Source organism: Physcomitrium patens, chromosome 1 (genome assembly GCF_059467195.1).
Source record: "Physcomitrium patens ecotype Gransden chromosome 1, ASM5946719v1, whole genome shotgun sequence".
In the NCBI taxonomy this organism is placed as follows: Eukaryota; Viridiplantae; Streptophyta; class Bryopsida; order Funariales; family Funariaceae; genus Physcomitrium; species Physcomitrium patens.
The window spans coordinates 29,337,216-29,407,827 of record NC_143410.1 but is presented as its reverse complement, the minus strand read 5'-3'; the positions used below and the strand labels follow the sequence as shown (position 1 = coordinate 29,407,827).

General features: G+C 38.1%; 6 protein-coding genes across 14 annotated transcripts; 2 read left to right on the top strand and 4 right to left on the bottom strand.

Moving 5' to 3' along the window:
• Positions 1-24,153: 24,153 nt before the first annotated feature.
• Positions 24,154-28,975, bottom strand: LOC112279982 (uncharacterized). Of its 2 annotated transcripts, none has more exons than XM_090255769.1 (5): positions 27,940-28,975; positions 25,993-26,792; positions 25,688-25,764; positions 25,493-25,538; positions 24,154-25,345 (listed from the first exon to the last, which is right to left on the bottom strand). In XM_090255769.1, the coding sequence occupies exons 2-5, from the start codon at positions 26,234-26,236 to the stop codon at positions 24,717-24,719; spliced, it is 996 nt and encodes a 331-aa protein (XP_090111895.1). In that variant the 5' UTR covers positions 26,237-26,792; positions 27,940-28,975; the 3' UTR covers positions 24,154-24,716. The 2 variants fall into 2 exon arrangements, with proteins under 2 accessions (XP_090111895.1, XP_024370607.1); XM_024514839.3 differs by lacking the exon at positions 27,940-28,975 and adding an exon at positions 26,965-27,220.
• An 874-nt stretch (positions 28,976-29,849) lies between these two features.
• On the top strand, positions 29,850-31,628 carry LOC112280025 (uncharacterized). The gene is made up of 4 exons (XM_024514937.3): positions 29,850-30,260; positions 30,666-30,697; positions 30,951-31,132; positions 31,246-31,628. The coding sequence occupies exons 1-4, from the start codon at positions 30,040-30,042 to the stop codon at positions 31,444-31,446; spliced, it is 636 nt and encodes a 211-aa protein (XP_024370705.1). The 5' UTR covers positions 29,850-30,039; the 3' UTR covers positions 31,447-31,628.
• A 1,732-nt stretch (positions 31,629-33,360) lies between these two features.
• On the bottom strand, positions 33,361-36,903 carry LOC112279964 (uncharacterized). Its single transcript, XM_024514796.3, has 11 exons — positions 36,346-36,903; positions 36,138-36,246; positions 35,964-36,030; positions 35,682-35,800; positions 35,423-35,539; positions 35,177-35,304; positions 34,865-35,065; positions 34,592-34,726; positions 34,340-34,461; positions 34,115-34,204; positions 33,361-33,835 (listed from the first exon to the last, which is right to left on the bottom strand). Exons 1-11 carry the CDS (start codon positions 36,901-36,903, stop codon positions 33,652-33,654), a joined length of 1,830 nt encoding a protein of 609 aa, XP_024370564.1. The 3' UTR covers positions 33,361-33,651.
• A 137-nt stretch (positions 36,904-37,040) lies between these two features.
• On the bottom strand, positions 37,041-40,997 carry LOC112279970 (uncharacterized). Of its 4 annotated transcripts, none has more exons than XM_024514815.2 (6): positions 40,718-40,963; positions 40,223-40,546; positions 39,845-39,910; positions 39,580-39,706; positions 38,981-39,104; positions 37,041-38,858 (listed from the first exon to the last, which is right to left on the bottom strand). In XM_024514815.2, the coding sequence occupies exons 2-6, from the start codon at positions 40,287-40,289 to the stop codon at positions 37,662-37,664; spliced, it is 1,581 nt and encodes a 526-aa protein (XP_024370583.1). In that variant the 5' UTR covers positions 40,290-40,546; positions 40,718-40,963; the 3' UTR covers positions 37,041-37,661. The 4 variants fall into 4 exon arrangements, with proteins under 4 accessions (XP_024370583.1, XP_090111880.1, XP_024370576.1 ...); XM_090255754.1 differs by having other exon boundaries at positions 40,223-40,531; positions 40,718-40,852; XM_024514808.3 differs by having other exon boundaries at positions 40,223-40,997.
• A 420-nt stretch (positions 40,998-41,417) lies between these two features.
• On the top strand, positions 41,418-44,615 carry LOC112280005 (DNA-3-methyladenine glycosylase). Of its 4 annotated transcripts, none has more exons than XR_012218946.1 (9): positions 41,517-41,726; positions 42,039-42,182; positions 42,293-42,466; positions 42,600-42,671; positions 42,784-42,907; positions 43,067-43,132; positions 43,373-43,430; positions 43,632-43,838; positions 44,147-44,259. XR_012218946.1 is itself a non-coding variant. In XM_073538822.2 (9 exons), exons 1-8 carry the CDS (start codon positions 41,655-41,657, stop codon positions 43,814-43,816), a joined length of 900 nt encoding a protein of 299 aa, XP_073394923.1. In that variant the 5' UTR covers positions 41,517-41,654; the 3' UTR covers positions 43,817-43,838; positions 44,147-44,615. The 4 variants fall into 4 exon arrangements, 3 of the variants coding, with proteins under 3 accessions (XP_024370684.1, XP_073394923.1, XP_090111900.1); XM_073538822.2 differs by having other exon boundaries at positions 43,067-43,137; positions 44,147-44,615; XM_024514916.3 differs by having other exon boundaries at positions 41,418-41,726; positions 43,067-43,137; positions 43,632-44,615.
• Positions 44,616-44,700: 85 nt separating this feature from the next.
• LOC112279949 (uncharacterized) lies at positions 44,701-51,240 on the bottom strand. Of its 2 annotated transcripts, none has more exons than XM_024514768.3 (11): positions 50,607-51,240; positions 49,641-49,738; positions 49,171-49,289; positions 48,825-48,943; positions 47,383-48,462; positions 46,914-47,165; positions 46,618-46,778; positions 46,199-46,278; positions 45,874-46,021; positions 45,581-45,730; positions 44,701-45,399 (listed from the first exon to the last, which is right to left on the bottom strand). In XM_024514768.3, the coding sequence occupies exons 1-11, from the start codon at positions 50,893-50,895 to the stop codon at positions 45,097-45,099; spliced, it is 2,799 nt and encodes a 932-aa protein (XP_024370536.1). In that variant the 5' UTR covers positions 50,896-51,240; the 3' UTR covers positions 44,701-45,096. The 2 variants fall into 2 exon arrangements, with proteins under 2 accessions (XP_024370536.1, XP_024370552.1); XM_024514784.3 differs by having other exon boundaries at positions 46,914-47,147; positions 50,607-51,039.
• Between the last annotated feature and the right edge of the window lie 19,372 nt (positions 51,241-70,612).

Sequence of the window (70,612 nt, the reverse complement as noted above, 5' to 3'; positions counted from 1 at the left end):
TGATCCAACATCATCAATGTCTTCAATCATTTCGTCTTTTCTTTCAAATCTTGCTTTAGATAGCATGTCTGCTATTAAATTATCTTTTCTAGTAATATGCTTAAATTCTAGATTTAATGACTTAATATAAGTAATCCATCTTAACATTGCAATATCCGACGTTGAACAATTAGTAATCATTTCAAATAATAACAAGCAATTCGTTTCAATTGCTATTGTTGCACCAATCAAATAATTCCTTTCAACTTTCATAGCCGAAGCAACTCCCTAAAGTTCTTTTTTGACTTGCGAATATGCACATTGATGAGTATTTAAAACTTTAGCTCAAAATCGAACTGCAAATCTATTTCGACTTGAATCATCTTAATCCATAGTCCATCCAATAGCAATAAGACTAGTATCTATAATAAGAATTACTTATTTATTACAGTAATAATCAATTTTTCTTAAAATTGGAAGTGTCACTAATAACACCTTTAGCTTCTGCATTGCTTAAGTATGCATTCTTTTCCATTTAAAACGATAATCCTTACGTAATAATTCATACAATGGATCTACTACATAAGCATAATGAGGAATCCATATATGATAAAATACACAAGCTCCTAAAAACCTGCATACTTCTGTTAAAGAGTCACATGAATCCTTCATCCTTCCAATTGCATCAACTTTGCTTGGATCTGACTTTCTCCTATAAAATCCACACAAATGTCCAACAATAAGAACTTCCTACACTCCAAATGTAGATTTTGCTCCTAAAAGTGTAAAATAAACCTCTTCAAGTCGAGTTAAAATCTTTTCACAATCTTGTATATGATCAACAACATATTTGCGACACCCCCTCTCATCTAAAGTTTCATCTTTTTTTCCTTCTTTACATCTTTTGATAGGAACAGCATCTAAAAAGGGCATAGTTTTTTCAAGAATGAAGTCTCTTAATACCTTGTTCATCCCATTCATCATATGTGCAAGTGAGTTAGTAGCACCCTGAGGGAGAGTACACATTTTAAATAATCCAAGTAGCGTTCTCATTGTTGTTAGATCTCTACTCCCATGAGTAAGTTGAAATTGATCATAATCCGAATATAAATCATCTATTGAATAAATTGCCCTTCTCGCAAACGCTTCTGTAAACTCGTCTACTAAAGGTCCTATACTTGTATTTCTTATGGTTATTACATTCATTGGCTGCATATCTTGAATAAAACATAACAATCCATTTTTCTTAGGCACCATAAACCAATGACTAGAATATAGAGCAAAAAAAAGCTTCAAAACCTTCATTTACATATTTTCTTTCAATAATTCCACTAATTTAGATAAATGTGCCTTCGGCATAGAAATTGGCCTTAAGTTCCAAGGCACATGAGGTACTATAAAGATAACTATAAGAACAACAATAATAGGATCTACACATCCTATTTTAAATGATCCAAAGACAAATGATTTACCTCGTTTCGCAAGCATTTTTTTAAAATATTCAATTTCTGTTGGAAATAAAGAACCATCACATCCAATCTTCAATTCTTCAAAAGTCTCTTTTGTAAACTGATGTCCAATCTTCTATGGATCTCTTAAACTCTCTTCTTTTGATACTTCTTCTATTTGTTCCTTAAAATCTTTTGATAAAGGTCTGTCAATAGGTTTTACTTTTTTATCCACTGTTTTATATTTTGTCTCTACAATAACTTTTGGTGCTTGAAAAGATTCAAGTATAGAATAAACCTCCCTCGAATGAATTTCCACAATCTTATCATTATCTCCTAATCCAATAGATGTAATTAATTCTAAAGAATCTTCCAATCCATTTTCTTCATAAATATCTAAAATCCTCTCATCATCTTCTAATGTCCCTAACTTGCATAATTCCTTTTCAATACTATATGATCTTTTTCTTTCTTTTCTTTTAAAATTATCAATTTTCTTGTACATAATATTTCTATTCTCAAAAATACCAATAAAACTCACATCAAAGTTATCTTCATTTTGCGAGAGTACCTCTTCTTTTATACCTCCATAATCCCACTTTATAGTGGTACTTCTCTAAAATCCTTAAATCCTTCAACAACCCTTGGCAATGGTTTCTTCCTCAACCTATCTCGATTTCGTTCATGATTAGGAGGTACTATTAGAAATTATACAACTTTCCTTTCATCTTTACTACGTACCATTGCATAAGCAGAACCATCATCAAGTATTTTTGTTTTCATCCATGTTGCCGTAATATAAGATTGTCCTAAAATCAATGAATAAGATGTTGTATCTTGAACAAAGAAATATTATTTTGTTGCAACATCTCTAATCCAAATTTTGACATTTGGATAAGCTCCATATAATTCGCCTCATATATTATTAGCTGCTCGTATTGTCCATCCATATTCCATATCAATTGGCTATTTTCACTTCTTATAAAGATCCTTAGACATAAGATTTATTTCAGAACCATGGTCAACTAAAGCAACAATTGGTTCTTCTATATCTCCTACTTTCACCAATACTTCAATAGTTATCTTTGCCCAATGTTTCCGAGTATAATAGCTTGAAGCTTCCATTTCCTTATCACTATAATCTTTAAAACATATTTGTTGATTATATCCATTCTTTTTATTTGTTGATTGCTTGTAACCATTATCAATCTTTTTTTCATCTTTATATAATTTTACATCAACAATATGACTCATTCCAATTTTGTCCATTAATTACCTCTTTTGCTTAATATTGTCAATGATAACATCATGAAATTCCTTCTTTGTAATTCCCAAAATTTCTTTCAATGTGAATTCCACCTTAGTATTTAATATATGTTCTTCCAATATTCCTTTTAAATTTGTTGCCACTTTGATATCAGAAAGTAGCTTATTAGCAATTGATTTATCCTTATCTTTTGTCTCCTTTATTTTTTCTTCCAATAATGCTGAATTATCCTTTATAGGCAATTCTTGTGAAGCCGCCTTGCAAGCCTAGTCTCCTTGAGTTTGCCTCTTAAAAGAGTTTCCTTTTTTTATTTCATTAAAATTTCCTCGTCTCTTTTCTTCCATCAAAGCTTCATGTTGGCTCTTAGCAATATATGCATGAATTGAAAGAGACTCAACAAGATCTTTCCAACCTGTTGCACCTCGTATTGTAGCTGCAGTCCTGAATAATGCTTCTCTAGGTATTTTTCCTTTTTACATTGTAGAAATGGTAGAAGCCTAAAATTCACAAGTTTCTATACTTCCACCAAAGTTATCATCTACTCTAACACCATAACTTACACTCTTTTGTGATGTTATTCCATATTCTGTTAAACAATCTTGAATCAATGCTCTCATATCTCCCTTGCCAAAATTGGTTTGAAGAAGATCCTTTGTATCCTTTAATGCAATCTTTCCATCTTTTCAATAAATAACTCTTTGCTATACCATATTATTAAATTCATTGCAATCCTTCCTAGTATGTGAAACATCATCACACCAGATACATCTTTGTACATACCCTTGTTTTGAAACATTCTTAGAATTATTTATAGAAGTATTTTCTTCAATTCTTGCTAATTTGATTTGAAGATCTCGCAATCCATGTATAATTTCTTCAATCTCCATTTTTCTTTTCTTTGATAAAGATGTTGAAGGTTAAACAGTAGATATTGTTGGTCGTATTGTATGTACTAGAATTTTAGGTGCTTGTATTGCTTTTGGAATATTACTCCTATCCTTCTTCTTTTCTCTTTTTGCAAGCAAACCCATTGTATTTTCAACATTTTTCTACTTTGTAGTGAATCATTCATCTTCTTCTTTGTCTTCAAGAAGCAACTCTAATTTTCCTTGTAACTCTCCATCAACAGCTTGAAGAAATAATTCAACCTTATTTGGCTCTAATGTCAACTTTCCTATCTTTGATAATTGAGAATATTATCTCTCAAATTTCCTTAGTAGCTCTGTTGCTTGTAAATTCTTATTAGGCCGCTCAATCCATTATAGAAATAGTTTCTTAGTAATACGATCAATGTCCTCCAAGAAATATTCGTCTTTTAATGTATGTGAAAAAATCTCCCATGAACTTCCATAATGCTCCATAATTGATGTAATATGCTCTCTTATTTCTGGTATCATAGCAAGTCTAAATAATTCAACCCACTTCTTTTCAAAAACCCAATTTAATTCTATTTCTCAAACATAACATCTTAAATACTTTGAAATATTCCTTCCATCAAACTGGTCAATTTTATTCACCATTGCTTGCAAAGCTTTGGTTGCTAAAGCTTCTTTATGATCATTGCTTTGCTATTGCTGCATAGGTAATGATAAGGCTTGAAACATACTAGCAAAGGATGGATCCATGTATATATCCTGTCCTTTAGAAGAAGCTCCACTTAAAGCTCCTTCAAAAATTTTATTCTCGTACTCCAAAAAATAAAAATAAAAATAAACAAATTCCAATACCTCCCACTTGAAGCATTTCTCATTGGATTCACCACTTATATCGTATTACATGCTATCTAGCTTGAAAAAGCACCTGATGACTGGCTGTGGAAGATAAAATGATGTTTTGCAAGTATCGAAGTAGTTTAGTGGGTTTCAACTATCTAAACACAAACTATTTTGGATTTCAATATAAAAACTTAATCTCAATACAAAGTACTTAGAACATTGTTTTTAATAGATTCTGGATATTATAAGCAAAAATTCTTTTGTTATTTGTTATTTGTTATTTGTTATTTTTATTTTATTTTATTTTATTTATTTATTTTTATTTTATTTATTTATTTTTAAATCCTAACCCTAGACAGTGGGCCTTGGCAAGCTATTATTCTCAATGTGATTGTCCGATTGTTATGAGACTTCTACTACTAGTGTCTTAGTAAGTCTTCTAAATGCTCAAGAAGTTCAATCCAATCCAACTTACAGATGCAAGACCACCATAAATCCACGCTGAAGTTCCTTGATCGCCGCTTAGAAGGTTGATGACGAACTTTAACTTGCAATTTCTCCTTCTTTGATTGTTAATTCTCATTCAAATTTTGTGTACAACTCTGTTTTTAAGTTTTCGACTTACCGTGTCAAATTTCACCTTATTCCAACTGATAGATCTCAGACATTACAAAAATCCTAAACAACTCCAATATGCCAACTTCTGATACCTCTTTATACTAATGATCAAATATCCTCTATCCATACCATAAGATTAACACAAATTTTTGCATGCTCTTAGTATACTCAACCATCTAAACACTTCTAAAATTTCAACCACAAATTTCTCTCCAATTTCACAAAACAATCAAGAATACTAGCTTTTATTTTATTGCAAAAGCCTAATTCACCAATACAAACACTAACTTTGAGCAATGATTTCAAAGTCCTCCTAAACCCTATGAAATCCAATTCTACACCTTTCAAAGGAGCTTGAACCTACCTCTCCGATCCCAAAATCCTGATCTCCGAATGCCCCCTTCTTTTTTTTCTCCTCTCCTTTAACTCCGTGAGATTCCCTATTCTTCCGCTTTGGACTCCGAATTAGAACAGCAGACCCACCTCCATGGAATTCTTGCCTCTAAGAGGATCTTTCCATAGAAAGGACGTTTCTCTGAAATGGCATAGAGAACGGAACAGCTTGAAATGGAATCGAAGCCTTTGTATTCGGAACCTCATTGGGTTGCCTAACTGAGTCAGGTCTCATACTGGATAAGAGGCCCATGCTAGGACTTGGATTGGATGTCCTCATCATTAAGTCAAATTGGTCCTTTACATCAGACTCATCTGAATATTGAATTGGTCCTTTTCTCTTTTGCCAACTCCTAGTAAGAACGGCTCGAACTCATTCCATCCAATTTATAGGAGAATCTTGAGGACCTTGATTTATCTCCTCAATTTTTTCCTGACTTTGGATCTACTGATCCTAATTATTGAAATTGAATGGAGCATTACATTGCTGATAAGTATGCCCCGATTGCTTGCTATTCCCACACACTAGTGTATAATTGTTATTGGCTCTGGGATTGAGACATTCACTAGTATAATGACCAATCTGTCTGTAATAGAAGTAACAAAGTGATCTTCTTGCACCCTCATTAGGCATATTAGGTGTTTCTACCGGTATATATCTAGTAGGCTTGTTCCATGTAGGATTAGAAAATGATCCTGGTCATCCATTGGTATGGAGGGTACTTGGTTCAATGACGCCGATGGAGCATACGTTGTTATGACATTTGGTGGTATAGCTTACAATGGGGTGACGTTAATTGGCACCTAAATATTGGCACTGAAATTGGCCACTGTTTCTAACATCCAAGATGACTAAATATTAATAAATCTCTTATATTTATATTTTCACCATATAGTCGTATTGTAACATGACAGCGCAATGCAAGGATCTTATCTTAGATATGTGTTGCCTCATAATACTAGCATTAAATACCAGATCCACTCTTGTGGCTACCATTACATATATAAGTTAGCCTATTGCTACCTTATATAGAATACTTTGCATCTTACCTTTAACTTATGCATATTCTTTATCTATAAGCTTTATTATCTTCAAATTGGCTTTCAAAGGTGTTTTAATGGGCTTGCATTCTTCTATATTGAATTATTTCAATACTTCTTCAATGTACTTGGTTTGGCTCATTGTAATGGTCTTATTACTATGATCTATTATAAACTCTACTCTTAAGCAAAAGTGGAGCTTTTCAAAATCACTCATCTTATAATCTTTTTTTAATATAGCCTTTATCTAATCTATCTTTTCCATATTATTAGCAAAGATGATTAAATCATTAACATAGAGGATTACAATCAGCAAGAATTCTTTAGATTATATCACATATAGTAAATGATCAGTCTTACTTCTTACAAATCTCTTATTGAAAAAAATGTGTCAATATATTGATACCATGCTCTTAGTAATTGTTTCAATCCATATAAAGATTACTTCAACTTATATACAAGGTATTCTTTGCCTTATTGTACAAATCCTTGAAGTTGGTCCACGTAGATGTCTTCTTGCAATTTTTCATTCAAAAAGGCCCTTTTTACATTCATTTGGAGCATTTCCAAGTCCATTGCTATCTCAATTGCCACAATGGTCCTAATGGTAGTGAATTTGGCAACAAGTGCATGAGTCTCATTGAAGTCAATATCAACAATTTGTGAATATTCTTTGGTAATTAATCTTACTTTGTGATTCACCATCACATCCATTGCATTTCTTTTAATCCTAAATATCTACTTATAACCAATATTAAATTAATTTTCTAGAAGAGGTATCAATTTCCATGTATCATTATTCAAAAGAGATTGATATTCTTCTTCCACAGCCTTCTTCCACTTGATTGTAACTTAGACCTTTATAACATCATATAAAGACAATGAATCAAAAAGGAGAGCAATATTTGTATATTCTTTATTTGAAGAAAGAAGTGATTTTTTGACCATTTTCTATGAGGTCTTCTTTCTTTCAAAAAATATCTTCTTTTATTTTAAAAAGATTTTGCTTGTTGTATTTCAAACTCACTTATAAGCTTCTTCTCTCTTAAAGCTTGTCTTCTTTCACTTAAAGGTTGATAGTCTTCATCATTATCATCATCATCATCATAATCTTTAATAACTTTATTATTGGTCCTTGAAATTTGTAAGGCCTTTTTTTTCATCTTCTTTGCCTCTTCATCTTCATTTACATCTTTATCATCTTCATTTTCTTCATCTTCTTCTTCTGTTACTAATATTGAAGATGTGTCTACAAACACATTATTACTCCTACTTGGATGCATCCCCAAATGCTCATAAGTACTTTTATGCTCTAAAAATTCAACATCATGACTTTTGATGATTATTTTGGTATCAAAATACATTAGCCTATATACCTTGGTACATTCATAATATCTTAAAGAAATAAACTTTGTATCTTTTGCATTAAGTTTGGACCTCATATAATTTGATTTCTTTGTATATGCAATGTGTCTAAAGGTCCTTATATATAAAATGCAAGATTGTCTTCTACTCCAAGCTTCTTCTCGTATCATTGATATAAGAACACTTATTGGACACCTAATCCTTGTATATACTACATTCACCACAACTTCTATCCAAAATTCATAATCAAGATTTTGAGTATAAAGCATGTTTCTTGTCATTTCTACAATGATTTGATTTGTCCTTTCAGCCACACCATTTTGCTCTGGAGTATATGAAATTATTTTTTGTCTAGAAATTCTTTCATTTTTCAAATAATCATTGAATTGCTTAGACATGTACTCACTTCTATTGTTCATATACAGTACCTTGATCTTATACTCACTTTATTTATTAACAAGTGCTTTAAATTCTTTAAACTTCCAAAAGAATTCACTCTTTGCTTTAAGAATGTAAATACAAATCTTTTTTGAAAAATCATTAATGAAAATGAAGAAATACCTTGCTCTTCTAATATTTATATTTTTCATAGGTTCACATACATCTGAATAGATAATCTCCAACAACTTTGTAGCATGTATTCCTATACTACTTGGAATTGAGGTTCTTTATTGTTTGTCTTATATGTATCCTTCACATGTAAGTTTTATTAAATTTTGGCTTGTTTTGCCAAGATCTAAGCCACTTATCATAGACTTAAGCTTTACTATACTCTTGACATTCAAATAGTCAAGGCAACAATGCTATATATTCAACTTTTGGTGAATAAATTCAATAAATGCATCTACTTCTACTCCGTTGAACTTCTTATATTTGAGGTAGTATAAATTTTCCTCTCTAGAGCCTTTGTCAACCATGTTTCTATACAATATTTTTATAAAACATCTATTCTTCTTGAATTGAATCATAAAACCTTTCATTATAAGTTTATTCATCAAAAGTACATTTTGTTTCATCTTAGGTACATGGAAGATATTTTTAAATATGATCCTACTGATTTATCCATTCACAACCATCTCTACCATAATAAAATCAATTTCAATGGCTTCACATATGCCACTATTCACTAAAATCATATTTGATGCTTAAATAGCCTAATAAGTGTCAAATGAATACTTATAAAGTATTATTGTCAAGGACAAGAACATGATAAAGACAAATGCACAAATGAGACTTCTCTCATAGAAAAATGATAAAATAGAAATACCTTGATATATATATTAAGAAAGAAATTGAAATGGCTATTGCCAAAATACAACAAAACTAGAGACCCTTGAAACTAGACTAGAAGCAAGAATGGAGTTGACAAGAGTGAAGAAGGCTTCACTCTTGTCTCTATATATACTATCTAACTAGGGGCTACATGGCGATGTTTTCTAGAACCTTCAATATGTGTTGACTTTGTAGGACACATGCTTTGACTTAGAAGGTAAGTTTTTCTATGTGTGGTCTACATAGTTAGCTTGGACTTCAAGCTAACAACATGTGTGGCACATGGCAAAATTATTGACCACGTTTCTAATTCCAAAAAGATAATTAAAGACACCTATAAAGTCAAAGCAGCATCTATGAAGCTTTTAGAAAGCTTCTATACCAAATACTGTAGAATTAACTTATTTTTATCTACTTTTACTTACTTCTACTTATTTTTACATGTAATTATTGGCTTACATGCATATGTCCATGACATTACCCGCCCTCTAGGGACGAGTTCCACAAGAAGTGGTAATCATATGTTGAAGAAATCTATGATGCGACGAATTGTATTCACCACATACTCTGAACTTTATTCTCTTTGAAGATGATTGATAGGATCTCTCAACCATTGGTAGTATCCCATACTAGAGCGGGAAGAACATCCATATATTTGATCATTATTGAGGCCTTCATAACTTCCTTCGAATAAAATATTTGGAACACCATCAGGAATTGTTCCTACCTCTAGTAAAATCACCAAACATTTGGAGTCCCTTCTAAGGTTGTGATACCAAACACATTGTATCTCGCCATGTATTTGAGGAAGAACATGTCATTCTTGAAGATCTTCATCTCGATTGCATCATCTTGAAGGTTGTGACAATCGTAATGTCTCATCCGACAGATCAGCAAATGAAGGCTCTTGAGTCAAATCCGCTAGTTTTTGGTTCTCCATCTCCTCGGCATCACAACTACAAAGAAGCTACAAACAAGGATTCAAAGTAGAATGTTATCTTGTCTAGATCTTGTTTGTTTTATGAGAAAGGTTTTCATCTTGATTTTGATGGATGTCGTCAATGAAAAGCCTCCACCGCCTTTGTTGCATTTACAAGATTCTTTATTAGCTCCCATGTGCGTTCACTAATATTATATCTGTACCAATGGACAAGATATTCCAATTTATTTCGGCGCCGCCTTGAATTTAAGACTTCTTCCACTTCAAACTCTTCATTATTGTCCACTTCTATAGAACAAGGTGGAGTTTGTCTTCTTCTTGGTATGTCCACTATCTTATATGGTTTAAGAAGAGATACGTAGAATACTCGATGGATTTTCATTGACTTCGGTAGATGTAAATAATATGCAACTGGATTGATTTGTATAAAAATAGAAAATGGTCCAAGCCTTCAAAAGTCGAATTTGTCACAAGGACAAGTAGTCTTGATATTGCAACGAAGTAACCATACCTTATCACCCATGTGGAATGGTGGTTGTTCTTTTCGATGGACATCCACATTGACCTTTTGTTGTTCTTGAGCTTCTTTTAACTGCGCCTTCATTGTTGCCTATAGCTTTGACAAATGAATTACCAAATCCTTTGCAGCAAGATTATCAACTTTTAAAAAGTCAAAAGTATCAAGTCGTGGATGATAACCATATTTAGTAAAAAAAGGTATTTGTTTTGTAGAAGAATGTATCATGTTATTATAAGCAAACTCTACTAATGGCAAAAGAGTTATCCAATCATCTTCTTAGTAATTAATGGTACATCTTAAACAGTGCTCCAAAACTTGATTAACATACCCCGTTTGTCCATTAATTTGAGGATGGAATACCAAAAATAGTTTTATATCCACTTTTAGAATCTTGAAAAGAGTCCGCCAAAATCTTAATACAAATTGAGTTTTCCTATCGGATATAATATCGTGGAGTAATTCATGATAGTGATAGATATTGTCAAGAAAGAGCTTAGCTGTTTCTTCACCTGTGATAAATTTTGTACATGGTACAAAATGTGCCATCTTAATAAAACAATCTACTATCACAAATATAGAGTCATAAGAACCTGAGATTGGAAGATCCATGATGAAATCCATAGAAATACAAGACCATAGTTGTTCTAGAATGGGTAATGGCTAAAGAAGTCCGTGAGGTCGATGACGAGGAGTTTTTGATCTCGAACAAATATCACAAGATTGTACAAAATTTTTGACTGTTTTCCACATTTGGGGCCACCAAAAGTCCTTGGATATTAGTTTCAAAGTTTTATTGTACTCAAAATGTCTTAATATTGGAAAGTCATGACGAGCTTAAAGAACACGTAATTGAGCTTTACCTTCTAGAACATATAGGCGTCCCACAAAATATAGTAGATTCTTCTTAAATTCAAACTTGGAAGTATCATGAGACTTTGAAGGATTTCTCCTCATATTACGAATAAGAGAATCAAAAGACATACTTGACAGAATTAGCTTAATGAAAGTTGAATCAACAGTTGGTGTTGATTTCATTCTTCAAAGATGAAGATGCTTTGGCTTCAAGAAAATTGTTCATTGTTGAACAAAAGCAGCATCTCCTTCCTTTGGTGCAAGATAAGATAGTCTAGAGAGTACATCTAACAAATCTTGTTATTTTCCTAGTTGACAAGTGATCTCGAATTCAAATCTTGACAAAGACATATTCCAACGGGCTTGGTGACGATTCAAAACACATACTGACATAAAACATTCAAGGTTCTTGTGATTCGTAAACATGGTGGTTGGCCTTGAAGCACCTTCTAGATAATGGCACTATTCTTGAAACAAATCCATAATTGCAAGAAGTTCTTTGTCGTGGATCTCGTAGTTGATCTTGGCTGTTGAAAATTTTCTGGAATGAAAAGCTATTGGGTGAAATTTATCATCTGTTCCCATTTGTGATAATTCGGCACCCAAAGCAAAGTCTGGTGCATCTGTTTCCATAAAAAATGGCTTAAAAAAATCGACGTGATACAAGATTGGTGCAAAAATAAAGGCTGTCATAAAGCTTCAAATGGTACTTCTGCTACTTGATTCCATTGAAGTTTGTCTTTCCAAGTCAAACGTGTAAGTGGAGCTACAACTTGAGAGAAGTCTTTGATGAAGATCCTATAGTAGTTGGCAAATCTCAAAAAGCATTGGACATCTCTTACCGTTTTTGAAATCTTCCAATCAATAATAGTTTGAACTTTTTAGGATCCATCATAAGTCCATCATTTGAAATGATGTATCCTAAGAAGTCGACTTGAGTAGTGTGAAATACACACTTTTCTATCTTGGCATAGAGTCCTACATCTCTTAGTTTTTGTAATACTTGGCAAACATGAAGTTCATGTACTTCTGGGTTCTTAGAATAGATTAAGATGTCATCTAGGTAACAAACAACAAAATCATCTAAAAACTCCAGAAAGACATCATTCATTAGATGTTAGAATGCCGCTAGTGTATTTATAAGTCCAAAAGGCATGAAGTTGTATTCAAAATGTCTATACCTTATTTGAAATGCAATCTTCCATTCATCTCCTTCTTTGATGCATACCAAATTGTATGTTCCCCGTAGATCTATTTTTATATATATATTGACATAGAATTTAAGCATAATAATATTTAAAAAAAATATTAAAATAAAAATTTAAGTTTTAAAAAATTAAATTTATTAATTTTTTTAAAGATATAAATATAAATAGACTTGTAAAAAGACTCTATAATTATATTAAATTATAAATTAAAAAAACATCAAAAATAATTATATTTAAAATTAAAAAAAAAAATTAAGATGGCTATTATTAAGTAGCCAATAAAGATAGCCTTTAATATTAATAGCTAACAAAATAACCATGTAGAAGCTTTCTAAAGACCATAAGAATTATAAGCCATGTTTTTAATTTCAAAGATGCTTCTTTAATGGCTTCTTAGAAATATGGAGCTACTAGAAGAAAGTGTTGTAGCCATACAATTTATTTATAGTTCTAATTTACATTTTAAATACTTCTTTTATGTTTTTAAAAAAGAGGTTATTTATATAATTTATTCTATCTATTTATTTATACTTAAATTAATTTGACATCTATTATAAAAAAATTCTTAATATCTAAACTATTAACATTGTTATATATTATTATTATTATTTTAAATAAATAATTTTAATATTTTTTAGAAAATACCTTAATTACTTAAATATAATTTTAAAATCTTTCAAATTCTTTTCTTATAAAAAAAATACTTTGTAAAATAAAAAATCTAATAAATATATTAATAATAGTATATAAATTATTATTTGTTTAATTATTGAATAGATTAAAAATTTATTAATCCATATGTAATATCATTATTTTATAAAATTTAGATATAAAAATTATTTATTTAAAATAAATAATAAATAAAAATAAATAATTACCTACTCTGATAATATTATTTTAAAATATTTTAGATTTTGATTACTATAAATTTTTTTTATGATTTTTTGATCTAATCATACATTGATATTTGTATTTTTAATATATATAAGCATATGTATGATGTATAATAAAATTCACAAACTTATAATACAAAGATAATATGATTGTATATGTTTACAGATAATTTAGAATAGTATTTTTCTTCACAACTTATTTAATTGGATATAAAATATAATAAAATTAAAATAATTCATCTTTTGTTACTTATTATATTATGAAATTGTGAGTTTTCTTTTACAAAAATTAAATCATTACAACAAATATTATCAAGGATATATTTTAACCTTGCTTAGATCTCTCAATGAACAATAAACACTATAATAGAGATGTATGCAAATTGTATAAGTATTACTCAAAACTTAAGTTATATTTTCAATGACAAAACCTTCAAGTATAATAATAATTAATAGAAAAAGTACCAACTACCTCTACTCTTTATATTTTTGTTTTAAAAGTTTTAGCACAATCATTAAATTTAATTAATTAATTAAGATTATTCTTTTTTCTTCACAAATAAGATAAGAACTTTTGCAAGAGATTTTGAATTGTATATGAAATTTTTAGCCAAGTTCTTATGAATATACTTCTTGAGTTTAGCCAAGTCATTTTGTGATAAACTATAGATTGGACTAAATGGTTGTTGAGTTCTTTTTTTAAGATCAATTGAGAAATCATATAAAAAATGCTTTGGAAAAATATCTATACTCTTCTTCTCAAAAACATCTTAAAAATCTTGATATTGACTTGGAATTTCACTTGAAATATTTCCATCAATTACATTAGGTGTGGCCTAAATAACAAAAGATGATCGTTCTTTTGCACCTACAAGTACAGGTTTGGCTATACTAGATTCATGGCTTTCTACTGGATTAGAAAAATACTTAATAATGTTTTAAAAAAATTTAAGTTTATAATAAATCCAATCTATGATAGGATTATACTTTTCTAGCTACAATAAATCTAAAATGACTAGATTAGAAGAAGATCTAATTATATTAAAAATTATGCAATTATTATGACCATTTATTACTATATCTATAGGAAGTGTTACATGAGGAATATCTCTAGAAGATAACAGATGACCATCTATGACTTCTATGTGTATGGATTTAATTTTTTGTACTTATTGTATATTATGAATTTTAACAAATTCTTCATCTAAAAAACAAGCTAAGGCTCTTGAATCTATTAAAGTAAAAGATTTTTAATTATTAGATCCTAAATGTACATCTATTGAAATCAAAGAGAGGGTTCTGAAGAGAGAATAGGACCTTCATTAGGAATTGTACAAGATTTCAGCTTTATAATCTCTATTGTAGCTAGACAAATTTATTTTCCAACACGTTTTCATCTTTGACAACAGTACTTCTCATTTTGTAGTTGCAATGTTTCTTTGAAGAATATTGAGCAATATGCTTAGCTTTTCCTCAATATGAACATAGTCCTTCTTCACGACAATAAGTCTTCTCTTGTTTTGTAAGAGGTTTAAAATATATTGCATCAATTTGCATGTCTTTTACTTCCAAATATTTAGATTGAGAAGTTATTAGTGTTATCATTGAATTTTAATAATATTGAGGTTTTTTTGTGCAATTCTTTGATCAAAATTTAAAAAGCTGATTATCACATTTCACAGCAAAGTCAATTGCCTAACTCAATGTCTGAAGATCAAATAAATTGAGCATCAATTTCTTTACTTCATATTGTAATCTCTAAAAAAATTGGCTAATGAGTGCTGCATCATCTTACTTAATATATGTCGCTAATTATCAAAATTGTAAAGCGTATAATATCATTGATTGATTGCCTTATTACAAGATACAAATCTTGTTGGTTGTAATATAGATTGTATCATATTTTCCATATATAGATCAAAATTCCATTAAAAATATTTCCAAATTATTTAATATTAAATCACATCATTCAAGAAATGATGAAAATCATGATAAAGCAGAACTTAAAAGTAGTATTCCAATAAACCTAACTTATGATCCTTGAGTTGGATAACTTTGAGATTGTAGTTCAATCACTAATTGTATCTGATTGATGAATCCTTAAAACTTAAATCTTGTATCATCAAACTTCTTAAGCAATTCAATTTTTGGTTCCTTGAAACTTAAATAATATTTCATTATAGGAGCAGTAGTATGGCTTGGTATAGATGTTGAAGCAACTCTAATCATCTCTATATATTCATTGCCTAATAATCTTGTTGCTCCTTATAGTAGTAGATTGAGTTGATGCATTGCAAGCATTTATTCTCTCATTTGCTCTTGTATTTGAGCCATTATACTCTTCATTTCAGCAAGCTTTGCCATGCTAGTACAATAAAAAGAAAAGTGTCTATTTTCATAAAATATAATATTCAAAAATCAAGAAAAAAAAATTCTAGAAATAATATCAATTTAGAAGAGGGTAATCCGCAACTTCTAATACACTTATGTCTTATCAAAAAAAAGGAGTAATCTACTCTTAATTAAGAAAAGACAAAGCTTTGATATTGTATGTGTATTCTTGTCAATCTGTCAAGGATACAAACTTGAAGAAGATACATAAACTCAAGGAATCTGTGTCAAAAGAAAAGTGACAAAATAGAAGAAACTATGTATATTTAAGAAAGAATTGGAATGGCTATTGCCAAAGACTAAAAAATATAAGACTCTTGAAATTAGACTAAAAGCAACAAAGAAATTGACAAGAATGAAAAAGGCCTCACTCTTGCCTCTATATATACTACTTAATTAAAAATCATGTTGTGACATGTTATAGGACCTCTTATATGCATCCAACTTGCAAGTCATATGTCTAATTTGCAAAGGAAGTTTCCTAGATGTGTACCATATGTCCAACTTGTACTACAAGTGGTCAATATATCAATGCGTGGCCTCCTTGTTGGCCAAGTTTTCAACCTATCAATCACCTATAGACATGTATAAAGATAAAATAATATCTATGAAGCTTCTAAGAAGCTTTTTACAAGTTATTATCATATTTATTTCCTTTGACTTGTTTCTACCTATTCTTATTATCTAGATAATTATCAAGATAAATATGTATGTCTGTGATAGGTATTTCTATAAAATATGCCTTAGAGAAGTCAATACAATATAAGATTAGTATATTTTTGAGTCCAAAAAGCATGACATTATATTCAAAATGCCCATATCTAGTTCAAAATGCAGTTTTCTATTTATTTCTTTCTCTAATACGTGCCAAATTATATGCTTCATATAGATCTATTTTTGTATAGATCTTTACTTGATTGAATTAATGAAGAAGACTTGAAATCAAAGGTAGAAGATACTTATTATTGATGGTGATTTTGTTGAGTCATTGATAGTCTACACATATTTACAAAGATTTATCTTTTTTCTTTACAAATAAGATAAAAGCTTTAACTAGAGATTTAGAATGATGTATGAAATTTTTAGCTAAGTTTTTATCAATGTACTCCTTGAGTGTAGCCAACTCATTTTGTAATAGACTATAGATTGGCCCAAATGGTAGTTGAGCTCCCTCATGAAGATTAATGGAGCAATCATAAAAGACAATGCTCTAGAAGAATATCTACATTTTTGCTTCTCAAAAATATCTTAAAAATCTTAATATTGACTAAAAATACTACTTGATATCTTCTCACCATCAAAAATAGACATGGCATATAAAATAAAAGATAATCCTTCTTTTGCGGCATGCATAAAAGCTCTCGCACCTATCAATAAAATTTTGGATGTATTAGATTTATATATTTCTACTTCATTAATATGATTTTAGATTTAACTATCAAAAAAATTAAGGTTATAAGAAATCCAATCTATTTGAAGATTATACTTTTTTAACCAAGATAATCCTAAAATAACTACATTACACAAAGATCTTATTACAATAAATATTACTCTACTATTATGATCTTTAATTATTATATCTAAACAAATAGTTTCATACATAATATCTCTAGAAGATAGCAAACAATCATCTATGACTTCTACATGTATAGATTTAATTTTTTGGATTAATAATATTTCTTATTTTTTGACAAAATCTTTATCTATAAAACAAGTTGAGCTCTTAAATCTAACAAAGCTAAGACTTTGTGATTTTTTGGTCCTAAATGAACTTCTATTGTAAAATAATGTGAAAGGTCTAAGGAGAGAATAGGACCTTAACTAGAAGTTATACAAGACCTCAATTGCAAGGTTCTTATTGTAGTTGAAAAATCTTGTTTTTTTCACACATTGTCTTCTTTGGCAACCATGCTTCTCATTTTGTCATTGCGTTGTTTCTTTGAAGAATATTGAGTAATGCATTTAGCTTCTCTACAATATAAGCATAAGTCTTTTTAATGTCATCAATTTTTTTTTTGCTTCATGAGGAATTTAAAATATACTATATTAATCTACATTAGTTGTGGCTTTCATGAATGAGTTTTTGAAAACTAAGGAGCTGCCATCATTATTTGATTTATTCTTCTTTAGCCAAATCTTTGTTCTTGATATCTTTCAAATAATCAATTGTCATATGCAATGGCTTGAATAATAAATTGTAGTAAAGATTCTGCCTTTGGCATTGTCAATAACAAATCTTTGACATTATCTTTTAATCCATATCAAAATTGATTCATAAAGGCTTTGTTATTTCAATTGATGTTGCAAGCCAGGTTTTGGAATTCAATAGTATATATAGTAGCTAATTGTGATCCTTGCCATAAAAATAAGAGCTTGGATTTTGCTACTCTTTTTCAATCACTTTCTCCAAATGTAGCCATAAATACTTCTACGAATGAATTCAAATCATAAAGGAGTTGCGAATCATTTTTCAATAACAGTGCAAACTAAGAGAGAGGAATTTCTAATAGTAGTACACTCATGAATCCGACTTGAGTAAATCCATCAAGATATTAGAAGTGATGCAACCTTCAATAAAGCTTAATTTGTTGTAAAAATCTTCAAAATTTTGATCTTATTCCATTAAACTTCTCAAGCATACTAATCCTTGTTCCTATCATAATTGTAGAAGAAAAATTCCTTAGATTTGGTTATGAAGTCGATCTTTGATTGCATAATTTCTTATTGTAGACTTTGAACTTCTTCCATAGGTATAAAAATAATACCTTCATGATTCATGATAAAAATATATGAAATTTATATTTTTAAAGTATTGACAAGCTCATAAAGATCTCCAATAGTTGTAAATCTATTTTCACTTCTATTGAGAGTAGTATCTATAATCTTTCCTTCTATAAACAACTCAAACAAATTTAAAAGATTAAATTAAAGGAAGATAATCTGCAACCTCTAATACCAAATAAAAATTTCTACAAAGAAGGATAATCCATTCTTTTTAAGAAAAAATTTAGTGTTAGAAAATAAGATTATTTGTTTAAAGGTAGGTAGTTGTGAGTTTTTGATTATGCTCCAAAATTTAATTTTGTTTTATATCCTTATTTTATAATAATTGAGCATGTTACATTAAGATTTATATAATTAGAATTTAGTTTTATAGAATTTTTAGAATTACAACCTTTGATGGTATAAATTATAGCCTAATTCCTTGAATTGGATTAATTAGGACTAAAGTGATAAGAGTTAGAAAATTACAATAGCAACTTAATTAGTTTTAATAATTTAGAGGTTGTTAGTCACTACTATGAAGGTTGATTAAAAGCCTATGAATTCACCTACAATCATTTCATATGACTTAGAATGAATTAGAATTATAATTTTCTAAAAGATCTAGTGAAATTTAGCAATAATAATTTTAAGATTTCCTCCAAATTCAATAAATTTAAGGAGCATAGTAGTTCTTTTAATTAATAGAAGCCTTTTTAATGCAATGGTGGCACCAAATTCACCTCGTAGAGTGAAGAAAACAAGATCAGCACCTTTTCCTTCAAAATACAAGTGGAACAATGAAATTTTCATTTTGAAGGATTTTATAAGAATTGTCAAGATCCTTATAGGTAAAAACTTTTATAAAAATTACTATTGAGCATGGATTGATGCATGTAAGTAGTCGATCTTAGTATATAAAGGTGTTTTGAACACAATGGTGAAGTTAGATTTACCAAAAAATGATTTCTTGACTACTTACAAGAGCCATCAACCTTGATAACGAAATCGGCTTTTGGATGAATGAAGGCTGTAGATCTACATTAGTGATCTTAGAAATCAAAGGTGGAGATGTGGCCGCCCTCTCACAAGCCACCACTCAATTGTATAAGATTGGCTTGGTTCTCCAAGCCCTCTCTCTCTTCTCTTTTGGTGAAAGACAAAGCTATACCAAATTTTGGTCCTAAATTCTAATCTTAATTTCATTTTTGATTTGTAATCTCATTTTGAACTTTGTGGTTGTATGTGCATGGATCTTGAGTAGTAAATGATGGTCATTGGATTTTAAGACATAGGTCATTGTAATAGATAGCTCCCTCGGCTTTTCAAATACTCCAAAGGTTTCAAGAGCCTCCGATTTCTATTAATTAGTCATTCTATTTTTTGAGTTTTGACATGAAATATTTTATGGTTGTAGATTTTGGTATTAGCTTTCCAAGATAAGGGTCGCTTGATTTGGAGTAAGGGCGAAATTTTGGTAGAATTTTGGGTGCATGGGGGTTGCCTGCCTTGGTAGCTTAAATCATTCACCTTTAGAAAGGAGTTTCTCACTGCCTCCTAATTGGATTATTTTGAAATTTTGTAAGTAAGTGAAACTTCAAGCTGAGCTTCTAATGACATAAATTGTTTTGAATTTGAAGATGAAATGAATTTTTGGTTAATTTCCAAGTGGAGGGAGGTTGCCTGCAGTGGCAGTCTTAGTCATTCAACTTTGAAGGAGTATTTCTTGTGGCTTAGATATTGGATTGAATTTAATTTTTTTGGAGCAGGAGCGCCTTTAAATTAAATTTGAAAAAAATTAAAAATAATTCAATTTAAAGCTAATGAAATTTTTTGAAAAATTTTGAAGTAGAAAAGGTTTGATACTCTTAATTCTTGGGTATTATCAATTTTACCTTTGCTTTTATCTCTCTTAGTTCTACTTTTACTTTTTTTCTTTCAATAATTTGTAACTTTTATTTTTTTAATTTTTAACTTTTAACCTTTAATCTTCTTTTACTTACTTTTAACTTTTATTTTTAATCTTTAAGCTTCTTTCTTTTATTTTTAATTTTTACTTTTAACTTAATCTTTAAAAAATTATTTTTATTAAAGATTAATGGTAATAACTTAATCAATTATTTTTACTATCAATTATTCAAAGAGTAATAATTTATAAGTTTTAACTAATTAATTATTTATTTATTCTAATTAATTATAAATTATAATCACATAAAAATTAGTAGTTAAGGACCATATAAATCATCTTAAACAAATCATTGAGATTTAAATAGAGATCATCCAAATAGCCTAAAAAAACCATAATAAATTTTGTTAAATATTTTTATTAATATTAGTAATCATTGTTTTGAAGGCTTAAAGTTAATTAAACTACAAATATCAAGATTTAAATTAATTTAGTAATTACACAATTAAGAGATCTTCTATTCTACTTTCTAAATTTGTTATGTAGCATTAATTTCATCAAGTAGTGGAATTTGGGCTCATAGTAGTTTGCAACCTTTAAAATACAACAATAGAAGTGGGATAATCCACTCACTTCTAAAACAAGTCAAAAATAGTTTATTAGCATTATTGTCAAATAGTCAAAGTGATGAATCTTAAAAAAAGAAAATCCTCAATACACTCTTATGTCACTGGAAAGAACTAAAAAGTCACTCAAAGATGATATGACATTGAACTAGACTGGCTATTGCTAAAAACAAGAAGACTAGAAAGTCTTGAAACAAGATTAAGGATTAGAAAGGCATTGACAAGAATGAAGAAGGCTTCACTCTTGCTTCCATATATACACTTAACTAGGAGCTGCGTGGCAATGTTGTATAGAACCTCCAAAATGTGTTGACTTTACAAAATACGTATCTTAACTTGCAAGGCAAGTTTTTTGTATGTGCATTATATAGTTAGCTTATTCTGCAAGCTAACAACACATGGTTAACTTGTTGACCAAGTTTCTAGCCTATCAATCAACTACAAACATATCTTAAGTCAAAACAACCTCTATAAAGTTTCTAGGAAGCTTCTCTATAAGGTATTATGAAATTAATCTACTTTTATCTACTTGTATCTAATCATATAGGTATTTACTAGAATATGTATGTATATCTATGAGAATAAGAGTAGAAGAATATTGTATCTATTTTACATATATAAAAAAATATATTTAAGATGTATTTATATATATATTATAAATATGATATTTTAAATATGGAATAAATTTTATATCAAATATGTATAAAAAGAATTATTAAAATACTATCTTTTACTAAAAATTAAAAAGATTTTAAAATTATAATTATGTATTAAAAATATTTATATATTTTACAAATATATAAATATATACATATATGTAATTATATTTAAAATAAAATAAATATATTTGAGATATTAATTTTTTTGAGAATAATTTAATATGTAATATCTTAAAGAATTATTGAGAATAACAAGAAACAAGTTTTATCAAATTTTAAATAGTATAATTTTTTTAGTTTAATAAAGTTATAAATTTATAATCTTGACCATAGTAAAATATCTTTAAAATTTATAAATATGAATTTTTTTTAAAAAACAATACTTTTCACTCATGTAAATTTAGAAAATATAACTTTACCATAGAGAATGTTAAAGTGACCCATTGTTTTACTAAATCGACCCACCTCCCTCGTTCCAAGCCCCGCTTCCTCCGTTCCCAATCTTCATTCCGACCCTCCTAGTTCCCAGCCCCGCTCCCTCCGTTCCCAGCCCCCATCCTTGTTCCCCCTTTGACTCACCAATTGTCTCAACAGTCGGGATACTCTTTCCTGTCGATATCCTATGGAAACTGGGGAATCACTGGGCAGTTCTGCGATCTTTACTTGGAAACTGAGCACTTCGTAAGTTTCTCTGGTTCGACATCTTCTCCCTCTTACACTTCTCGCCGCAGTCACAAATTCAGTCACTCTGTGTTCCACCCAGAATCCATTCGCGATCTCGAAATAGGCACTCAATAACAGTCTGATGCTCAGGAGGCATTGTTTGTGATCCTCCGTCTTGAAGGGGCTTGACTGGTGCTGAGGTAGGGGGATGTACCGGCTCTTCCTCTTCATACTACGAAATCACAGCCATTGCTGAAACTCTTTCGACGGTGATCAACCTTGGCTCTAAACTGGCCACAACTTCCTGTTTCAAAACTTAAGTGACTGAAACGCAACCGAACACTGGTCGAAGAAATTCCCGTCGGAAGCAGAGCTATCTCAACGTTGTAAAAAATGTTATGCCCAACTCGCGACACTTCCCAATCCTATTTTGCGTATGAACAAATACAATCTGAGGCACAATGCTCGAGATTGAAAAGCATTACACAGCACCCAACTTCAAGCAATAAAATCATTGAAAACTGTCTCAAGAGCTTCATGGTAAAGTCCAAGCCTGATCTCTTCTTGTTCCATTTAAGTATCCATGTGACCTTATAAAGAAAAAAAACATCGCTTAAAATTGGAACGGAAACATGTTCTCATACTTCAAAATATTTGAGAAGTGTTCTCGCAGTTGGTGAGGGAGGCTACAACCAATTCATGCAGGAATACAATCAGCCCACTGCTCCAGCCCGGCAAATTGCTACCGACTCTTTGGGCTTTGTGTTGCAACGCAACCACAACGATGGCACACCAGGGCAGGATTTGCTGCTGCTGCTGCAGCAACTCATGTCCCGGGTTCCAACCTTTTGGTGCTCAGATAATGCAACCGTGGCCGCGTTCCTATAGTCCAACCTTGGTTCTACCCCAATTGCTGCGTTGGGCATGACCTCTCTAACACCCCACATTAATGTGCCTGCTGAGGCTGAGAATTTAATCGTGTCTGAGAAATACGGAGATTTCGGGACACCAGCTTCCAGCCTGATGGGCTTGTCGAATTCCCAGTCGGTGTTCACAAGCACTGAGCGATATGGAGCCGTTGGACGATGAGTTCGGGCCGATTGACATGCCTGCTCGGTCATCTTCATTCTCTGTACTAGAGCACCTTCCCCTCTTCTCCGACCTCCAAATTCACTACAGACTCTCAAAACAGTCAAGGGTTGGTACGAGGGCTGGTAACTGTGACAAGGCTGAGAGCTGGGATTGGGATGAAGGTTGGGAACAAAAGGAGCAGGGGTTGGGAACGAGGGGTGGGTAAATTTAGTAAAATCATACATATTATCAATTTACATAAATGATCACTAGTTTTATTTGTATATTTTCAAAGATACTTAAATAAATAATTCATAAATTTATTTTAATACAAAATCTACTAGTGGCATGTGTTCTTGACTTTATTCAACAACCAATATTTCTTTCATTATAAAAACAACTTCAACTTCAACTGCGCTAATCAAGCAACTTCTGTACCTATTGTTCTTTTACTAGTTCTAATTCATCTTTTGGTAGACATAACAATACAATAGAAAAGAGGATCTACCATTGTTTATATTTTGATGGAGTTTTCTCGTCAATTAACACTGCAATACAATAGATTAATGAAACAATGGAAAAGCCGAGGCACACCTCATCAACCCTACTGTTGTTGTGTAGGTTGAAGGTGGTCAACTTCAAGCAACTTACTGCAGCAGAGCAGTTTCAATGTGGATATCTTTGTTTGTGATAGAAATAGTCTACTGATTCCCCGTGATAGTGGTAGGTAGTCACCGAATTGCCAGTGCTATCCAGCGACGAACCTAAGCCCTTCCTTCTACCCATTTGTTTCCATTATGAAATTGTTTACATTGAATGAAACGTTTCTCTGATATATCCACAGCAACTACACCCGTATATCTTAGATTCTGTTTTGTTTTTTTAACTGACTAGTATTGTGTACAATACTGTACACAGTACTAGTCAGTGTGACTACTATATTGCATGCACTGTACAGAATGTTTTACACTTGGGTTTCACAAAAAAATTAGTTCCACGAGAACCCCAGACTTGGCCTCTCCTGTAAACCCTCGAAGGTGGTGAGTTCAACTTGTCAAATCATCTCCCCCAAAGCCCAAATGAAGATATCTTGATTTACAATTTTTCACCTGTACTATGAAACGCTTTAAACCAACGAAATGTTCAACGAAGTTGCCTCTGCAGGAGAACCAGAGAATTGAGGCCTTGGACGGTGGGGTCTGGTCGCCATTGTGAGCTCCAGCACGATGGCTTCCTCAGCCTTTCTATTTCTGCCGCTAGGGGAACAAGTCGCGTTTAAAGAGTTATCTGTGGTAGTCTCGCTGGGAAAAGTTTCGAGGGAGAGTGGTGAGGGCCAGGAATCAGGTCGATAAGTAGACGTTTGGCTGGGGTCGTGCTCGTGCTCGTGCTCGTAACGAAGCTCTTGCGGTGAGTTGACGCTGATGTTCAAGTGTTCATCATTTGGCCCCACGACGGGGACAAATTCGCGAGTCTCTAAATTTTGCCGCGTTTGCCCTATCAATGTATTCGGCCCGTATTGATGCAAAGACTGACCGTCGGGGTAGCCTCTCAGCTCATCTAAGCCGAAAGCTCCAGGATCAGAACTTTGCCCATCCCTCAATTGAATCAGCGCCATAGCTGCTGGCTCGAATTCCAGATTTCCAGACACATCCTCAACTCTCGATGTGGTTTGTTCGGCATCCCTGCCGATTTCTGAAGGTCCCTCCTGCCCGGGATTGTTACTCTGCCATCGCCCATCTTGAAATATCTTGTAAGCTACACAAAATGGTACGACTTTTCATCAGCATCAGCACTAATCAAGATTACATTCAGAGTCACCAAAGGTCTGGAAGAATCGAACAAACAACATCTTCGACCGGTATCTGTGACAAATGAAGACAATGAGAACTCCTGTAAACTTACCAGATTTCGAAATACCATCTGCGTTGATCTTTCCGCTACGGTACATCTGCGCAATAATTTAGAGGAAGATTATAAAAAAGTGTTGTGACGCAAAGGAATGTTTTGTTGAATCTTACAAAATACTTCAACAATGTATTCAACACAAATGTAAATTAGTAAAGCAAACGATGTCCAGAAAATGTGGACTATGCAGACCTGAAGATGACTTTTGACGTGTGCGATCGTAATACCGCTCTTATTCATGTGTTGAACTATTCTTTTCGGTGTGGCTTCTGCACCACAAGTATCACAAATTCGTTGTCTAAGGGTACGTCGAAGAGGCAGTGTTCTAGAAAGCAAATTCCTGTGCAATTGAATCATTACTGTTTAAAAGCTCATGAAACAGAAGAATAACCGAATCGAGGTATCGCATTCTTTTGTTCAGTGTTTGCTCCTCACTTCTAATTGGTGACTTAAAACGAACACATATTGTAATACGCAAATACAAAAAAATTACTTACTGTCCTGACCGCCGAGCCGATCAATTGCTTGCATAAAACACTGGTGAAGTTCTGGTGTCCACTTCAACTTTTGCGTGCTTGTGCGTACATATGGCCGAACGTTGGCCCTGTCGCGCTTGAATTCATCCAGGGAATTATCAGCGCTGATCCTCAGAGTCTGTGCAGAATAGGGGTGCCTTGTTCTACTGCTCACCCTCCTTCCGATCTCGTTTCTACCATGACTCGAATCCGGACCCAGAACCATGATGAGTACATGTGCAACAATCTGAACCTATTCCACAACGGAGACGTTGTGGAACTTCGGAGGATTGACCCCGTAATCTTGTTTACTAAGCACAGATGTCGCTGTTTAGGAAAAGTTCTACTTCTTCTAACCTTGAATCTGCTCTAACAGTCCGCATACGCACAGCGTGAGCCTGATATGGATTCCAAACATCTACGTTTACATTAGAGAGATCGTGGTGCTCTTGCATGTAGCACGAACCGCCAAACAGCTTGCACGCGGTTGAAGAACCGACATGATTTTACCAGATGCTTATGGCAACGGCCACAAAGCGTGCTACGCAAGACACTGCACCGATTTTTCGTAATCCACAGAATCACGTGCTCATCAAGCAACTTCTGTACCTATGTCTTGTGACTGCACCTGCCTACCGCTTCAAGTTTGAATTGGTGTCTGCTTGTGGTACAGAAATCAGACTTGCATACAAGTTGCATACAAGCAGGCCGCACAGGAGGTTTCGATCACAAGATAGGTTCTCGCTCCAGTGCGTGAAGCGCCCTTTCCTAAGATCGATCAACTGCACATCAGTTACAGCCGAGGTATTGAATTTAGTGATTACATGTGGGTTGCGACACAACCGCGCGCTTTCGCAGATAAAAGTTCTGAAGATAATAGATCAGGTCGAATTTTCACACCATCAGCTCATCAACATCTGCAAAAAGAAAGAAGCAAAGGAATAAACAAAGTACCACCCAGATCCAGAACACGGTTATCACGGAGTCAGTCTGCACAAACGTTTCTTCTATTCGAACGTGCATTGCATCCGACGCAGAAAAAAAGCACATCGTGATACATCGTTCAAGTCGGTTTGCTTCGTCGTAAAGATAAATCTCACTTAAATACACGAACCTTGCTGATTTGAGTGTCAATTCGTGTTCTCAAGCCTCTCTCAGCAATGGTCTAGCTAAACTCTTGTGGTTAAACTCTTAGTCTACGCCTGCACTTAACTTGTAAACGGTGCAGACAAGTATTGCACTCTTATTTATACTCTTACAAGGCGTGATCACGCGATTCGGACGTACACAATTTCAATGGAACATTCTGAATGTCTGGATTCGGAACCTACAATTAGACACAATCTCCGCCACACACGAATGAGATGCTAGAGTTCATCACCTTGTACATCTACGAATGAAACTGAAGTTTAGTTTCTAAATTGTGAAGGCGTGTATGTAAAAAATAGATTGCAGCGTTCAAGGCGGTGGCACGCGTCATTGCCAACACACTCCGCGTCGAACCACGCCTGTACAGCCTGCGGACAGACGAAAGAGGCCTGCCTGCGTGATCACCGTAATCGGTGTTTATTGAATTTACAGCAGAGACATTGCGTGATATAAAGACGATTCTAAATCTTTTAAGTGTGCAATAATTTCTTTGGCCAACGTCCGGTTACATGTGAAACAAGTTACAGGAGCAACACCACCTGGGATCGCAGACACAGCCCTGGGACTTAAATTGCGAGTGGCTGGGGAGAAGCGAAGTGGGACACATCGGTGCACGAGTTACAGATATTTCGCGCGTTGTTCTGCTAGTGCACATGTTGTCCCTTGTAACCAATCCGGATTGTTCCAGCAGATAGAGGAGAAGATATGTTCTATTTCAGAAATATGCGTGCAGCTAATCATTGAGCGCAATGTTCACTGCCACCGCGAGCAAACGCCTACCTGCAATTCCCATCCAGGATTCAAGTTCCAGATTGTCTTTGCAGCAAACTTGTAAGCTAACCGTTCCAAAAGGGTGTTCGAGGCGGTCACGAAGAAGACAGAGAGATGTTTGCCCCTAGCAGTTCTCAGAGATGACGGAGCGGTCGGCAAGAACCTTCCACACAAGATAACTGCGAAAATGCGAGAAGGAACTCAGAAGAAAACGACCAAGCAGCTTCCACTCCAGAACTTGTCACGGTCTGCCCGCCGCGAACTGTATATTTAGCGGCCAGTGAGCTATTGTTTCCACAGAAGCTTCTGAAGCAATCTTCCTCGACAGTATTGGGGCGTTGAAATCAACCACAAGCACAATGGCGGTGGAATTAGAAGAGATCAACTTGGCGTTTAAGTTGCTGGACACCGTAATAAAGCGTGCCGTGCTTTCGCCTCGTTCCATTGTCACCCTAATGGGACTCGGTCACTCAACCCAGAATTATATCCCTTGACTTTGTCTCGCTCTGAAGAGTGGGCAAGAAGCTCCGAAAGCCCAAGCTATAGCCGATTTCAAATTGGAAGTGGCACAGAATGTAGGGATTCGGGAATCTGCGGGCTAAAATTCGCAGTAGGTTTTAAAATAGAAACGAAATGTCAATGACAAGTCTGGTGTTAGGTGCACCATTTCACCCCCCACATCCCGTGTCTGTACTTTCCAACAAAGCCAGCGTCTCCAGACTGGGTCCACGCGCGCCTAACATCCACCTCGACATCCTTTCCATCTTCATTGCTTGCATCGTACGCTGGTGCATTCTCTAAAAATTTTGTGCGTTTCTACACAGGGTAAATGTAGTGCCCAGCATCCAGGACCATGTGGTGAGAGCTCGTCGTGTAGGACTACGAAATCTTGACCAACTAATTCGCACAGCAAGGAAGTCCAATTCTCTACAGCTGAATTTATACCGCGAGACTCGACCAAGCATGCTCTACTTTGGATTACAGGAAAATCATGTCACAAGTCATTAGTAAGGGCCAGAGAATTGTACAAAGTTGGGAATGACGTGAACGAAAATATCTTCCGCAATCTCCCACCCCAGTTTTATATCCATTTGAGGGGCCTCCCTTGCTGAATACTCTATTCTAAAATCTCTTCCCTACGACTATCTCCATCAATGGAAGAGCCATTCTGCGTCCCCAGAATCGCGTTCTTTCGCAGCAACTCCCATTCCACCAGCCTCGTATCCACTTTCCGATTCACAAAGAAGCCCCACGGGGTCTACAGTCACGTCAGAGTCCGAACTGTTCTGAAGCTTGTCGGAAAGGAGAGATTTATACTCGAAACCAAATGAATGGCCACCCACACGTGTTTATCTCCGAAACTCAAAAACCCCAAAAATAACGATTACAAAACCCTAAAGCTAGTTTAAAGTTCACTTTGCCTTCATGTTCATAAACTAAACATTTCAAGCGACCTTTGGATGTGGAGTTGTTTAGGATTGGACACTGATACAAACCACGCCAAATCGAAGGGATTAACATGAGTGCCGAAGGCAAGGAACCTCAATGGAGAAATACCGTCTCTGCCAGATATTATAATCAGCAAGGCTACCAACTCATCCAGTCGCGATTGGTATGTCACCCCGTTGTGGGGCCGCGATGTTCCAGATTGGAGAGGAGCAGTGCGTGCGTTCCACCCCCGCGCCGATCGTGGCCCACCGAGATGGAGCTCTTTGTTAACATTCGTCGAATTCAGTTGAGCTCACCCAGAGCTGCTACGCACGTATGTCGGTTACGTGGCGCCCATCTCTGCGTTTCTATCCGAAAACTGCCTGGTGTCATTTCGACACAGGACCACGTAATGTTCTCTGACATGGATCCCAAACTCATGGGTGGCATAAGATGAGGACCAACGCCCCAGGAACTCATCTCCTTGTGCTTCGCGTCGATCGATTCTGAGAGACAGAGTGACCGTGTTGTAAAGGGCTTATTCCATCGAGCCTTGTTTTGTAGAATTTGGTATTCGACGAACTGCTTTTCGGGAGAGAGTCCTCCGAGCAGTGTTTTCCTGAATTGGGCGGCGAGGGTTTAGTTTGTGAGAGGTTTTTGTGGTGTGAGTTCATTAACATCATGGCTGAGGAAGGAACATTGATTCTTACCAGTAGCGCGATCAGTAATGGCGGACGAATTCCGCGCAAGTATACTCAAGTTGGCCAAGGAGCAGTGAAGGATGTCTCGCCCCCGGTGGAATGGTACAATGTGCCGGAGGGGACAAATTGCTTGGCACTCATCATGGAAGACCTCGGTTCTGTCGACCCTGCCGACTCCACCGCCAACCCGTTCGTGCACTGGTACGTCCTCTTGGCCTCATTTCCATAATTCCAGGTCACGTGATTAATTGAAGGAAAACTATCAAAAAACTTGACATTTTCAAGATGTATGGTAGCCATACTTCATCGTCGGACTGCAGTCATAGCTCTGATCGCATACCCCTGCGGCTACTTCAGTGAACCGTTATGCTAGATCGTATACACGCCCGCTACACAACGTTAGGATTGGAATTTTCTACATCCCGCTTCAATCAATTCTCGTCCTTTTTGTCAAGCTTCGATGAATGTGTGATCATCCTGGCCACGTCTTTAATGTTTTTGTTGTATTCGCACTCACTTTTTGCCTTATTTAACTTCCGGTGTTTGACTACGCTTTACTTTTCAGCAACCTGATACTCATTTGCTGTTGCGTTGATCATCGCGCAGGGTAGTCGTCAACATCCCTCCTACAATGAAAGGTACGACCATTCAGCGTGTGTCGGTACTTGTGATCTTAGAGCAGTTAAGACAATACCATGCTGCAATACCTCCCGTCAATGCACTCCGAATACGAAGAGTATTGTTTGTTTCTTTTGTTAAGTTTCTACGCAGGAAACTGTGCCTGCAGTCAGGTACCCTGATCTTTTTCACGCAATGAGATCACGCACTCGGATCCACTGCACACAATCTTAGTGCTTCAGTCGTTGATATTGGACCGATTTTTCTGCGCAGGGTTGCCAGAGGGTTTCACAACCAAGGATGTAGACGACGAGCGCGACGATGCCAGCCAAATCCAGGAAGGTCCGAATGATTTCAAAGCAACGGGTTACCGTGGGCCGATCCCGTCAGACACCGAACATCGTTACGAGTTCCATCTCTACGCGCTTGACTCCGCGCTCAAGGTTCCCAAGAAGGTGAGTTGCACCACGTAGTACCGTCCTATAAACCACGCTACAAACCATTTCAGTTAGGCGATAGCCACATCCTCTTCAATTTTAGCACGATTGACATGGGTTCATGTTTGCAGCCATCGCGAGACAGAGTCCTGGATGCTATGGAGGGTCACATCCTTGCTGACGCAGTGTTGGTAGCCTCCTACGGCACGGAGGGTGCTCATATGGGACACAACAACTACATGGCACCAGGGCAGCCACATATTGCCGGTCCAGGGCGCCCCGAAGCTCACAAAAATAGCTACAACCCCATGGGCCAGATTCACGGAAGATAGATGATATGCCTCAGCCTCCCCGCCGCCGCGACATGGATTCAAAAACGCATGTTTCAGGGTGCAGCTGTAGAACAGAAAACACAAACAGATTCTACCACTGCTTCCTCTTGATGCATTCTGTGGCCCTTTCATAGGTGATTTCTATTGTACAAACTCTCAGTAACAACTTTGCTTGCTCATAACTTGGTGCAACCTCCTCACTATTATGCACGGTGAGTGTGTATGTGTGTTTGTGAGTCTTGTTGCTGCATCTGCTTGGTCTAAGGATTGACCCTCCTTGTGATCTTTCCGTGGATTGCAAAGCGTTCGTCCTACAAAGACAGAATGACTGAAATTAGGGTTTGAAAGATAGAATTGGAATTGTGAACAAGTGAGACGGCTGTTGAGTGAACTGTTTAATCTCAAAAATTTATCTCTAGAATTAAAAACATTTCATTCAAACACATTAAAATCGTATAAATTTGATACTCCTGAAAAACATCTAGGCATAAAACCAGAAAGAAATGATAAAAGAATAATAATAATTATTTTTGTTATTACAGTAATTACTCCTTAACACTAATTGGATTTTTATCACTTCATTATAATTTTGTTTCAAAACATGTATTATATTTTCTTATTATTTCAATTGAGTAGAAAAAGCACCTGCTATAACAATTCTACAATACATTCAAGTCAATTGATACTTATTATCTGAACAATATAAATAGATTGAAAAATAAATTTTAAAAAAGAAAAGAAAAGAGAAGAAAAAGATACAAAATTATGATCATTAATCCAACACCTAAAATCCCATATATGGAGAAAAAAATAATCACAAAAAAACATATATTAATATTAAATTTTCATGATTTAAAAACAATCCAAGTATGTATATACATATATATATATATATAAAAAGCTGAAGTCCCACCAAGAGAAAAAATTACCTTACAATATAATATAATATTTAAATGGATATCACTAAAAATAAGGAGGCTCCAATTCCACCCATTTTACTAAAATTGATTCAACCTCCTTACTTTTGAAACTAAAATTGTTAAATCAATCAAGAATTGTAGGAAAGTGTATTTTGGAAAGTATGAATTATTGCATGAAAATCATTTTTTTATAGTTTTATTTCGAACCATCACATCAATTTATTTTAATTTAGACTTTAACTACATTATTTTAATGTAAAGAATGCACTTTAAATAGTAGATAACAACATGTGTTGTTATTGTGGTTCCAAAGTGTGTATAATTATAAAACTTATGAAATCTAAGAAATTTAAAAAAAAAAAAAAAAAAAAAAGATTCAAAGTGACAGGACAGGAAAAAATCTAGAATTATTTTCATAAATGCTATTTGCTTCAAATTTCTAGGCTAGAAGGTGTTTATTTATTTTAAAAATTAAACTTGCATTCTGACATACAAATAAACAACTGGTTAGACTACCCATACATTAAACATCTTGGATTAAACTTCAAATTAGAACCCCTTTCTAGTGCCAAAATTATCTTTGTGGCAGAATTGGAGAAAATTTCATACAAGGTAATATGACACGATATAAATTTCATAACTACAATTCATATTGTCAACTTTGGCACTTCTTTGATATTATGTTATGAATATGAGTACAACTCGCCATCCTTATATCTTAGGTAGTTTCGAATCATTCCAACCCTCCTTTGCAAAACTATGAAATCTATACCCAAATCTTAAGCATTCATTTCTATGGTACCCAACGAGAAGTTAGTTTCAGGTCCTCTACTTTTCACAACCGTTACAAAGTGAGTAGTTGAGCAACTCATCTCTGGAGGCGTTATGGCACAAGCTGATGAGGATAGCAACAATAATGCTGTGAAATGGACAGAGAAAAGGATGTACGCACAGTGGGCCAACCACTTCTACCCAAGCACTGTGTCGACAAGACTTTTCATGGAGGAAGCTGATTATGGTTTGCTAAGCAAGCAAGACACTCCAGCAAAACCATGACATTTTGAGGAATAAACGATGAAATGAGGAGTCATTTCTCACCAGTTTCATTTCTACCTGTTTGAAAGCTTGACCCCCAGGGGGGTGTAATTGGAGTGCAATCAGTTCGTCATGCACATTCACTTCCTGCCTGTTTCACTAATTAATCGTTGGGTATCAAAACTCTGGGTTTGTTTCTATGCATACTAATTCATCACAAAACCTCACTCGTCACAACTCGGATGTTCAATTACATGTCGTTTAGTGCAGCCTCGAAGATGCTCTGCGAATCCACATTCTCTGCTAACTTTTTCAAAGCATTTTCACCTTCGCAGATTCCTATCTGCACCTTACTCAAGGTCTGTATGGTCGTGTCGCCGCACTCTTCAGCTGCACGTGCTGCATTTTTAAAGTCCACCAAAGCCATTTCGTACCTACATATGAAAGAGAATCGCAAAGAACAGTGTCAACAGTACAGTACTCTGCCAACCTGCAGCCATAAAAGTAAATTCAAAACATCCTATTGGCCGCCTTTCAGTGCTTCGCATTCTTGCGAACCTGAGCATTTCAGTAGAAAGAAATCGCTTCGCATACCGCTTTTTTCGCTAATTGTAACTATGCAGCAGCAAAATTTGACATGGTATTATGTGGCAGAGAAAAGCATAAAGAACGGAATGCGGAACCACAACGTGTCTAGAAAAAATAATACGTACCTTTTCTGTCGAGCTTCTATGTCACCTAGGTAAAAGTGACCTCTAGCGGTTCCAGCAATGAAATTAATCACATTGCAAATTTGAACGTACCTGTAGCAGACCACACAATCGCCACTGATGCTTACAAAAGTTTCTGTACTATTACAAACAGCAATTGAATTCCTGGGTTAAGTGGAAAGGAGAGGCAATCGGTCATGTAATTGATGGTGAAGGCGGAGGTGTCACCTCTTAAGGCAAGCTTTGGCAGCATCATACTTCTTACACTTGTACAGAAGGAACCCCAGGTTCCCTACTGCAGAACATTGTCCTCTTGAATCCTCCAAAACTGTAGCATACTTCAACGCTTTCTGAATGCATCATTTGAACAACAAATGCTTACGATAGTAAGTAACAATCAAATGTATAATATTAACTGGACATATCAATGTGAAGCTTGACCGATTTCATGAAAAACTGACCATCCGACTTCACCATTACCTTATGGTTCTCCCCAGCCTCTGCCCACATTGAGAGCGTGGAACAAAGCAGCCCTAGGTTAGTGTAGCAGATGAATCTCCCCTCGACATTGGTCTTCTCGCATGCTAGTTTGTGGTGCTCCAATGCTTTCTCAAACTGCAAACGAAGTACAAAGTGAGTTACAAACGTGAACTCATTTCTTCCGATGTGAATCGCGAATTGACTCGATCAGCTGCAGACATGATAACCAAGATTCACAAGTGCTCACAAGAGATCCAAGAGGCTGAATCATACCTCAGCAATAGAGGACTCTGGAATTTCAAAATTGGCAGACTTGTCGAGTCTTGACTTAGCTATGGCATCGAGTTTGATGTTTTCCTTCTCTTGGTAGGAACAGCCGATGAAGTTGTGGGCGAGAGCCTGCCCGTCCTTGTCGTCTAACCTCTCGCATATATCCAGATACTTCATATACATGTCCACTGCTAGTTGATACTCCTGGTAGCACAGAAACCTCGCTTTGAAAATCAATGCTTCATATTCAAGGTTTCATGTTTTGTTTCAAAGTGAGGACTGGCAAAACTTGGAAAGTTATCAACAGGATTCTACCTGGGCATTGTCATGCAAGACGCCCTTGCATAGATAGAATCTGGCTTCCTCCTTGTATTTAGCAGGATCCATCTGGCGTCGCAACGACTCCGCTTTAGTTGCATAGTCCAGCATTTGTGTCTTTGCTCCTAACTAGGCAAAGAGTACTCATCAGACTCCATAATGGTCTGCACTCAGCTTAGCTGCAACCACCTCAACTTGATGGAAGCATTTGAAAGAACTGACTTGCGACGATATTCTTTTTACCTGTTCCTAAACCTTTTTGAAGGTGTAGCTTCTGTTGCTCAGGAGTGATTCTCTCCGAGCAGCGCATGTCCTTGGTCGGCTGCATTCGCAAGTACGTATTTGTGGGCCAAGGGGTCTCTGCATTTGGCTCCACACACGTAGGTTAAACACTCATTCATGAATGAGTAACTACCAATTACCTTATTTCAGTAAGATTGAAAGCAATTATTTTTATCAAGCAGCTAGTTTCAGTTCATTGCACTCTTTGTAAAGCTCTCACCAGGTGTAGGAGGAGGTTCAAATTGAAGCTGCTGATGGACTTTCTGAGCAGCAGCTGCAACCCCTACCAATGGCACTTGTTTCAACGGCTTATTTACCTCAGGGTTTACGGAATCCGCCCTGGTCAACAACCAAGGAATACTAGGATTGAAACTGGAGTACATAATTCATGGTTCTTGAAGAGACCACTTACAGACACTCAGTTGATTCTAGTATGGAATTTCAACAGCACAATTGGACACAACACTGATTGGCATGTCTGGCAGGAGATGTGAGGTATCACCAGATCGTCGCTTTCTGAGCTCGTTTATTCAGCCTCTTAGCAATCGGTGAAAAGACATTAGTCTCATCTGTTGATCAAGTGCACAAATTGTTCACAGGTCGAATTTCAAGTCGAGAACTCAACAGGCTGTTACGCGGAGAAAACTTCAATCGTGTGTGCGGCTTATGCGCATACCTGGAACTTTCACCGCGGCCCCGCTCTTGATACCGGCTTGTTTCACGAGAGAGAGTATGTAGCTGGGATCCTCATCTGGCATAGGTGCTGCTTCCGAGAACCATTTCGACTGCAACCAGTTCATCAACCATGCTAAACATAAAATGAAAAAAATTGGGAATACAATTAAGAACCACACTGCGAAGAAACTAGTAGACGAGCTAGTCACCTGGCGCTTCGGGGAGGAAGCTCTTGCCGTGCCAATCCCTTGATCCACTGTGAAGAATCCACCCTGGATGCTACCTGTGGAGGAAAGAAGGTGCTGGGCGGCGGATGCTGAGTGACGCCCGCCCGGTTCTAGAGTCGGATCTAGTCGAACTTTTACCATCATTGGCTGCAAGCTTCTCCTGGCAGTCTTCAACACCTGCCGAAGCGGGAAGTTGGGCACTTCCTTCCGCACCTTGTCCGGGTCAATCCCGTCCACCAGTTGGCTGCGTCTCTTGGGCGTATGGAAGTAGTCCTCGTGGTAGCGCTCGTTGATGTGACCCATGTTCAGCAACCGCAGCGCATCCAACCTCATGATCCGGCTTGAGATTCTTCGCGACCGCGTGGGAATCATGAAGTCGGGGTGCAAGCCCAAGCCGCTTGCCAGGATCGCATCCTCGAATTCGGTGGGATTCTTGATGCTGAAGCGCTGCCATGCCGAGGCTTTTTTGTTTGTGGGATTCTTCAAAAGAGTGCTGGCCCTCCTGTTCGATGGCAGCGTCTGCCGCCGAAGGTGAAACATGGCTAAACACTAGGTCCAGGTTATATCCCCCATTCAACACTCCTCACTTCCAACACAACGCTCTGGATTACGGAATATAGATCACGTTCCTCGGACTGAAAAGCACACTGAAATGCGACACGATCAAGTAAAGAATCTTTACAGAAAAATTGGGATCCTCTACAGGAGAGGATGTCTATTTTGACATGAAAATCCACTGATACACTTGGAAAGCGCCTTGCAGCTCTAACTGTGGCAATTGATCCTACGGAATTCGATCCGCACTATTAGCTACAGCGATGCAGATTCAGTGTGTTTATTAATAATCAAAGTAAGTAGTGTTTAATTGGTGGAAACAGACCAAGGCAGCGCCTCATCGGTGATGGCATCCAAGTGGGGTTGGAACATGGTTGTCCTAGTCTTGAAAGGACAGGAATCACGTGTCTGTTCAAAGGATGCGATCCCCAAAGATCACGCCACATTGTATCCCCTGAAAATATGATGCACCTCACTTATCCTCACGTTCAATAGCGAGTGTGTCCGTTTCCAAGTTCCCCTCACATGTGGGTTGCGGACTGGTACAAAGCTCCGACTGTTTCCACTCTCCGTCGATCACTGGCGCAGTCATCGTCAAATTTCAGTCGTCGACAATCTTCCGAGCACCTTGATCGATCGATCGATCAATCGCCTACACTTCAATGCATTAGGGATTACGTTTCAAACTTAGATAAGTTCGAACTTACTCATACTTCCTACAACCAATACCTTGCCGGTCTTCGTTACATGGGCGGAGGTGCCCCTGGCATCGGAGCTCGGCCTGGAGGACCGGCGCGTCCCGGCGGTCCACGCCCCCGTGCTATTGATCCAGGCGGTCCTGAACGCCCTCGCATGATTGGTCCTGGCGGTCCCGCACGCCCTCGCGGTACTGAACCCGGCGGTCCCGCGCGTCCAGTTCCTGGAGGTCCCGCGCGTCCAGTTCCTGGAGGCCCCGCTCGTCCAGTTCCTGGAGGTCCCGCTCGTCCAGTTCCTGGAGGTCCCGCTCGTCCAGTTCCTGGAGGTCCCGCTCGTCCAGTTCCTGGAGGTCCCGCTCGTCCAGTTCCTGGAGGTCCCGCTCGTCCAGTTCCTGGAGGTCCCGCTCGTCCTGCACGACCCCGCCCTGGAGGTGGAGGCTGAATTACGTTTGTCATAGGTATGAATTCAGATCCAGAAGCACCACCTGGGCCATCCGTGTAGCCATGTCCATCATCATATTCCTTTTCATAATTCGAATTGTACTCAACACTGGCGCCTCCATCGTCGTAACTGTACCCATCCTTGAGCGTTCTCTGACTCGCCGTATCGACAAAGCCGGTGGAGCCGTCAACACTCCCGTCGTCGCCACCTCCTCTCCGACTGGATCCTCCCCGACTGGATCCGTCGCTATCTTCCCCACCATGCTCCATCCATGCATTCACAGCACCACGACCTACACGTCGTACAGGTCCCGCGCGTCCTCTAGGGCGCAAGCCGCGCCCACGAGCAGGCGGTGGTCCATAGACGGGACCGCCGTATTCAGCCGGCGGAGGTCCCGGGGACTGGTATTGTTGCTGCGGAGGTACATGGACGGGAGCAGGACGCGAATTGTCTTCTGATTCGCTCTCAGAGCTCTCAGAGGTAGACACTGCCTCTTCGTTTAATGGAGGAGGAGCAGGAAACAGGTGCTGTTGGTACTGCAGTCGTGGTTGATCAAATGGTTGCGGTCCATAGTCACTTCGAGGTGAACGTGTATCAGAACCATGGACAAAGCCGTAAGGTGAGCCCGGCTCTGGTTCAAAGTAGCTTGCCGCTGGCGGGGGTGGGGGTGGGCGTGGTCTAACAGGGCCTGCAGGTCTAATTTGCGGAGGGTGATCCCATGGTGGAGGATCGGGGCGATATTCTGGGCGAGGATGTGGCCCATGTGGCGCTCGAGGTCTGGGTTGCAGATTAGGTTGTGGTCTCTGAAAAATGTGAGTGCCAGGAGCAATCAGCAATCGTTGCATAAAAATTGGCGAGAATTAAAACAAGTGAAATGTGTTGAAGTCGTTCGCAATGAGGTTCATCACAGATGTGGCGCGCTTACCGGTAGAGCTGTGAAGGTGAGGGAGAGTCGGATTTCACCACCGGGATTTCCCGAAGGACGCGTTAGAGCATATGGTTGAACAGGTAACTCGCGAGTGGTTCGGAAGACATCTGGGAAGACAATTCTGCAGCAGCAATAAAAACTAGGTTAGATTCTAAGTTCATGGATCTCAGGAATGGTGCTCGGGGTTGTTCTCGTTCCAAAACAATTCGAACACCGTTCCTTTTGGGCAGCTCTAACCTTCATGTAGCATTCTCTGAAGAACGGTCTAGCAGTCGGAGTGGGAATTCATGGTCTGCATTGTTCTTGAGAGAGACTGTAGGTGCAAATTTATACGCGCTCCGAGCAGGAATGCTCTGGAACCTTTGACGCGGTCATCGTGACATTCAGGTTCTTACACAATCATCAGTGAAGCCGCGCAAATCAAAACCCTAATCAGGTACTAAAATGTCCAGTGGGTATTCACAAAGCTGTGGCTTGTCTTGGAACAACGGGACAGACCACATAAGTACATTGCGGATCTGAAGCCATCAAACATCTGGTGGTTGAAAGTTCTTTCATTAGTTGTTCCAAATCGAGGGCTATGGTTCGATTGTTACCTGCAGCTACCGAGAAGGCTGTCATCGGTCAACGAGTTCTTGCCGAAGACAGTAACATAAAGCTCTTCCATTCCACTGTCAACTTGAAACTGGAATTTTGTGTTGAAGAATGGATGAGTTCCACCCGCTGCATGACGCAGGTTTAGCAACTCGTTTAGAAATAAATGATGAGTAAAAGAGAATGCAAGTCAAATATATCTGTATTTCACAAGAATGACACGCATCGAGAAACCTAACTTCAATAAGATTTGTGAGGTGAGAGAACCTGGAACAGGAGGGCTGCTAAATGTCTGGTTGCCCATCGCAAGGGTGCAATACGGAGTTCCTCTCCCTGCACACACCCGAAAATTTCCTATACGCTCACGAATCTTTCAAACAATGGTCCGATCATTATCTTTCAACTCGACATGAAGAGAATCAATTGGGCCAAGTCGTTTACCGTCAAACTAAGTCACTGGATACTAGCTTCAAAGCTTGACGGTCGACTTGCATTGCAAATCATTTCAATAGATTAATGGTTTGAAAAGTGACGTGAAGCTCCATACAATTGCAGATTAAAAATCCAAGGCATCTGGTGCACCCTTGTGAACAACAGTGAAAGGCAGGAGAAGAGGCAGCTCTTAAGGAACAATAAGGAACAAACCAAACACGGAGGAGTCTTTGATTCCCAAAGCACCCTCCACATAGACGTCCAACTCGCCGTAAGGCATCTTCACCAGTTTTCTTCACCTTGGCCACAAATCCCGAATCCACACGTACTTCGGGGGTATGCAAAGCTCAAATATTCCTGACCTGCTGCAGAAAGATGTAGGCTGCGATTCTGGAACAAACCGAGGAGCAATATCTGGCTGGACTACGCCATTCGCAGCAGCAAACCTAATGGTCCTGAAGTCTAGAAAAACCCAGATGGTTGACTAAAAGCCGTGAATGAACGTCCTTGACCTGGCCGTCACTGAGATCGATGAAACTGTCAACAAATTCCACAAGAACGTGATTCGTTCAAAGAAGATGAAGGTGCTACGCAAAACGCAACTAGCAAAAAGACCTAAACTAAAACGGATGTCGACAGAAATTGCCGTAAGAATCCAAACCGGCTGATGGCTATTACTGCAACTGAAAAAGAATTGCAGAAAAATACCGTCGCACTTGCGAAACTGATCAGTCGGAGATAGTGATATGTGGAATCAACGACGCAGAGCACTGCCTTCAAGATAGAGAAATTTCTAACACACAGCATGAGCCGTGTGCCCTCCGAGTTCTGCTGGCGTTGAAGTGCAACTTGCGGCGAAGAATACGGCGAAACTTCAGCCTCAACAGGATTTGTCGGAACTCGGCGGAACCATACACAGCAGCCGACTGATACTGGAACAATAGAACCACATGTGAATAAAAATGAGCTTACAAAATTAGCAGTTACAGTCCAAACAGACAAAGTTAACATTGGTCTGTTGAGAGCTATTATCCTCTGTTGACTTCTAAGAACACCAGCGGTGCATCCTGGTCAAAGAGTTATCCGAGTGACTTTCAAAATTGTCAGAATTTAATGAGAATAATCGGCTGGAGAACCAACCAAAAATATTTCTAGGTTTTTCCACGACTATAATAATTTCAAATACTTCATTTCTACGAGTGAACAGAGTGGTATAGCGGAGGCGTGGAGGGCTCAAAGCCCACTAATCCGAGTCTCAAAACGACATTTCGAAATAATTACTCAACCTAGTGATCTTTAGTAGTTGCGGAATTGGGAATTGACTGTGAAGATTGATCATATTGTACTCTTCGTCCATTTGGCATGACTATTTTATTGTCTTTAGTTGTGTAGTACTGAAGATCATAGCATCAATTTGCTCTTCCGCGTGTCATTTTCATGCTTAAGTCGCAGTTGGGTGCGGTGGTTGTGGATTGTATGGAGGCAGGTAGATTTTGTGGGTGGAAGAGTAGGTGTTACGCTTTCGAGATTAGTGTTGGAAGGCGCATAATCTTGTAGCGGAAGCCCCTTTTTTGCGAACAATGTTCACACAATTTACGTAAATTTCAGGTTCGGGGTAATGCAATCGTCTATAGAAAGGACTTGAATGCACCTTCTGGCGCTCTATGCTTCGGCAGGTTCCGTAAGTCTGTCACAAAATTGCCGTGTGTTTGCGTTGGTATGTTAAACCGAAACCAATCGCCATCTTCTTGCGTACCAATGGCAGTCGGTCCTAATTCTAGTGCGATTTCCTCTTGCTTATTTCTTTACCTGATGCTGTAATTTAGGGTTTAGGGGTTTCGTAGCCCCGACCTTTTACATGTTTGCAATCCATTTTGTGCAAATGCACACTTGAGAAATCTCGTCGTGGCTTACATACTGCAAAACGATTGATTCACTTCAAATGTAGTAGCTGTATTCTACTACCCCCATGGATTCCTTGAGCTTCAAGGCCTCGACGTCTGTTAGTAATGTTCCAGAGGAACCACAGGATTTGCGCCGATCTCTGCGGGTGCAGAGGATGTCAGCCACTAAGACGACGACCCCGAACAGAGTTGTGTCACCCTATTTTGCAAAGAAGCCTGCTGGAGGGAAGGGCTTAAAGAGGACCATGGTTAACTCAGCTAAAAGAGAGGCAGGTGCAGCATCTTGCCGTCATTCTACACATGCCTTATCTCTATTGCATTCAACTCTGACGATGTAACCATGTAACCTTTCACACACAATGTTCATCTCTGCAATCAGGTTAAGGAGCAACCCGAAGAAGACAAGGATTCCACAATTTTCACTCAACCTCAACCTGCGGACAATTACAAACTTCTCTCTTCGGACTTCTACGCGTGTGATGCTCTGGACCTTGCTCCTCGACTTCTTGGAAAATTCTTACGCCACGATGATGTGATACTGCAAATCACCGAGGTAGGAATTTTATCACCGTTTATTTTTTCAAGGCTGGCTTGTATGCAGATTGAAAGTTGCCTGAATGCAATTTCTATGCAGATGCTTGACATAGCCGTGTCACCTCGTAATCACCGACACATGTTTGCTCCAGGTAGAGGCATACAGGACAGGTGATACAGCTTGCCACGCTCGATTTGGTCGAACATCCCGCACAGAAGCTATGGTACAGTGAACCATTATTCGACCACTGCTCAAGGATTTGTTTTTCCATATATGTATTTTGGCTGACTAAAAGTTGAGAGATTGACAGGGCTCTTGTCGCATGGGTGAGGCAGTTCCGAGCAGGAGGTCATGCATATGTGTACCTATGTTACGGCATTAACATCATGCTCAACGTAGTGGCTGATAAGGAGGGCGTCGGCGCAGCTGTGCTCATTCGAGCATGTTCGCCAGTGGCAGGTGTGATGCCAAAAACTGCAGCAATATCGCATACTTAACCGCAAGCTTCTTGACTTTGCTTCTTCTCGATCTTGGCATTTTAAGTCTTGTATCTCCCGCATGTGAAGCCCTAATGTGGTAAACTTGAACCATTCAAGTCATTTAGTTTTGTACGTGCAGGTCTAGCGACAATTCAGCAACGTCGGAAACAAGCTGCCGTAAAGCCTGTGCTTCTCACTGGACCAGGCAAGGTATGCACAGACCTGATCATTCTAATCTTGTTTATTGCAATGAAGTTTTTTGGTGTCTGAAAGATGTGCTGCTTTTAAGTTTCTCTCATTTTGTGCATTGGAGCAAAATTACTTAGAGTTCTTTTGACTTCATACTGCTCATCACAATGAACAAAAACCAATTCTTAGAATTTTTTAATTTTAATTTAATTTAACTTAATTTTTTCTATTTTTTTCTATTTTTTTGTGGGAGTAGGTGGGTCAAGCCCTGGGGTTAACAACAGACTGGTCTTGCCATCCACTTTTCTTACCCGGTCCGCACCCTGACCTGTACTCTTCTGCAATGCTAAATTTTGCATTTGACAAAATCCTCAGAAACATCAGCATTAGGTTTTATTTGGTTACGCAATTTTGTGCGCTCTCTGTGATTCAGTGATCTCAGCAATTGTGTCTTGAGGACGGGTTTGAAAGGATGGGAAGACTGATGCTCGTTGAGAATGATTCCTTCCCAACAGGTGGGCTAGAAATTCTGGATGGTGCAACCCCAGAGGCCATCCTTGCCGGACCAAGAGTGGGCATAGATTATGCAGCGCCTGAAGATGTGGTAGCTCCATGGCGTTTCGCTGTGGCAGGAACTCCTTGGGTTAGTGCACCTCGCGCTACTCTATTACCAATACCACTGTCATCAGTATCCATCTGATCCAGTCTGATGCGCAAGCAAGGTTCGTACATTTTGCTCTGAAGGAGTTGTGCATATGCATCAAAACGTTGCACCCAGGAGATGTGGGGTGCAAACCAGTGAATCCATCAACCTGACCGTGGATTTGGATTTGAGAACGTGCTCAAGTGAAATTGAATATCGATGGATTTAGCATAGTGAATTCTTTACTGTTTTGCCACTCCAGTTTTACTGTAACATGAATGCTTTGAGTTGTTCAGTTGAAGCATAGGTGAGTGCCACCTGTAGGTTTCAGATAAGTTGGATTGGGGGCAGCGTAAGTCCATTTAAAAATTTATCTTTAAAATGCAGATACAAAACTATTTAAATATTCCTCCCACCTAACCGACAACGTGTGTGAGGTTGAAGAGGAATCAAGAGGTAACAAGACATGGTAACAAGTGATTCTATTTGTCGGACCAACAGATGCAGAACCATGCCAATGTGTTACTACCCTGCTTGGTACCATTTAGAGGATTCTTGGAATCTCTGGCGCTTCAAGTCTAGGTCACGAGAGTTGAGCCTGGGTTCTTTGCCGTGCTGGCAACTTTTTCGAAAGATTTCTTAATTTAGCTCTTTTCCAAAGCTCCAGCAGCTGGAGACGGTCGGTAATTGGTAGAATCTCTAGATCTATTCGGACAAAATCATGAGGTCTGTGGTTTTTTAAATTTTTTCATGTTTCTATATTCGCGGGGATTGATCAGATATAACTCCGAAGATTGGGCCTGGACGCACCTACCATTAACATTTGAGTCTTATTTAATAATGGCTCGGACAACCAGATGTGCATGTCAATATGTATGTATGTATGTATGTATGTATGTATGTACGTATATGTGTGTGTGTGTATGCTTCAAGTGCGCAACTTTGTCCAATAGTAGATCACCAGCTTGGTGCGTTGCCCAAGCTTGGTGACTATGCAGAATATCTGTGAAATTAGTATTTTTGTTCCGGGATCAAGTTCCATGATTCATTGAAAAGATTATCTCTGGAATCAGTTCCATGAAGCTTTTTAACTTTGGAGTCATCGGGGAAGACTGGGGCGACTCTCCTGCGTAACAGGGAGGGGGTTGCATACCCTCATGAAATACCCCGATGAAGCACCACAAAGCTTGCAACAAGTGGGAGAAATCGAGTTTGGTAAGCAGAAAGATCATGTTCGAGGATTTACTAATCATTCCGACGTACAGCTTCTGCTTATCGTCTAGACTGAATCAAATCCTCGGACACGATCCCTCTGCTGTATAGTATAGAGAGAATGTTCAAATGTTGAAGCTTGTCGACCGACTATATCGACCCTTTAGATACTCCTCGAGGTAGGCACTGGAATGTGGAGCAAGCGTCCCACTTGGGTCATGGTCATGGAGTGAAGACTCATCGTCGATTCCATCATCAACCCCGAGCATGGCAAGCGCCAAGTGCGTTTGGATATCTGTAGCACCGAAGTTTGCAGCCCCATCCACCAAATTGTTGCCAGCTTCATCCATGTCTATGGAATTGTTGGTAAGTTCTCGCCGGGGCCAGTAGCCAAGATTTTCGCCTTCTCCAGACAAGATTTTGAGTATCTGCATATCACAAACGTCGGACCTATCAATGTGCGATTACTTTTACAAATCACATTCTTGTACTGGCCACTCGATTCGAATCAAGGGATTATTACTTGCACATTTTATCTGGTAGTATCAGAGCCACTATTTGCAGTTAACTTAACTCAGCAATGCTCATATTACAAGACATGGAGTTGACCTTGCTCATCTGTGGTCTTCGGTGAGCAGAGTGGCTGATGCAGAGAGCAGATGAAAGCATCATGCTTATAAATTCGTCGACGTCAAATTCACCAGAAAGTCGGGGATCCGCCAATATATCGATGTTTTTCTCCTCCAGTAGTGGCCGCGCCTGAATCAAAACAATCAATGTCAAATGACTATCACGGGAACTAAAACACACGATCTTGAACTTCAATCTAAGTTGAGTTCAACACCAATGTGAAGAATTGCACAACCATAATCCACATGTTTTCGCAAGCATGTGAACATTACCCATAGAACGAGGTTTTCTTTGCCTTTTGGCCTAGTTGTGTCAATCGACTGCCGACCAGTAAGGAGCTCGAGAAGAACCACACCAAATGAGTACACGTCGGTTTTCTCGTTCACTCTTCCATACATGAAATACTCGGGTGCCAAATAGCTGCAAACAAACAACCCACATCTCACTCCTAAATTTTCAATAGAAAGAACAGTAAGTATGATGAGTTTTTTCTTGGAAAAAACAACACCAACTACCAATACTACATCGAGGTATGTACATAGTCAAGAATTTCTAGAATGCTTCTATCTGCAGAGTCCAGGTTCCATGATGCATTACCCAAACGTGCCGACTACATCGTTACACCGAATGAATGGAATGTCGGTTGGGGCCCACTTCGCCAGTCCAAAATCTGACAGCTGCACAAGAATAAACTCGCTGGTTAATCTTACCGATAAAAACACAGTGATCTAAAACTGGATTAACATTAAAAAGTAAATCATGTCTCGATTCGTGCTTGTCAAACTTGCACGCGTTGGCAGCACACTCTGCGAAGTTTTTAATGTAATAGAGTGTGACAGGAGAGCCCAACCTTCATGACGCTTATCTGCTGATCTTACTTCAGACAAAAATTCACAAATGGTAGAGGTGAAGTCAAGAGCGGCTCAAGTTCTTTCGGTCACTATCTAGTTACGTCTCTCAGTGCATGTTTTGTCACAATACCGGATCTCTCTTCGTGTTCATCATCCCTGCTTTACCTGAGCGTCAAAGGTTGATGTCAATAAAATATTCGACGCCTTCACGTCCCTGTGCACAACTGGCCGGGGGCACCCATCGTGAAGGTAGTCCAAGGCCCGGGCGATTCCGATAGCAATTTTGTGGCGCACTTCCCAAGGAATCACAGCTGAATCTTTCCCACCTGAATTCACAATCCAGTTCTCGAGTTTACTTCAACCCCTTTTCAAAGAGCACTTGCGTCACACCAATTGGAAGTACAGGTTTAGCAATTTCCATAGATATGCGGTTGGGATGGAAATGAAACAAGGTAAAGCACCGTGGAGGTGGTCGTCCAAGTTCCCATTCGGAAGAAATTCATAAACAAGGATGAGATGCCTTTCGTCCACCGAATAGCCGAGCAGTGCAACAATGTGGCGGTGTTTTAGTGAGCTGTTTATCGCAATGTCGTTGAGAAGCTCCTCCTGTGCTTGTGGTCGCCCTTGATTTAATAGCTTGACAGCCACAAGCCGGCCCTCAGATGTCTGGCCACGGAATACTTGACTCCCTCCACCTATTCCGATCAAATTACCTTAAGCAATTCCGCAAACTTATGAATGAGCAGGGGGAAATATAAATTTGACGAAGAGGAGGAGCGTTGTTCGGTACTGAAGATATGGTTACATCTCAGAGCATCGATTCACCGTAATATACTCCACAACACAACTAATCAGGAACATACCTGTGAAACCCACGGCAAGATCATAGTGAAGACCCTCTACCAATAATCAAAATGCGTATTGACTTACTTGAAGAAAAGCTCGACGTTGCTGCGTCAATCTCTTCGTAAGTAAACACTCGCGGGCGGCCTCGACATAATTGATTGATTTGGAATGTTAACGACACTAATCGATCGGGCTCGAATCTTCCCATTGTGGGTGTCCTGATGTGCGGCAGGCTTAAGGAAAATCTGACTTGAGCGGTATAGAATCTATCCTCACTGCCAGATTGCATATAGGTAGAGTAATTGACACCTTTCCAATGTTCTTTGGTTACACACCCTCTATCTGTACATTTTCCTCTTCGCTCCGGCAGTTGCAATGCCCAATTTACAACTGACATGCTTCGGTCAAGCGTTGGACCGAAGGACAAGTTCAAGCTTTCACGTCTTATTGAACGATGCATGAGGGGCCAACCTCTTTGGATGGGCTCCTCAATCTCAGAAATTGTTACGGTTTCAGAAGATGACACGCTGTTCGATATTTCGTCACCGCTGAGAGAGTGATGCGCGAGGGGCCATGTTCTCGGTGTGGTCTCGTTAGTCTCAGAGGATGTTATGGCCTGTTCAACAATCTTCTCAGTGAGCACTGGCGCCGAACATCTTGATTCATTGTCAGAATTGTATGCTCCTGTAGGATAAGGGTCCAACTCTTCGATAGAGTCGTCTTCATCGCCCTCACCTTCACCGCCACAAAGCTGCTGCAGATTTTGTTTCTCAACTCTCAAGGAGCTCGTCCGTTTCGAAATCGAACCCTCTAATCGACGCTTCGAATACGATAAACGAAAGGCCTCAAAATTAGACAATGCGCTCTCCAGTCGATTGGGTGGGAGGACACTGATCGGCGATGCTGAGCGTGACTTCGACCTCGATCCGACCGGGTCTTCATGCAACATCGTTGAACTCGATGACGAAGCACAATCAGAGTCATTAACAGTGACACGGTCATCGCATTCTCTAGAATTGGCGTCCTTCGTCCCAGTTGCGGTGGTCGTTGTTGAATGTGTGGACACAGTGCCGTCATCATCAAAGCGTGATGTCGCAATGGACTCTTTCCTGCTCTTCCCTATGCTTTTAACACTCTGTCGCAGAATTTTCATCATCGAGGGCCCTGCAATTGTGTCGAGCACTGATCATATGACTCATTGCCACTTCAAATACAAAACTTCAACCGGAAATGCATTCGACAAGACTCATTACTGCTGATTGCTGGAAAATTCACAGCATGCTATCTGAGGCGGCTTGAATGCGAGCGAACGTCCAAAATAGTTTTAACCAGTCATGTTGAATAATCAGCAGCGAAATCTGTTCATGAACTTAACAGACCATGACTGCTGATCTAGTATGCAATCATCGGTAAACTGCCTAACTATACTGTGGAGGTTTCTCAATTTTTAATAACGGACATACTAACCTTCGACTCCGCTCACATAATCACCGCAAGGTATAGAAATGACAAGCTGGGGAGCTTACCAGATGTTGCAATCCGTGTGCCCCTTCTTTCAAACATAATTTTCCACTGATCGAAAACTACCACCGAGCATGTGGACGGGAGTCGCTTTGTACAGTACTTTCCAAGCGATGCACTCCAGCTGAAAACAATGCGCCATGAAACCCAAGTGGCTGAAAATTAGTTCCCATCGCAACGAGACGAAGCATACAACAATACAGCCCACGAAACCACAAAACAAAGCGAGGCAGCGCAAGAACTGTGCACTCTCGATCACAACGCTGCATGAATTCGAGGCATTTCCCGCTTGAGAGACTCAGAGTTAGCAGGACAAGAACAAGCGCACAGAGATTGTGGTGTGTCGTATACCCCGCTGCATGCTGCCTGGTTGTCCCCAGAATCAATTTGTACGCCTCGTAGTTGCGCACCTCCTCCACGAGTGTTTTCCTCACCTTGATCCCGTTTACAATCTCGAGCTGCAGTTTGATCTGGCATGCGCAATCAAAGCCTTTCCATGAGCTCAATTATTGCGGCCTCTGCGAAATCTGACCCTAGACATTAACCTACTTCGTGAAGGAAGGCGTCGTAATTGCAACAATACAAATAGTCCAAGTACGGACTACGGTTTCTGGCGGAAAAGCAAATCCAGCTGTTGTTGCTCCGACATGGCAGAAGTACTTGAAACTTTCAAGAACACCTGCTCATGTTGATCATGTGACATCACAGACATCCGAATTGTTCACGCAATTTGATCACGATCAAGCTTCACAGTATATACGGAAATGGATTTCTCCTCTGAACTGCTGACAAGTGTTTCGGACAGGGGCAAGAAGAGGTACTTGTTTGAGATTGCAGAGGCCTTCGTACACTGCCAGGATGGTGTGCAAAGCGCTCGTCAATTGTTGTTGATCTGCCCAGACATTGTCACCCCTGGAACCTGGCATGTCCACGAATTAGCATTAGTTTGGAAGTGGTGAAACATCAGGAACAGGAGATACTGTTTCAAATCTTTATTGCGGAGCACGGGAGACGGATCACCAATAAGTTCATGAATTAACGGCAGGACGAAGTCCTTAGTTGTTTTTCAAGCAGGGATTTGTCGATTGTACGCTGATGCAACAATTGGATGTATAATGTGAGAGTACAGTCTCCCGAACTGCAATGGAGCACGTATTTCCCCCCAGGGCAAGTGCCATGAAGACAGGAAGGGGACACAGTGGCTACTGTTATGTGTACGAGCTCAGAAGCATGAAGCGCAAAAGAGCTCCAATACGCATGGTGAGAATGGAAACTTTAGTGACCGAGAGTGGAGTTTCACTGCTTGCACGGAACCTCGCAGAAAAAGTGTGAGGCATGCTGGTCTTCGTTAGGGGACTATACTCTACGCTTATGCCATCCATCGCTTTCAGATGATCACTTGATTGAATCCAAGCTCAGGTTGGAAAACACTGTAGTCTAAATCTGGAGTAATTTTGTATCTGTTTCTCCCATTCCTCATCACTAATCAATTCTCGGTCATCTTCTTCGGACAAGAGCGAAATTAGAATACTGCTCAAATAAGTTTCTCTCGTCTCTAGCACAGATTCCTAAGCTCTTCGTCAACCTCTTTCCGCAATTTATGATCGTGAAGGTTTAACCTGCAGGAAATTCAGGGTTCGGGCAAACGATTGGTAACGAAAATATCGTCCCAGTAAATTCTAAGCAGCTCAAGCATTTGCTTTCTCACGAGACTACTCAATCGCAATGGTTTTTACGGCTGTAAACGCCACTCATCGATAGGATGCCCTTACAGTGATCACAGTTACCTGACTGTGATGGGAAGGGAGCAACGTGGAGAGCAATCACAAGATCACCGGGGTGCGCAACCTTGACAATGGTCCACGTTAAAACCTCTCGGTACGCCGCGGCGAGCTTCATACCGACGACGATCCTCCTTTCCCCTGCAAGAGCTTTCTTCCTCTTCTTCGTCTTCTTTCCATCGCCATCGTGCTCTTCACACTGCCTTAAGACGCCATTGACCTTTTCCCTCTCTCCTATTTCACACTTCATTCTGTGATGGTGTATACCGCCATCCATTACATCCTTCGTGTCCATCGTGCTAGAGTTCTAATCTACATCATGGCCTCACACTGACCCTCCTAAACGGCGTGATTTTCTAAGTAGACTGTGTGTGACTGCTGCGGCCATGGCATTCATGCAATCCTAACAAGCTCCTCTAGACCAATCTACAGGTGGAGCCATGGAGTCTATCGCACCTCCTTCGATTGCAATGTCACATTCTCAAAGTACTCCGAGTAGATTCGTGTGCAAACTCTCGGAGGCAGCTGGATTGTAGAAGTAAGCAATTGTACAGAGAAGAAGGTCGAATGCAAAGCCCAACTATTCCTTAACTAGAAACAAACCAACACTACCAACTCTGAGCATTGGACTTTGTACCAGTGTAGGCTCTTCTGAAAGATGCAACCCCAAAAACGCTTAGACTAAGTGAGAGAAAGTCAATCGGAATGAGAGAGACCGAAACTGGAGTGTCAGTAATCGACCTGAGCACTGAAGGTCAAGTACATGAGGACGTCGCCTCGAAGCACCCGAAAAATTGGCCCCCAGTGGAACCAAGCCATCTCAGTCTCAGAGGGACAGGTAGATTGGGAGATGAAAACAGTGCAACCAACAACTAGGCGAGCTGCAGTAAAATCAAAAGCAAAAAGACAACACAAAACAAATCAAAAACGAACACCGACGATGAAAGAAAAGAAAAGAAAAGAAAATACACTACCTGTAATTTGTAAATGCAGGAAAACGGTAAGCCTGCAACTTCACTGCTCCGATACTCCCCCACAAATTCTCTCATTCATGAATATGACCACATCAGGTTTTTGACTCGCTCACACATAAGGGCCTAGAACTTGAATCGAGGCTCACATCCACCTGACATCACCTTTCTGCCGCGAATGTGCACTCTTCTGCCCTTCCAGCAATGGCTGCACACCAATGCTCCGAAAAGAGCTACATAAAGAGCTGGGTCAAATTCACGCGCTGAAGATTCCTGACCTTTCAAACTGTGAGAAACTGATCAAGGTGAAATAAAAATGATAACCAACTCCTTTCTCTCCCAGTATTAGTTCACGTGGCACTTTGCTCCGGGCAATGTAATTCTGCGATTAATCTGGCAGTAGGCCAACATTCCTCCGAACAGGGGAAGCTCGTTCACAGGATAACTCCGCTAGCTCACCCGAACCCAATTATAGGAACTTCTTAGTTTTCTCCCGTAGGATCTGATTCTGGAATGTCTGCCACGCAATTACAAACCACTCATGAACGTGGGCAGTTGCGATGGGAACTATTTCCTGTGCTCCACACACGGTTCATGCATTGGAAGAGATGGCGCATGCAAGGCCATGGAAGATTTGGTTCTTTCCCTAACCGAAGGTAAAAATTAGAAAAAAAAAAAAAAAAGGATAGGGGGGGGGGGGGGGACTCCAAGGGACAAGGCCCGCACCGAGCGAACAGGACAGTGGAACAACTTTGCAAGCTCGCGGTGTCAGACGGGCAGCGCAAATGCAACAATCGTGTGAAAGTTATGTAAGGAGGGTCCAGCAAGCTCTGCACCGAAATTAACCCCCATTGACAGAGGCAGCACTCGCCTGGAATCATATCGCGCTGGAATCCACACTACTCTATTACCGAGCACTCTTATTCAACACTCGGATGATTCCACTCAGTACTAGATCAGCTCTTGTATTGCATGTTCGCCCCCAGACAGACCACATCCCGATTGCATGTGTCCTGTGTAAATCATGAGCCCTCCAACGAGTTGCAGGACATACATAAACCAGCAACTGAGTGCCGCCCTTGTCATAGGCGACGCCAGGCACTCAACTCATGTCACCGACTGCTGCAGATTGATTTTCCACCAGCGAGCCAATTGATTCACCGAACAAAATCACGCAGATTCTTACCACAGTCACTCAGACTAACCCCCCCCCCCCCCCCAACTCAATCCTGGTATGAATTTTGACGTAGATGCGGCTCAGAAAGCTCCAAAAAGACGACACATTCATGAATCCGATCTGCGTGCTTCGAATATGAAATCAGAGGAGAAGTTTTTTCGTCCATTATTGGTGCGCATTCTAACTGAACTTCGGTGGATAATTTCACTACCAATCCAAACGTATACACATGTACATTTACGACAAACGGTCACCGAGGTCGTTTCCAGGGACGGGGAAGCTGGAGGTGGAAACAGGTCAGTGAGAGGAGCACGGGCACAGGTGCCCGTGCGCTGATGGGTCCAGACTATGACCTGATGTGCCCATGTGTCCTGGTTAACCAGAACATCCAAGTGATCCAAGGATGTGGACTAATGTGTGCTAGATCCATCAGCAGAATGGTTGTGTGGACTGCTGTGGAATTTGCCTTGTGGAGGGGGGCCCTCCAGTGGTAAGAGAGCTGTTTTGAGTGCAACTCTTGCTTGTGTACATCACCACCCGAAACTGTGTACTTCAGTTCTGCCCTTGCCTGCTTGAGCTTACTATCACATGTGACTGACCCCATGTGATGAGCCAGGAATAAACTCGGAGTTTGTGAATTGTGACTTGTAAACCAATAATGCAACTAAAGGATGATATCCACCCTTTGCAGTTTGTTAAAATCTCAATGATATCTGCCTACTAAAGAGGCATCAAATGATTGAAGTTTTTGTGTTAACCTAACAAGCATGCATGTCACCAATGGAATAATGAGCAAGATGATGCTGCCCAAGCCATGCCTACAGAAGAGCCCTTTTTGCTCTTTCTTCATGATGTTAAGAAGGCCCACCAACTCGTGCGGGCATATTGAGGTTTTCCATTGCATCATTCATTGGAGGAGGAAAGATATGTGTGAATGTGCATGTAAATGTGGGTGTACATATATATATATATATATATATATACATACAGAGAGAGAGAGAGAGAGAGATGGATTTGCTAAAGCAACACCTGCATGTTGTTAATGCATCACCCCTTGGGTTCTAATGATTAATTTTGTTCTTGTTCCTTATCATTGTGAGTGGCAACAATAACCTTGAACTAGTTTGTTTTCCAAGTAAGAAACATGAATTGCTTTGCATGTTGCATATCATTTTCTTTGTTATGAGAACAGGAATGGGAGATATGTAAGTTGAACTAGAGATAGGAGATAAAAAAAAAAAAGGATAAACTAAATTAATTATGAGAACCTGTGAGGGTGTTGTGTTAACTACATGGAGGTGTTGCTTTAGCAATTCCCTATATATATATGTGTATATTTGAAAAATGAATTTCAATATCTTTTATGTGTTTTTTTTTTTCAATAGTAAAAAAGGTGATGAAAAATGCCAGTTTCCTTATTTTTCAGGCTACTAACTTACTTACTGCCTCTCCTTTAATCTTGTTCTTTATTTTTGTTTACAGAGGATACCAAAATTTCTATATTTGAAGCTTTTGTTTCATGTTTAGACTTAAAACTGATCAAAAACTAATATATAATCCTTGATAATGGAACTGGAGTGCATGGAATGTGTTGGGTAGTGATTTTTGAAACCTGTGCTCAACATGACAGTATGTAAAAAATTAATTGTATTTATCTAGAAGAAAAATGAAAATTCTCATTTTCAGTTCTATAATTGTTCCTTTTTATTTATTTGATTGCAACCAGACAATGAAAGAACTCAAACAAGACTCAATGCAATCCACGGGAGTGTTTGCTTATTGTGTGGAATTGATAAAGCACCATTATGGAGCTAAAAATAATAACATCCACAGTGCACAAATGCATAGCACACAAGAATAAACTAACATTTGTTTTAATATCCTCTAGAATATGAGAAAGAAGACTATTTGAATGGTTTCTATACATCACACTAAACTGAATGAATTCTTAGCCATGGTGTGAGTATTGACAAACATGTAAAAGCATAACATGAACCATGTCCAACTCTGAGGTCTATTTTGCATACCAAATATTGCAAATACATATATAGATACAGATATAATAATACACACATAAACATACAAATCATTTTGTTTTTATCACATGATCATACATATCTTTTTTTGTATATTTAAGTGGTCATTGTATGGAGACTCATGCTCAAGGCCGAAATGATACAACCTGTTAAATACATTACATTGTCCACAAATTTTTAGATTTCCTGTAAAGATTGGCAAATAATTGTTTGCCTTTTGTGGGCAATGCAAATAAAATAGTTTGCAATCCACAAATTTCAATTGCATGGCCTGCACTTGTCTCCAGATCTATTTCTAGCTTTGACAATTCCATGCACTACCTCATCTCTCTACATACAAATAATTGATTAAATCAACCAATGTATTTTGTCTCTGTTCACAATAACACAAGTTATACAATAGTGGTGTGAAAAGAACAACTGTGTCACTCAAAGACATACAGTGTGTTCCTTTTTTGTGTTATATAGAAGAAAATTGGTTGTGTTTGAGAAGATCTTAAAATTCATGAAATGAGAGAGGTTTTCTAGACATCACGAGAAATAGAGTGAAATATATTGCATGCAGTTTTGGTCTATAATTTGAAACTAATTCTTTTCATTAACTTTTCTTCATCCCTATTTTGATATTAGAAAAAATTGAGACATATAGTTTCAAAGTGCTTATAGTCGTAAACTACATAAATTATTTGAGAAAATTGATAAATAAATCTAAAATGAGCTTCAAAATGAAAGAGCTTAGCCATTTTCTTCCTATGATTAATGTAGGAAAACTATAAAATGATGGTTTTTAAACTCAATTAATCCATATATATATAGGCTATTAATTGTAAAAGACTTTGGCTAAACAGAGGTTAGTATTTAGAATCATGAATACCTAGTAATATTGATAGTCACAAATATTTTCAACATCCAACATAATAATATAAATATCTATTGTCTATCAAATAATAAAAAAATCTAACCATAAATTTTTAAGTGTTGCCTTCATGTAACTTATTTTTTGATTATCATGTAATGTATACATCAGATGAGAGATATAGTATTACAATACCTTTGAATAGAATAATTTTGTATGCACCAACAACTTCTATTAAAATCTGTTTCAATCTGTTGATGAATTAAGTATATCTATATATATATATATATATATATATATTTAAAATTATAAATTTGAATATCATTTTACTTACTTCTAATAAATTTGATTTCAGTTTTATACATTTGAAGTTTTTTAATTTATTTATTTTATTAAAAAGTACTTTAATATATAAAAATAATATTAAAAAAACTATTTTTGTTCATTTTAACAAGAATTATTTGCAAGAGTTTATTATAAATCATCATGCAATAATTTTTCATGTGCTTGTGTCAAGGACAAGAATATGATAAAGATTAATAAACAAGTAAGACTTCTCTCATAGAAAGATGACAAAATAGAAATAACTTGATATGTATATTGAAAAAGAAACTGGAATGGCTATTACCAAATTACAGCAAAACTAAAGACCCTTCAAACTAGACTGGAAGCAAGAATGGAGTTGACAGGAGTGAAGAAGACTTCACTCTTGTCTCTATATATACTATCTAACTAGGGGCTATGTGGCGATGTTCTATAAGACCTCCAATATGTGTTAACTTTGTAGGACACATGCCTTAACTTACAAGGCAAGTTTTTCTACGTGTGGACTACATAGTTAGCTTGGTCTTCAAGCTAACAATATGTGTGGCACATGGCCAACTTGTTGACCACATTTCTAATACCAAAAAGTCAATTAAAGACATCTATAAAGTCAAAGTAGCATCTATGAAGCTTCTAGAAAGCTTCCATACCAAACATTATAGAATTAACTTACTTTTATCTATTTTTACTTACTTCTACCTATTTATATATGTAATTATTGGCTTACATGCATATGTCCATGACATCCCCCCTCTCCTTTCTACGGATGAGTTCCACAAGGAGCGGTAATCATATGTTGAGAAAATCTATGATGCGACAAATTATATTTGTCATATACTTTGATCTTTGTTCTCTTCAAAGATGATTGATAGGGCCTCTCAACCATCGGTAGTGTTCTATACCAGGGCGGGAAGACCACCCAGTTATTTGATCATTATTGAGGCCTTCATAACTTCCTTCGAATAAAACATTTGAAATACCATCAGGAGTTGTTCCTATCTCTAGTAAAATCACCAAACATCGGGAGTCCCTTCTAAAGTCGTGATACCAAATGCATTGTATTTCGCCATCTATTTTGCCATCTATGTCGTTCTTGAAGATTTACATCTCGATTGCATCGTCTTGAAGGTTGAGACAATCGTAATGTCTCATTTGCATAGTCAGTAAATGCAGGCTCTTGAGTCGAATCTGCTGGTTGTTGGTTCTCCATCTCTTGAGCGTCACAAGTACAAAGAAGCTACAAATAAGAATTGAAAGTAGAATGATATCTTGCCTAGATCCTATTTCTTTTATAAAGAAGGTTTTCATCTTGATTTTGATGAATGTCATCGATGAAAAGCCTCCACTGCCTTTGTTGCATTTGCAAGATTCTTTACTAGCTCCCATGTGCATTCACTAATATCATATCTACGTCAATGGACAAGATATCCCAATTTATTTCAGGGTTGCCTTGAATCTATGATTTCTTTCACTTCAAACTCTTTATTGTTGTCCACTTCTATAGGAGGAGGTGGAACTTGGATTCTTCTTGGTATGTCCACTATCTTGTATGATTCAAAAAGAGACACGTGAAATATTGGATGGATTTTTATTGACTCTAATAGATATAAACGATATACAATTGGATTGATTTGTGCAGAAATAGAAAATGGTCCAAGCCTTCGATAGTCCAACTTATCACAAGGACGAATGGTCTTGATATTGCGACGAAGTAACCATACCTTATCACCCATGTGGAATGGTGGTTGTTCCTTTCGATAGACATCCACATTGATCTTTTGTTATTCTTGAGCTTCTTTTAATTGTGCCTTCATCGTTGCATGTAGCTTTCACAAATGAATTGCCAAATCTTTTGCAGCAGGATTATCAACTTTTGAAAAGTCAAAAGTATCAAGTCATGGAATGATAACCATAATTAGTAAAGAAAGGTGTTTGTTTTGTAGAAGAATGTATCGTGTTATTATAAGCAAACTTTGCTAATGGCAAAAGAGTTGTCCAATCATCTTCTTGGTAGTTAATGGTACATCTTAAATACTGCTCCAAAACTTGATTAACATGCTCCGTTTGTTCATCAGTTTGAAGATGGAATATCGAAGATAGTTTTATATCCATTTTTAGAATCTTGAAAAGAGTCCGCCAAAATCTTGATACAAATTGAGTTTCCCTATCTGATATAATATCCTTGTATAATCCATGATAGCGATAGATATTGTCAAGAAAGAACTTAGTTGTTCCTTCACATGTGATAGATTTTGTGCATGGCACAAAATGTGCCATCTTGATAAAATGATCTACTATCACGAATATAGAATCATAAGAACTTGAGATTGGAAGGTCCATGATAAAATCCATAGAAATAGAGGACCATGGTTGTTTTGGAATGGATAATGGCTAAAGAAGTTCGTAAGGTTAATGACGAGGAGTTTTTGATCTTGAGTAAATATCACAAGATTGTACAAAATCTACGACTGCTTTTCACATTTGTAGCCACCAAAAGTCCCTCGATATTAGTTCCAAAGTTTTATTATATCCAAAATGTCATGTTGCTCGAAAGTCATGACGAGCTTGAAGAACATGTAATCGAGCTTCACCTTCTGGAACATATAGGCGTCCCTCAAAATATAGTAGCTTCTTCTTGAATTCAAACTTGGAAGTATCATGAGACTTTGAAGGATTTTCTTTAATATCACGAATATGAGGATCAGAGATATACTTGACTGAACTTGCTTAATGAAAGTTGAATCAACAGTTAGTATTGATTTCATTGCTTGAAGATAAAGATGCTTTGGCTTCAAGAGAATTATTTGTTGTTGATCAAAAGCAGCATCTCCTTCTTTTGGTGTAAGATAAGATCATCTAGAGAGTACATCTGATAAACCTTGTTGTTTTTCTGATCAATAAGTGAACTTGAATTCGAATCTTGATAAAGACATATTCCAACGGGCTTGGCCACAATTCAAAACATGTGTTGACATAAAATATTCAAGGTTCTTGTGATCCATATACAATGTGACTAGACTAGAAGCTCCTTCTAGATAATGGCGCTATTCTTGAAATGAATCCACAATTACGAGAAGTTCTTTGTCGTGGATCTCGTAGTTGATCTCGGCTACTGAAAATTTTCTGGAATGAAAAGCTATTGGATGAAGTTTATCATCTGTTCTCATTTGTGACAATAAAACACCCAAAGCAAAGTCTGATACATCTATTTCCATAAAAAATGGCTTAGAAAAATCTATGCGATATAAGATTGGTGCAGAAACAAAGACTATCTTCAAAGCTTCAAATGTTACTTCTTCTTCTTGATTCCATTGAAGTTTGTCTTTGCAAGTCAAATGTGTAAGTGGAGTTACAACTTGAGAGAAGTCTTTGATGAAGTTGTAAAATCCGATAGTAGTTGGCAAAATCCCAAAAAGCATTAGACATTTCTTATCGTTTTTGGGATCTTTCAATCCATAATAGATTGAACTTTCTTAGGATCCATTGTAAGTTCGTCATTTGAAATGATGTATCCTAAGAAGTCGACTTGAATAGTGTGAAATACACACTTTTCTATCTTGGCATAGAGTCCTGCATCTCTTAATTTTTGTAATACTTGGCGAACATGAAGTTCATGTTCTTCTGGGTTCTTAGAATAGATTAAGATGTCGTCTAAGTAACAAACAAAAGAATCATCTAAAAATTCTAGAAAGACATCATTCATTAGATGTTGGAATACTTCTGGTGCATTTGTAAGTCCAAAAGGCATGACATTGTATTCAAAATGTCCATACCTTGTTCAAAAAGCAGTCTTCCATTCATCTCCTTCTTTGATGCATATCAAATTATATGCTCCCCATAGATCTATTTTTGTATAGATCTTAATTTGATTCAACTGATCAAGAAGTCTAAATATCAAAGGTAGTGGGTACCTATTTTTGATAGTGATTTTCTTGAATCCTCGATAATCAACACACATCCGTAATGATCTATCTTTTTTCTTCACAAATAAAATTGGAGCTTCTGCTGGAGTTTTGGATTGGCGTATGAAGTTCTTGGCCAAATTCTCTTCAATGTACTTCTTGAGTTCAGCTAACTCATTTTGAGATAAATTGTAGATTGGTCCAAATGGTAGTTGTCCTCCTTCTTGAAGGTCAATTGAATAGTCATAGGAATGATGTTCTAGAAGAGTATTTGCATTCTTTTTCTCAAATACATCTTAAAAATCTTGATATTGGCTTGGAATGCTACTTGAAGTCTTTCCACCAATAGAAACAAGTGTGGCATAAATAACACAAAGTGATCCTTCTTTTACAACATGCAAGAAAGCACTTATACCTACAAATATAAGTTTAATTATACTAGACTTATGACTTTCTTCTTGATTAATTATACTCTTAGTTATACTTTTAGAAAAGTCAAGACTACGAGAAGTCTAATCTATTTTAGGGTTATATTTTTTTAGCCATGATAAACCTAAAATGATTGGATTAGAAGGAGATCTAATGATATTAAATATTATAAAGCTACTATGATCATTTAATGATATTAGTTGCTATTTCTATAGGAAGGGTTTCATGAGTAATATCTCCTAAAGACAATAGATGGCCATCTATGACTTCTATATGAACAGGTTTAGTTTTTTTTACTAAAAATAAGCTATGTCTTTTAGAAAATTTTTCATCTAAGAAACATGTTGTGGCTCGTGAATCTAGCAAGGCAGAGGCTTTGAGATGTTTAAGTCTTAAAATGATATTTATCATAAAACATGGAGAGGGTTCTGAGGAGAGGATAGGACCTTCACTATGCTGTCGTATTACATGCTTTCGTGCTCAAGAACGCACTGGGCATCTGGCTATAGGAGGTAGTATGGAGATTCGCTAATATTCAAGGAGTCTATCAGTTTTTGACTGTTAGAATATAAACGATTGTAAGAATATACCATAAATATATACGGATGTCCTTCGACTACTTGCCAAAATCCTTTTTGCCCTAGCCGGTGTCGTGTTGTAACACGAGTATACCGTGAAAATATAAAGAAAGGGGACTTTTATTAATGTTCAGTTACCTCGAATATTGGGAGCAACGACCAATTCCAGTGTAAATATTGAGAGGCCAGGTTCAGTCACCCCGTTACAGTCAGCTGGGGCATACTCAAATGCTCCATTTGATTCCAATAACGAGAGTCAGCAGAAAGGGAAGGAACTAATTCAACGACGGGTGAGCCTGGTTCGAAGAGCCAATTGGATCCAATTTCAAGACATCCAATCCAGGTCTTACTACGGGCCTCTTACCCAATATGAGACCTGACTTGGTCGGGCAATCCAATGCGGTCCAATTACGAGATCATCCAGGTCTTACTATGCGCCTCTTAGCCAATATGAGACCTGAATTGGTCGGGTGACTCAATGTGGTCCCGATTACAGGGGTTTCGATTCCGTTTCAGGCTGTTCCGTCTTTTGTGCCATTCCAGGAACATCCTTTCGGTAAAAAGATCTCTTAAAGGTAAAAACAGAGGAGTAAGCTCTGACGACGGGAGTCCATTTCAAATCCAAGATAGAAGATTGAAGAAACTCAGAGGCTAGGATTTGAAAGAGGGGAGACTTAGGATTAAAGGAGATGATAGATTAAGAAATGAAAGGGGAGAGAATAGGGGTTTGAAGGGTCAGAGAGCTAGCTTCATGCTTCGGGCGGAGAAAAAAGACAGAGAATTGGGATTTTTTTTCATAGGGTTTTGGGAAGACTGAGGCAATCGTTGCTGAAGTCAGTACTGTACTGGTGAATCAGGGTTTTAATGAAGTGGATGTGATTACTCTTGACTGTTTTATGAAATCGAAGTTATGTCTGTGATTGAAGAATTAAAAGGGTGTCTATAGGATTGAGTATGCAGAGTGAATGAAATTTATTGAATTAATCTAACAAGACAGTCAGTGGATACAAGGTCATGAGTATAAAGCGGTATCAGAGATTAGCAGATTGGGTTGTTCAGGATTCTTTGTAACGTTTAGAGATCTGCACCAGTCTTATATCGTGTTGATTTTTCCAAGGCATTTTTTATGGAAACAGATGCATCAGATTTTGCCTTGGGTGCAGTTTTATCACAAATGGGAACAGATGACAAACTTCATCCGATAGCTTTTCATTCAAGAAAATTCTCAGCAGTCGAGATCAATTATGAGATCCATGATAAAGAACTTCTTGCGATCGTGGATTCCTTTCAAGAATGGCATCATTATCTAGAAGGCGCTTCTAGTCCAGTCACTGTGTATACAGATCACAAGAACCTCGAGTATTTCATGTCAGCACGCGTGTTGAATCGTCGTCAAGCTCGTTGGAGTATGTCTTTGTCAAGATTCGAGTTCATTATCACTTATCGGCCAAGAAAACAACAAGGTTTGTCTGATGCCCTATCTAGACGTTCTTATTTTGCACCAAAAGAAGGAGATGCAGCTTTTGAGCAACAAAGAATGGTCCTCTTGAAACCAGAGCAATTTCATCTCCGAGCAATGAAATCAACATTGACTGTTGATTCAACTTTTCTCAAGCAAATCCAGTCCAGTATGTCCTCAGACCCTCTTGTTTATGATATCGAAAATAATTCTTCCAAGTCTCATGATCATTCTAAGTTCGAGTTCAAGAATAATCTATTATATTTTGAAGGACGCCTATATGTTCCAGAAGGAGAAGCACGTTTACGAGTTCTTCAAGCACGTCATGACTTTCCAGCAGCAGGGCACTTTGGATATAATAAGACTTTGGAACTCATATCAAGAGATTTTTGGTGGCCACAAATGTGGAAGTCAGTCAAAGACTTTGTACAATCATGTGATATTTGTTCAAGATCAAAAATTCCTCGTCATCGACCTTACGGACTTCTTCAGCCATTACCTATACCAGAACAACCATGGTCTTCTGTTTCTATGGATTTCATCACAGATCTTTTAAGCTCAAGATCTTATGATTCTATATTTGTGATAGTAGATCGTTTCACCAAGATGGCACATTTTGTGCCATGTACAAAATCTATCACAGGTGAAGAAACAGCTAAGCTTTTCATTGATAATATCTATCGCTATCATGGATTACCTAAAGATATCATATCAGATAGGGGAACTCAATTTGTGTCAAGATTTTGGAGGACCCTTTTCAAGATTTTAAAAGTGGACATAAAGCTATCTTCGGCTTTCCATCCTCAAACTAATGGACAAACAGAGCGCGTAAACTAAGTCTTGGAGCAATATTTAAGGTGTACTATCAACTACCAACAAGATGATTGGACAACCCTTCTGCCATTGGCAGAGTTTGCTTATAATAATACGGTACATTCTTCCACGCAACAAACACCTTTCTTTGCGTATTATGGCTATCATCCACGACTTGATACTTTTGATTTTTCAAAAGTTGATAATCCTGCAGCAAAAGATATGGCAAATCGGTTGTCAGAGTTACATGCAATAATGAAGACGCAATTGAAGGAAGCTCAAGAACGACAAAAGATAAACGCAGATCTATATCGTAAAGAGTAACCACAAATCAACGTGGATGATAAGGTATGGCTACTTCGTCGCAATATCAAGACTACTCGACCTTGTGACAAGTTGGACTATCGTAGGCTTGGCCCCTTTTCTGTTTCTGAACAGATCAACCCAGTTGTATATCGATTATATCTACCGGAGTCAATGAAGATCCATCCTGTATTCCACGTGTCTCTTCTTGAACCATATAAGACAGTGGATATACAAGGAAGAAGACAAATGCTACCGCCTCCTATAGAAGTAGATAATAATGAAGAATTTGAGGTAGAAGAGATATTAGACTCAATGCGGCGCTGAAATAAGCTGGAATATCTTGTTCATTGGCGCGGATATGATATTAGTGAATGCCCATGGGAGCCATCCAGGAATCTAGGAAATGCATCAGCTAAAGTCAAAGTTTTTCATCAACGACATCCATCAAAACCAAGATGAAAATCTTTCTTATAAAAGAGACAAGATTGAGGCAAGATAACATTCAATTTCCTATCCTTCTTTGTAACTTCTTTACATTTGTAACGCTAATTAGATGGAGAGCCAACAACCAACGGATTCAACTCAAGAACCTTCGTTTGCTGACCTGCCGGACGAGACATTACGATTGTCACAACCTTCAAGACGACGCAATCGAGATGAAGATCTTCAAGAACGACATGTTCTTCCTCGAACAGATGGTGAGATACAACGCATTTGGTATCACGATTTGGGAAGGGACTCTCGATGTTTGGTGATTTTGCTAGAGGTAGGAACAACTCCTGATGGTGTTCCGAATATTCTATTCGAAGGAAGTTACGAAGGCCTCAACAATGATCAAATAACTAGGTGGTCTTCCCGCCCTAGTATGGGACACTACCGATGGTTGAGAGGCCCTATCAATCATCTTCGAAGAGAACAGAGATCAGAGTATGTAGCGAATACAATTTGTCGCATCATAGATTTCCTCAACATATGATGACCGCTCCTCGTGGAACTCGTCTCTAGAAGGGGGGGTAATGTCATGGCCATAATCATGTAAGCTAATAATTACATATAGAAATAGGTAGAAGTAAGTAAAAGTAGATAAAAGTAAGTTAATTCTATAATATTTAATATAAAAGCTTCCTAGAAACTTCCTAGATGATGCTTTGACTTCATAGGTGTCTTTAATTGACTTTTTGGATTAGAAACGTGGTCAACAAGTTGGCCATGTGCCACACATGTTGTTAGCTTGAAGATCAAGCTAACTATGTGGCCCACACGTAGAAAAACTTGCCTTGTAAGTCAAGGCATGTGTCCTACAAAGTCAACACATATTGGAGGTCCTATAGAACGTCGCCACATAGCCCCTAGTTAGATAGTATATATAGAGACAAGAGTGAAGGCTTCTTCACTCTTGTCAACTCCTTTCTTGCTTCTAGTCCAGGTTCAAGAGTCTTTAGTTTCTTGTCTTGTGGCAATAGCCATTCCAGTTTCCTTTTAATATACCTACTTGTTTATATTTTGACTTATTATATCGAGATAGCCTTTAGGTGTATATTTTCCCTCATCGAGTCTTTGTCCTTGACATTAACTCCCTCAATTGTTCTTGCATTTGTGCCATTGCACTCTTCATTTCAGTAAGTTTTGCCATGATAACACTTAGAAAAGAAAAGATGTCTAATATCGCTCAAGACAAATAGAAGAGAGGACTTGAGAACAATGAAAATACTAAGAACAATATCAATTTAGAAGAGGGTAATCTACAACTTCTAATATGCTTGTCTCTTATCAAGAAAAAGGGGTAATCCACTCTTAATCAAGATTATACACAGCTCTGATATCATAGGTATACTCTTGTCAATCTGTCAAGGACAAGAACATGATAAAGACAAATAAACAAGTGAGATTTTTTTCATAGAAAGATGACAAAATAGAAATAACTTGACATATATATTATGAAAGAAACTAGAATGGCTATTGCCAAAAGTCAAAAAAACTAGAGATCCTTGAAACTAGATTGGAAGCAAGAATGGAGTTGACAAGAGTGAAGAAGGCTTCATTCTTGTCTTTATATATACTATCTAACTAGGGGCAACGTTGTCGTATTACGTGCTTTCCTGCTCGAGAACGCACCGGGCGTTGTCGTATTACGTGCTTTCCTGCTCGAGAACGCGCCGGGCGTCTGGCTGTAGAAGGTAGTATGGAGATTCGCCGATAGTCAAGCAGTCTATCAGTTTTTGACTGCTGGAATATAAACGACTGCAACAATGTACCGTAAATCTATACGGGTGCTCTTCGACTGCTTGTCCAAGTCCATTTTACCCCAGCCGGTAGGTCTCTAGACGTTACAGAGAACCCCGTACAACCCAAACTGTTAACCTTCAATACTGCTTTGTACTTACGATCTTGTATCCACTGACTGTCTTGTTAGATTAACCCAATAAATTTCATTCACTCCGCATACTCAATCCTATAGACACCCTTTTAATCCTTCAATCACAGACGTAACTCGATTTCACAAAACAGTCAAGAGTATTCAAACCCACTTCATTTAAAAATCTCGATTCACCATTACAACACTGACTTCAGCAGCGATTGCCTCAGTCTTCCCCAAAAACTCTACGAAGAAGAAAAATCCAAATTCTATGTCTTTCCTTCCCCGACCCGAAGCATGAAGCTTCTCTCTCTAATTCCCTTGATCTTCAAAAAAAACTCTAATAAAAAAAAACCGAACTGGTAACCTTGCAAAAGCTTGAAAAACTCGCTCCCCCCCCCCGATTTCTCCTTGAAAAAAAAAACCCACACCACTCCAAAACTATATCCCCCCTAACCTTATCCTCTGAATTTCTTCAATCTTCCGTCTTAGATCCGGAATTGGCTCCCACCTCAAGCTTGGATCCGAAATTGGCTCTTGCCGTCAAGCTTTCTCCTCCGTTTTTACCTTTAAGAAATCCATTTACTGAAAACAACGTTCCCTGAAACGGCACCGAGAACAGGACAGCCTGAAACAGAATCGAACCCCGTAATCGGGACCACATTGAGTCGCCCGACCAATTCAGGTCCTATATTGGTAAAGATGCCCATAGTAACCTGGATGTTCCCGTAATTGGGTCAAATTAATCCTCGCGTCAGATTGGCTAAGACCCATAGTAAGACCTGGATTTCCCGTAACTAGACTGCATTGGGTTGCCCCACCAATACAGGTCTCATATTGGGTAAGAGGACCCGGATTGGATTATCGAAATTGGATCCAATTGGCTCCTCGAACCCGTCGTGTGAATTGGTCCTTCTCTTCCTACTGACTCCCGTTATTGGAATCGAATGGGGCATTTCAGTATGCCCCGGCTGATTGTAACGGAGTCACTGAACCTGACCACTCAGTATTTGTACTCGAGTTGATCGATGCTCCCAATATTCAAGGTAACTGAATATTAATAAAATTCCCCTTTCTTTTTATTTTCACTGTATACTCGTGTTACAACACGACATCCACCCCCTCTGAACCTGTGCATCCTCCGGTATGCACCAATTTATCCAATTACTATTTGATTCAGAATATATCCCCTACGTCTTTGTCCAGTTCGTCTTCGTCACCTTCATTATCCATATCACTTTCATCTTCTTGCTGCGGAATCTCTATACCTTCATTGAGGTCTTCCATATTCATCTCTGCGTGTCTTTGTTTAAATATTTTTACTCGCTTCCCTGCAATTGGTATTTTCAATTTTGTACCATCTAACTCCCGTAATGAGTAAGTCGCATTATCATGAACAGTTGTTACAACATATGGTCCAAACCAACGTTTTGAAAATTTCCGCAAGGTACTATGTTGATTATCCAGACTATTGTCATAAACAAATACCCAGTCACCTTCCTCGATTGCTTTTGGTCTCAATCGATGTTGCTTATCGAATCGCGCCTTGTTTTGTAACCTTGCTCTTTTTAACCTTTCCAATGCTATCTGGACATCTTCCGTTCTTTGCTCCAATTGTCGAATCCTAATAGCAAGAAGTTCTTCTCTTATCAATCCATCTTCCCATGGTAGCATACTCCAAGTAAGTACCTTTTCTTCAATCGGCATAATTGGTTTTTGACCTGTCATAAGTTCTACTGGCATATATCCTGTCACCGAACTATGTGTTGTTCGATCAGCCCATAATGCAAATGACAAAAGCCGTGGCCACTCTTTAACTTTCCCATTACAAGCTTTAACTAATGCTTTCACAATCGGCGAGTGACCGCGTTCACTTTTTGCATTCCCTTCCGGATTATAAGCAGTAGTCAATGATAGTTTAACTCCACATCTTTCAAAGAACTTACGAGCTTCTTGTGCATTTAATTCTCCACGATCTGCAGTGATTTTTCCTATGCACCCGTAACGGCAAATGACATCTGCAAGCAAAAACCTACAAATCCCCTCTGTAGATTTTGTCCTCAATGCTCTTCCTTCTACTTGCTTTGATAAATCTTCACGAGCTAAAACCAAATATCTCATCTGCCATAACTCAACCGACATAATAACCAAATCAACAACCCATTTAAAATGAATAGCCAGAGGATACGTAGGATGAAGACCATCTCGATGTCGGATATTAGAATACGATTGACAGATTTCACATGACTCTACAAATGAGAGCACATCTTGATACATATTTTTCCACCAATATCGTTCCTTGAGTTTAGCAAAAGTAGCCCAGATTCCTCTATGCCCTGCCCATAAACTATCATGAAACTCCTTTAATAATTTTAGTTTTTCTTCCCTTTTGCCTATCACTCGTTGTGGCATCCCAATTCCTTTCTTCGGTCTCTTCCATAAGAATCCATCTCGAAGTAAAAATCCATATGCTTTTTTTCTTATTTGTTTGAATTTTTCTGTAGATCAATTCCCCTGCTTAGACAAGGTATTCAAATAATGACCAATATCCAATAATTCTCCTTCATAAGGTTCTTCAAGAAATAGCTTGTCTTCTCTGTTGAGATTTGATATTGAATAGAATTTTGATCCGACATCATCAATGTCTTCAACCATTTCGTCCTCCCTCTCATATCTTACTCGAGATAGCATGTCTGCTACTAAATTGTCCTTTCCAGTGATATGCTTAAATTCTGGATTTAGTGACTTAATATAAGCAATCCATCTCAACATTGCAATATCTGGCGTTGAACAGTTAATAATCATTCCAAGCAATGGCAAGCAATCTGTTTCAATTACTACTACTGCCCCAATCAAATAGTCCTTTTCAGCTTTCATAGCCGAAACGACTCCCCAAAGTTCTCTTTTGACTTGCGAATATGCACGCTGACGAATACTTAAAACTTTAGCCCCAAATCGAACTACAAATCTACTCCCATTCGAATCATCTTGACCCACCGCCCATCCAACGGCAATTGGACTAGCGTCTACAGTAAGAATCACTGGTCTATTGCACTTATAATCAACCTTCCTTAATATTGGAGGTGACATCAATAATTTCTTCAATCTTTGCATTGCCTGAATATGCCTTTCTTCCCATTCAAATCGGTAACCCTTGCGTAACAGTTCATATAATGGATCCGCTATGTGAGCAAAATGAGGGATCCAGATTCGATAAAATACACATGCACCCAAAAACCTGCGAACCTCTGTAAAAGAACCACAATCCTCTTTCATCCTTCCAATTGCATCAACTTTAGTCGGATCTGGTTTTCTTCCGTAAGATCCACATAAATGTCCAACAATTACAACCTCTCGTACTCCAAATACGGACTTCATACCCGATAATGTAAGATGAATTTCTCCAAGCCGAGTTAAAATCTTTTCACAATCTTGTATATGATCAACAACATATCTGCGACACCCCCTCGTATCTAAAGTTTCATCCTTGTCTCCTTCTCTGCACCCTTTTATAGGAACATCATCCAGAAAAGGCATAGTCTTTTCCGGAATAAAATCTCTCAATACCTTATTCATCCCATTCATCATATGCGCAACTGAGTTGGTCGTGCCTTGAGGAAGAGTGAACATTCAAACCAATCCAAGCGGTGTCCTCATCGTTGTCATATCTCTACTTCCTTCGGCAAGTTGAAATTGATCATAACCTGAATACAAATCACCCATTGAGTAGATCGCCCTTCCAGCAAACGCCTCAGCAAATTCATCCACAATAGGTCCAATTCCTGCATTCCTAACAGTTACAGCATTCACCGGCTGCATATCTTGAATAAACCGTAGTGACCCATTCTTCTTAGGTACCGTAAACCATCGACTAGAATACGGTGCAAATGAAGGTTCCAATATTTTCATCTTTATCTTTTCTTTGAATAGCTCAACCAATTTAGGTAAATGTGCCCTCGGTACTGAAATCGGTCTTAGATTCCAAGGTACATGTGGTACAGTGAAGATAACCATAGGTGTTACAATATTTGGATCCACACACCCAATTTCATGAGATTCGAAGGCAAACGATCTACCTTGTTTAGCCAACATCTTTTTGAAGCAAGTAATTTCCTCCGGCAATAAAGAACCATCAGAACCAATCTTCAATTCTTCAAAAGTCTCTTCAGTAAACTGATGTCCAATACTCATTAGATCTCTTAAACTTGCTTCTTTTGAGGCTTCTCCCATTTGTTCTTTAGAATCCTCTGGTAATGGTCCGGCAACAGGCTTTACCTTCTTATCTGCCGTTTTATATCTCGTCTCTACTGTGACTTCTGGTGCTTGAAAAGATTCAAGCATGGTATAAACCTCTCTCGAATGAATCTCAACAATCTTATCATTATCCCCTAACCCAATAGATGTAATCAATTCCAATGAATCTTCCAGTCCATTTTCTTCATAAACACCCAAAATCCTCTCATCATCTTGCAATGTACCTATCTTGCGTAACTGTCCTTCAATATCATATAATCTTTTTCTTTCTTTTCTTTTAAAATCATCAACTTTCTTATACATAATATTTCCATTCTCCAATATACCAATAAAACTCGCATCAAAGGCACTTTGATCTCGCGAGAGTACCTCCTCTTTTGTACCTCCATAATCTCGCTTTACAGTGGTACCTCCCCAAAATCCTTAAATCCTTCAACAATCTTTGGCAATGGTTTCTCCCTCAACCTATCTCGATTCCGTTCATGGTTAGGAGGTACTGTTGGAAATTGTACAGCTTTCCTCCCATCTTCGCTCCGTACCCTTGCATAAGC

Bases quoted from the DNA above. Each gene is read 5' to 3' on its own strand.
- LOC112279970 (XM_024514808.3), bottom strand. From the start codon at position 40,289: ATGCCTTACGGCGAGTTGGACGTCTATGTGGAGGGTGCTTTGGGAATC. The intron at 39,911-40,222 runs GTTTGTTCCTTA...GGGTGTGTGCAG, and splicing joins CAAAGACTCCTCCGTGTTTG to GGAGAGGAACTCCGTATTGC. The intron at 39,105-39,579 runs GTAACAATCGAA...TTGCTGCTGCAG, and splicing joins AGCCTTCTCGGTAGCTGCAG to AATTGTCTTCCCAGATGTCT.
- LOC112280005 (XM_024514916.3), top strand. From the start codon at position 41,655: ATGCACCTTCTGGCGCTCTATGCTTCGGCAGGTTCCGTAAGTCTGTCA. The intron at 42,183-42,292 runs GCAGGTGCAGCA...CTCTGCAATCAG, and splicing joins TTAACTCAGCTAAAAGAGAG to GTTAAGGAGCAACCCGAAGA. The intron at 42,467-42,599 runs GTAGGAATTTTA...TGTTTGCTCCAG, and splicing joins TGATACTGCAAATCACCGAG to GTAGAGGCATACAGGACAGG.
- LOC112280025 (XM_024514937.3), top strand. From the start codon at position 30,040: ATGGCTGAGGAAGGAACATTGATTCTTACCAGTAGCGCGATCAGTAAT. The intron at 30,261-30,665 runs GTACGTCCTCTT...ATCATCGCGCAG, and splicing joins GCCAACCCGTTCGTGCACTG to GGTAGTCGTCAACATCCCTC. The intron at 31,133-31,245 runs GTGAGTTGCACC...TCATGTTTGCAG, and splicing joins CGCTCAAGGTTCCCAAGAAG to CCATCGCGAGACAGAGTCCT.
- LOC112279964 (XM_024514796.3), bottom strand. From the start codon at position 36,903: ATGTTTCACCTTCGGCGGCAGACGCTGCCATCGAACAGGAGGGCCAGC. The intron at 36,031-36,137 runs GTATGCGCATAA...CTTGATCAACAG, and splicing joins GGCCGCGGTGAAAGTTCCAG to ATGAGACTAATGTCTTTTCA. The intron at 33,836-34,114 runs GTACGTATTATT...TTTCATATGTAG, and splicing joins ATAGAAGCTCGACAGAAAAG to GTACGAAATGGCTTTGGTGG.
- LOC112279982 (XM_090255769.1), bottom strand. From the start codon at position 26,236: ATGGTTCTGGGTCCGGATTCGAGTCATGGTAGAAACGAGATCGGAAGG. The intron at 25,539-25,687 runs GTCTGCATAGTC...ATTATTGCGCAG, and splicing joins ACGTCAAAAGTCATCTTCAG to ATGTACCGTAGCGGAAAGAT. The intron at 25,346-25,492 runs GTAAGTTTACAG...CATTTTGTGTAG, and splicing joins AGATGGTATTTCGAAATCTG to CTTACAAGATATTTCAAGAT.
- LOC112279949 (XM_024514768.3), bottom strand. From the start codon at position 50,895: ATGGACACGAAGGATGTAATGGATGGCGGTATACACCATCACAGAATG. The intron at 48,944-49,170 runs GTATACGACACA...CATTGTTTTCAG, and splicing joins ACCAGGCAGCATGCAGCGGG to CTGGAGTGCATCGCTTGGAA. The intron at 46,779-46,913 runs GTGCTTTACCTT...TTGTGAATTCAG, and splicing joins CTTGGACGACCACCTCCACG to GTGGGAAAGATTCAGCTGTG.